The sequence below is a fragment of the Oncorhynchus mykiss genome, chromosome 7, assembly GCF_013265735.2.
Source record: "Oncorhynchus mykiss isolate Arlee chromosome 7, USDA_OmykA_1.1, whole genome shotgun sequence".
In the NCBI taxonomy this organism is placed as follows: domain Eukaryota; kingdom Metazoa; phylum Chordata; class Actinopteri; order Salmoniformes; family Salmonidae; genus Oncorhynchus; species Oncorhynchus mykiss.
Genome location: NC_048571.1, coordinates 13,041,330 through 13,102,277, shown reverse-complemented (window position 1 = coordinate 13,102,277; position 60,948 = coordinate 13,041,330). Strand labels below are relative to the sequence as shown.

The following is a 60,948-nucleotide window of genomic DNA, read 5'->3' as shown; positions in this document are numbered from 1 at the left end:
GAGGAGATTGAGGTGATTTAAAGATCAGAGGTTTGGCAGAGACACAGGTGAACAAGTTGCAGCACAACACAGCAGTCGGGGTTAGGTTAGGAGGACGCCAGAGCAATCAATGTCTTCTTATTCACTGCTGCGACTCACTGGTTCACACACACACACATCCTTGCAGGCACCATGTGAATTGAACATCCTTGCAGGCACCATATGAATTGAACATCCTTGCAGGCACCATGTGAATTGAACATCCTTGCAGGCACCATGTGAATTGAACATCCTTGCAGGCACCATGTGAATTGAACATCCTTGCAGGCACCATGTGAATTGAATGTGTGAGGTGTTGGTTACAAGCAGGGAGGCAACTAACCTTTTCCTAACCGACTGAAAACCAGCAGTCTGACAGGAACAAGGAGTGGTTGGGTGAACTATGAGGAGCCTAACCTGAGATATAAACACTTGTGTTGGCTCCCTGAGCCATTGGCTCAATGGGATGACAGTCTGGGGTTCAAATCCTCTGGGTCCCAGAACACCTACACTGTTCCTTCTCATTTGTAAGAATAGAAGAAGAAGAAGATGAGTGTGTATATTAAGAAGAAGAGTGTGTGGGAGAGACACCTGGTGATAGAGATAAAAGGATCCTCACATTGAGGAGGCTGCTTTTGGCGTTTCCACGGCGATGAGAGAGGAGGGACGACAGATGTTGGGGACGAGTAGAGAGCTCAATCAACTCTCCTCCTCTCTCTTCTCTCCTACTCTCTCTCTCTCACACACTCTTTCTCTCCCTGTCTCCTCTCCTCTCTCATTTCTTTGTACCTCTTCACTTGTCTCCTCTCTTTCTCCATCCCTATCCTCTCTGCCCTCTGTCAGAAGCTTCTGCCTACTTTAACTAACATCGCTAGTTAGCGAGCAGTCTTCTACCTCAGTTAACACCAACCAATGACACATCCATGTCATTATATCACAGCTAATACACTGTGGCGAATGAAAGCTAGCATGTTGTCTCACACAGCTAACAACGATACTAACTACTAAGACAACACACAGCATCAACAGCCTTATCTCTCCCACTGGTACTCATTGAGCTATGAGAGATCTAAGCCAGGCACATTAATAATGGAACACAAACAAGCAAGTGCGAGGCAGTGTGTTTGTGTGTGCATGTGTGTGAGCATGTGTGTGTTTGTGAGTGTGTGTGAGAGCATCTTTCCCGTGAACAGAAATCCAAAAAGGTTATGAACATCAGTGTCAGAAACATCTGGATTACTGTTCACCTGGAGAGGTTGGAGGTTGTTTTTTCACCTTTGACCTGCTCTTTTAATATCAGAGGCTTCGGTGCCTCAGGGATGATTGTAAATAGCCCAGTGTGTGTGTGTGTGTGTGTGTGTGTGTGTGTGTGTGTGTGTGTGTGTGTGTGTGTGTGTGTGTGTGTGTGTGTGTGTGTGTGTGTGTGTGTGTGTGTGTGTGTGTGTGTGTGTGTGTGTGTGTGTGTGTGGTTACTATTGACCCAACCAACATACTTGGCTCAAATCCATCAATATCACTGCTTTAGGAGAAAGAGTAAGATATATACATATGTACATCCACCTACATGCAGCTACCTACACAAATGCACTCAAGTACATATGTTCATATACAAGGATTCAGACCCCTTCACTTTTTCCACATTTTGTTACGTTACAGCCTTATTCTAGAATGGATGAAATCGTCCCCCCCCTTATTAATCTACACACAATACCCCATAATGACAAAGCAAAAACAGTTTTTAGAAATGTTTGCAAACTTTGAAAAATAAATGAAATATGACATTTACATAAGTATTCAGACCCTTTACTCAGTACTTTGTTGAAACACTTTTGGCAGCGATTACAGCCTTGAGTCTTCTTGGGTATGACGCTACAAGCTTGGCACACCTGTATTTGAGGAGTTGCTCCCATTCTCCTATGCAGATCCTCTCAAGCTTTGTCAGGTTGGATGGGGAGCGTCACTGCACAGCTATTATCAGGTCTCTCCAGAGATGTTCGATCGGGTTCAAGTCCGGGCTCTGGCCGGACCACTCAAGGACATTCAGAAACTTGTCCCAAAGCCACTCCTGCGTTGTCTTCGCCCCAGTCTGAGGTCCTGAAAGCTCTGGAGCAGGTTTTCATCAAGGAACTCTATGCACTTTGCTCCTTTTATCTTTCTCTCAATCCTGGCTAGTCTGCCAGTCCCTGCCGCTGAAAAACATCCCCACAGCATTATGCTGCCACCACAATGCTTTACCGTAGGGATGGTGCCAGGTTTCCTCTTCAGGGCAAAGAGTTCAATCTTGGTTTCATCAGACCGGAGAATCTTGTTTCTCATGGTCTGAGAGTCCTGTAGGTTCCTTTTGGCAAACTCCAAGCAGGCTGTCATGTGCTTTTTACTGAGGAGTGGCTTCTGTCTTGCCACTCTACCATAAAGGCCTGATTGGTGGAGTGTTGCAGATGATTGTCCTTCTGGAAAGTTCTCCCATCTCTACAGAGGAACTCTGGAGCTCTGTCAGAGTGGCCATCGGGTTCTTGGTCACCTCCTCGACCAAGGCCATTCTCCCCTGATTGCTCACTTTGGTGGCCAGCTCTAGGAAGAGTCTTGGTGATTCAAAACTTTTTCCATTTAAGAATGATGGAGGCCACTGTTCTTGGGGACCTGCAAAGCTGCAGAAATGTTTTGGTACTCTTCCCCAGATCTGTGACTCGACACATTCCTATCTCGAAGCTCTATGGTCAATTCCTTCGACCTCATGGCTTGGTTTTAGCTCTGACATGCACTGTCAACTGTGGGACCTTATCTAGACTGGTGTGTGCCTTTCCAAATTATGTCCAATCAATTGAATTTACCAGAGGTGGACTCCAAACAAGTTGTAGAAACATCTCGAGGATGATCAATGGAAACAGGATGCACCTGAGCACAATTTTGAGTCTCATAGCAAAGGGTCTGAATACTTATTTAAATAAGGTATTTCTGGTTTTATTTTATTTCAAAAAATCTGTTTTCACATTGTCATTATGGGGTATTATGTGTAGATTGATGAGGAATTATTTTTATTTAATCCATTTTAGAATAAGGCTGTAACTTAACAAAATGTGGAAAAATTGAAGGGGTCTGAATACTTTCTGAATGCACCGTATAAAAAAGACCTCTGAAATGTCTATGGGAAAAGGGCTCCACTGTATCCCCTTGTTCCTGTCCTTCTATGGTAAAATAACCACGTCTCCATGCTTCTTTGTATGAACAACATCCTAACACCCTTAACCAAACACCCCGCAAGAGCGTTACCATGGAAACTAGAGCCTCAGGGTCCGACCGTGGATCACAATGAACGTCTCCCCTGTAATTCTCTCTCACTCTCTCCCACTTTTTCTTTCTTTCTGTCTTTCTTTCTTTTTCTCCCTATTTCTTCTCTCTCTCTCTCTCTCACACTCCCACTCGCTCTCTCTTGCTCTCTCTCTCTCAAATAGAATGATTCTCCAGAGACTGACAAAACTCAAGTTGTCAAAGTACCAATGTCACACATCCATATCCTGCCCTCCTTTTATTCAAGTCTTTATTCACATATTCTCAGATGTAGCTTGCAGCACTGTCTGAGGCAGATACTGTGGTCCATATTCTCAGATGTAGCTTGCAGCACTGTCTGAGGCAGATACTGTGGTCCATATTCTCAGATGTAGCTTGCAGCACTGTCTGAGGCAGATACTGTGGTCCATATTCTCAGATGTAGCTTGCAGCACTGTCTGAGGCAGATACTGTGGTCTATATTCTCAGATGTAGCATGCAGCACTGTCTGAGGCAGATACTGTGGTCCATATTCTCAGATGTAGCTTGCAGCACTGTCTGAGGCAGATACTGTGGTCCATATTCTCAGATGTAGCTTGCAGCACTGTCTGAGGCAGATACTGTGGTCCATATTCTCAGATGTAGCTTGCAGCACTGTCTGAGGCAGATACTGTGGTCCATACAGTATTCTCCTCTGCATATATAGACTCCATCCATACAGATGACAAAAACATTGAAAAGTTTAGATGTCAAAGCTCATGTGAAGGATAGGTCAACTTTACATGAAATCAATGCTCAATCATGCGGTGCAGACATTATCAATGGTTTTTCACCTCTCTCCAAATATGATCACTCACCACCATATGCAACCAATGTAGCATGCAGCGAACATAAGTACAGTGTGTACTTGTTTTACACTTCATTTCCATGTGACTTCAAGCAAGAAATGTAATTATCTCCGGTCCTATGATGCATTGCATTACTGCCTATTGATACACACGCATACTCGCACACACACACACACACACACACCCACGCACGCACCCACGCACGCACGCACGCACGCACGCACACACACACACACACACACACACACACACACACACACACACACACACACACACACACACACACACAGCTGTTAAACAAGGTCAGTTTGTTATTTAGGTGAGTTAAAGTAGTATTAAAGTAGTAAAAAGTATTTGGCCCTGTATTCTGTCATTTTGTAGTAATTTTATTGTAAATAAGAATACAAAATGTTTCTAAAGACCACCATGATTACAGATAATCCTGAATGGATCGTCAATAATGATGAGTGAGAAAGTTACAGACACACAAATATCATACCCCCCCTATAAATGCTAACCTCCCCTGTTATGATTTAATGGTGAGAGGTTAGCACGTCTTGGTTGTATGAAATTTGTGCTTCTGTAACTTTTTCACTCATCATTATTGACGATCCATTCAGGATTATCTGTAATCATGGTGGTCTTTAGACACTCCTGTGGTTTAGCTGAAGGTAGGTCAGAGTAAGTAACACTCCTGTGGTTTAACTGAAAGTAGGTCAGAGTAAATAACACTCCTGTGGTTTAGCTGAAGGTAGGTCAGAGTAAGTAACACTCCTGTGGTTTAACTGAAAGTAGGTCAGAGTAAATAACACTCCTGTGGTTTAACTGAAGATAGGTCAGAGTAAATAACACTCCTGTGGTTTAGCTGAAAGTAGGTCAGAGTAAATAACACTCCTGTGGTTTAGCTGAAGGTAGGTCAGAGTAAGTAACACTCCTGTGGTTTAACTGAAAGTAGGTCAGAGTAAATAACACTCCTGTGGTTTAACTGAAGGTAGGTCAGAGTAACTAAAACTCCTGTGGTTTAACTGAAAGTAGGTCAGAGTAAATAACACTCCTGTGGTTTAACTGAAGGTAGGTCAGAGTAACTAAAACTCCTGTGGTTTAACTGAAAGTAGGTCAGAGTAAATAACACTCCTGTGGTTTAACTGAAGGTAGGTCAGAGTAAATAACACTCCTGTGGTTTAACTGAAAGTAGGTCAGAGTAAATAACACTCCTGTGGTTTAGCTGAAAGTAGGTCAGAGTAAATAACACTCCTGTGGTTTAGCTGAAAGTAGGTCAGAGTAAATAATACTCCTGTGGTTTAGCTGAAGGTAGGTCAGAGTAAATAACACTCCTGTGGTTTAACTAAAAGTAGGTCAGAGTAAATAACACTCCTGTGGTTTAGCTGAAGGTAGGTCAGAGTAAATAACACTCCTGTGGTTTAACTGAAGGTAGGTCAGAGTAAATAACACTCCTGTGGTTTAACTGAAAGTAGGTCAGAGTAAATAACACTCCTGTGGTTTAACTGAAGGTAGGTCAGAGTAAATAACACTCCTGTGGTTTAGCTGAAAGTAGGTCAGAGTAAATAACACTCCTGTGGTTTAGCTGAAGGTAGGTCAGAGTAAGTAACACTCCTGTGGTTTAACTGAAAGTAGGTCAGAGTAAATAACACTCCTGTGGTTTAACTGAAGGTAGGTCAGAGTAACTAAAACTCCTGTGGTTTAACTGAAAGTAGGTCAGAGTAAATAACACTCCTGTGGTTTAACTGAAGGTAGGTCAGAGTAAATAACACTCCTGTGGTTTAACTGAAAGTAGGTCAGAGTAAATAACACTCCTGTGGTTTAGCTGAAAGTAGGTCAGAGTAAATAACACTCCTGTGGTTTAGCTGAAAGTAGGTCAGAGTAAATAACACTCCTGTGGTTTAGCTGAAGGTAGGTCAGAGTAAATAACACTCCTGTGGTTTAACTGAAGGTAGGTCAGAGTAAATAACACTCCTGTGGTTTAACTGAAAGTAGGTCAGAGTAAATAACACTCCTGTGGTTTAACTGAAAGTAGGTCAGAGTAAGTAACTGGCTGCCAAGTGGGCGTCATATCACTGTTCTGTCTCTGGCATATCATGTTGCCAAGTACATTGCTAGTGAATGACCAGTCCTTTAGAGTACTGGTAGGGAGCGGCATGGAATCCTGGGTAGGGAGCCATGTTTGGCTGAATCTCTTTAACATTTACAAGAGCCATGATGATGCTATCTCATGACTGGTGGACCTATTTACCTTTGACCTTACAGCTGAGCACAGGTCATGGGGGATTGCCTGTCAGCATGGAACATACTTGACACCAGGTGTGTGTACACCTGGTTTACTTCTGTGTGTGTGTGTGTGTGTGTGTGTGTGTGTGTGTGTGTGTGTGTGTGTGTGTGTGTGTGTGTGCGTGCGTGCGTGCGTGCGTGCGTGCGTGCGTGCGTGCGTGCGTGCGTGCGTGCGTATATCCATCCTCCCCCATCAGCTGTGTGTCCTCAGCAGGGAAGTGTTTCTCTCCTGCACTCTTCAGACGACTAGAAAGCAAACAAACACTTTCACATCTAACCGCTCAACAAAAAAAACATCTTTAAACAAATAAGGCCTCTTTGATACCCAGATATTCTACTGTATAAAGAGAGACACAGGTGGTGTTTTCATTAAGAAGAAAAGACCTCCCTCTGCTTTTCCCAGAATCCTGTGTTGTTTCTCCCAGCAGGCTCTGCGCCCTGTCAGCCCATTGGGTGGCGTGGCCCGGGGAGAGATGGAAGGAGGTGGAGGAAGGGGTTAGAGGTTACAAGACTATTTCCTTTTCTTTCCACCTGTCTAGTTATTTTCAGATCAGTGCAGATGTGGAAAGGGGGTGATACATTGGCCGTGTTCAAGAGCATCAAAACGACTGCAGGTGACTGCTAATTGACTGATCTACAAATCACCTTACATCAGAAATAACACGTATTATTATTTGTATATCAGTCAGTCACAATTTACGGTTTTGATTCTCTCGAACACAGCCATTACAAATGTACATACACACGTGTGTTTGAGCGTTAAGCCTAACGAAGCCGACTATAGACGAAAGTCGGAGTGTGAAGTTGGGGGTAGGTGCACCTGCGACACCCGAAGGTCATACAGTGTAAGGGTTTTCCAACAGCAAGGCTCATATCAATATGGCAGTGTCAACATAGCTTCTATTGTTTATTGAATTTTTTAAAATAAATATCAAAATAAACTTTTCTAACTCTAACACATATCACACACTCATAAAAGGAAAACATAACATGTTTTCATTGGTTAGAGAGACTTTCATTTGTATCCCCTGTAGCTTTAGAATCCTGGCAATGTTGGTTCCTGTTTCAGTCAGGTCTTTGGCCATGTTCACGTGGGTCAAAAAAACCATTGATTGACAAATAGCGCTTCCCAAAATCCAGGTGATGGCTGCATGGTGCAGTTGGTGAGAAGCAACTGCAGCGACTTGAAGGGCGACTTCATAAAAAACAGATTTTTGTCAAGTTAATTCAGTCGACATGTAGTCAAGTCTTTTTATAACCATAATGTAACACACTTTGAAAGGCCAACTTTGTTGGTCAAACAAGCACTCATTTTCTTTCCATCTAGTTTGCCACAGAATGGCTGATTTACGGCCTCCTGAGTGGCGCAGTGGTTAAGGGCGCTGTACTGCAGCGCCAGCTGTGCCACCAGAGACTCTGGGTTTGCGCCCAGGCTCTGTCGTAACCGGCCACGACCGGGAGGTCCGTGGGGCGACGCACAATTGGCCTAGCGTCGTCCGGGTTAGGGAGGGTTTGGCAGGTAGGGATATCCTTGCCTCATCACGCACCAGCGACTCCTGTGGCGGGCCTGGCGCAGTGCGCGCTAACCAAGGTTGCCAGGTGCACGGTGTTTCCTCTGACACATTGGTGCGGCTGGCTTCTGGGTTGTATGTGCGCTGTGTTAAGAAGCTGTGCGGCTTGGTTGGGTTGTGTATCGGAGGACGCATGGCCTTCAACCTTAGTCTCTCCCGAGCCCGTACGGGAGTTGTACGGGAATTGGATACCATGAAATTGGGGAGAAAAAGAGGTAAAATTAAAAAAATAAATTTTAAATAAAAAAAAAAGAATGGCTGATTTATATTTTATAGATTTGTTCTATAGTGAATGAACCATTACCAACATTCATGAGCCTCTGTAACTTTTTCTTGTAGAACTAAACACACAGCACATAGCCTCATTCTCTCTCTCTCTCATCACCCTGCTCCTTTCTCTCCCTCCCTCCAGGCGTTGGACAATGTCCCTCTGCTCTTCTCCATCCTGGCATGTAGAAGAAGACACGGGCGCCTTGGTGCGGATCACTTTTGTCAGGGTGGTGACCAACAATGATCACTGCCCTGACAAAAGTGATCCGCTCCAGACATTGATCTAAGGTCAGTTTGGTGTTTTGGTCGTAATGGTTAAGGTTTTGATTTTGGATTCATGAGCTGATTTGAGATCTGTGCCTAGGAGTATAAACGCCCTACGCAACAGACTGATAGAGAGGTAATTGATCGCCCTCTAGAGGATACTGAACAATACTGCATTGTCATAGTAGCTTGACCTCAAATAGCCAACATTGTTTTCCATAGAACACAGCATATCTTTAAGCAGTAAGGCCCGAGGGGGTATGGTATTGGCCAATATACCCCCTTAAGCGCTGTTCTTACGCACAACGTGAAGTGGAGATCCTGGACACAGCCTTTAGCAGTGGTAGTATATACTGGCCATAGGCCTAAACCATAAACCCCTGAGGTGCCTTATTCATATTATAAACTGGTTACCAACATAATTAACAAGCATTTTGTGTCATACCCATGGTATATTGTCTGGTATACACACAGCTGAAAGGCTGTTTCTGTCAATCAGCATCCTGGTCCCAAACTACCTGGTTTATAATAGGCTATAAATATAATTTGAACTGTATGGCGGTGTCTATAGCTAGATGTTGGCTAGAAGTACAACAAAGTGTGTGAAACTCGAACGGTTAAATCCATAATTGGTGATGGAGTAGGTCTACATTTAATCTGATTCAGCAATAATAACATGGCTAATCAGATTAGCAAACCCCGTTACAAGGTTGTAACTTTATAGTAAGAAGTAAGAATATATTTGGAGTCACTTCTAGACGGTTCTTTTCCATTCGTCATAACATGTTTCCCGTGAAACTCTCAGCGCCCATTCATTGGCTAACCTACCGGTTTGTTCTACGATTTTTAGATGACGATTGGTCGAAATAATGTACATCAAACAAATTGTGCGTTTTTATTGGTAGAATGTTTTAAGCCCCGCCTCTAAAAGTAACACATTATACTTTCCTTCTTCCCGGAGCAGTGCTACATATATCTGTGCTAGGGGAAACTTCACCCAAAGCCACTTTCTTAACACTGTTCCGTCCAACGTCACATTACAGCAGACATGGACCACATGATCAACTGGAAGGTAAGTCAGATATATTAATAAAAGTCTATTCATTAGTAACAATTAACATATGCTGAGCATCCCATGTTGTATTGTGTTCTATAAATCGTCCCTTATTTCGCTACGAGGTCGTTGATGTCTGGCAAGCTGCCCATCCTCTCCAATGTTGTTGTGACTTGATAGTGACACTTGCTATTTGCATGGACAGTGCAGTGTTACGTTTTAAGATATTTTTTATTCTCTGTTGTTGGTTAGCTACATTGTTATGAGTGCTTTGTACAGTGACGCATATGCAACGTTTTTAGGATAGTCTTGCTATAAATACTGCAGCCTACGCAGCACCGTTTATGTGGTCTAGTTCACGAGGGTCGTCTTGAGCAGGCATTGCGCTGAGAAGCAGATGTAAAATGAGCTGACTTTTAGAAGTAACTGAACTGACAGGTTCTAATTATAGAAAGATCAGCTAATTTGTTTTGAGGTGTGTGTGAGAGACAGACAGACAGAAGACAGGCCTAGTATATGGATGGTTGCAGCTGTCCTGCCAACTATGGTGACTGTTTGGGTGTCAGCTGACTTCTAGTCTTTTGACTTTTTGGTGCGGGGGTACTTGAGAAGGGGTACAGGGAATCCACAGGGGGTACTTGAGAAGGCTCATGAGACCATAGGTTTACTGGTAAAATGCACGAGGGGGTACTTTAGGGGTACTCCGAGGAGAGCAAAATTCAGATGGTGGTACAGTAACCGAAAAAGGTTGACAACCGTTGTTCTAGAGTGTTCCTTCCTTGAGGGATGGTAAGAGGGGCTGGTGGAGAGTGACTTGGTCCTCTACTTGGTCCACTGTGCAATTGGGCATGACAGAGGATTATATTAAGTCGGACAACTTTGTTGGTCAAACAAGCACTCATTTTCTTTCCCTCTAGTTTGCCAAAGAATGGCTGATTTTATATTTTATAGATTTGTTCTATAGTGAATTAACCTGTACATTACCAACATTCATGAGCTTTCATGACCTAAACACACAGCACACAGCCTCATTCTCTCTCTCATCGCCCTGCTCCTTTCTCTCCCTCCAGGCGTTGGACAATGTCCCTCTGCTCTTCTACATCCTGGCATTGAAGACCCTGGTCTTGTGCCTGGGCTTCGCTGGAGTGAAGATATATCAGGCTAAGAAGGAAGAGGCCAAGCTGAAGATACAGAGGGCAGAGCAGAGGAGGATAGCGGAGCAGGTGCAGGAGCTCCTGGATAACGAGCTCCTGGACAACAAGAAGGATGACTGACCCGGAGGAACAAGGGAGAGTGTGAGGAGATGAAAGGTGAAAGTGAATACAATACAAAATGAGTCCATTTGGAAATCAGTCAGCAATATAGACTGGGAGATAACAATGGGTGTTTCAAAGGGTATGATGCCTTAAAGTACAGTAGTTATTGGTCAGTTTGAGCTAAACATTTCCCCTCTTTCTTCCCAGGAACTACAGTATGTCATCTGACCAGACTGGTGACCTACATGCTCCAAGGATGGGGCGGAACTCTGATTGGCTGATCTGGGGAGGAAGTGTTGAGAATGTCTAGTTCCTGTTGGACAGTACTCACCCAGAACAGGCCTGGGGTCCTGGACATTGCTGCGGGTGTCATTCTTTTTTTTTACACAAACTTTTAACTTCAGAGCCACCAGATGTTTCTGTTGGAGTGGCCTTTCTTTGTCACATTTGATGTATAGAGCTGAATGTTGGAGACAGTGGTGTGATGGAGAGGTGGTCAGTCTATTGACTACACATTAGGGGGCATTTCATTCGTCCTGATAAAGGAGATGAGGAAGACACTATAGCACTAAAGTCATGTCGACTTTTTCCCCCTGGTTCGTCTGTATGATTAGTGTACTTTTGGTACTTATTTGAATGATTTTATAGCTTTTTTTTTTTACTTGCTGATTATCTCCATTAAGTGAAAAGCACTTAATCAAATGTATTATTAGACTGAGAAGTCTTAGTGGCTGTACATGGCTCAACTCCTTGCACATTGTAAATTTGGTATTGGCACTGACCCTGTTTATATAGCTTCCTCTTATTTCTGATGTTTTTCTTAATTATTAGTTATGATATTGAGCACTGCACTGTTGGGTAGAGCTTACAAGTTAAGCATTTCACTGTACTTTTGTGCCTGTGACAACTAACTCGTAAAGGTGATAGTTTGAAAGGGTGCACATCCAACTGTCACCATAGGGAGGCAGCAAAGTGCCACCAAAGTGCCACCAATTGGCCAGAATGTGAAGTGGCTTCAGACAGATCTTGCCTATGTTGAACATTTGAAAATAAACCAACACATAATTAAAACAAACCACACATTCACATGACTTTAGTGGTGAAGTCTTTATTACATGATAACTCACTAGATTATTATTCAAAGTATAATAATGAATGTCAATAGTTCAGAGTACAAAAGTAGCTAAATGACTAATGCAACTAAACTGCTGGGGTGGATAACTTCATTCCAGATGTGCTGTGATGGCGCATGCATTAAACATTTCACAGTGCATCTACACAAGCCTCCCACTACAACCTATGAACCCCCCCCCTCTCTCTCTCTGATAGCAGCGCACACAACCAACCCTCCTACAGTAACTGCAGTTCAGAGCCCTAATGGCCCCCAGTCAGCCCCAAAATAGCAGTGTAAGTCAAGTGAGACCAGCCATACTGGCCAGGAAGATGTGCAGCAAAAATGTACAGTAAGCTATGAAGACCCATGCAGGAGGCCATCCCTGACCCATGTGATCAGCGTGATATGGCAGCCATTTCTGTCAAAGGAGGATGAACTAGGAGGGGAGTTTGTAGTAACATATCTCAATGCTATGGAAGCAGATGAGTCATTATTGGAGACATATTGAACAATAAGTCCATTTCATAGCAAATTAACCTGTCAAGGAGTGAATTCCAAGAAAGTTACTCTGAAGTGTTCTGTTTACAAATGTTAGGCCTGGAGTAAAGACCATTAGGAATTAGAATATTCATGAATAATAATTAGGTTTGTGATGTCATCACATAGAATGTAATTTGTACTCCTGATGAGTCAAACATTGTAAATCGCTGAGCTAGTGATGGCAGCATTCCACAGGAGGTTGGTGGCACCTTAATTGGGGAGGACGGGCTCGTGGTAATGACTGGAGCGCAATAGGTGGAATGGTATCAAACATAGTTTGACGCCATTCCATTCGCGCCCTTTCAGCCATTATTACGAGCCGGCCTCCACTGCAGCATGCGCACACATCTTATAGACAAGAAAAGGATGGATCCAGTACACAGTAGGAAATGAGTCTATAGACAGGGTTTGTTACGGGGTCCTGAATTACAAATCACAATGAATCCAAAGAAAGTTGATCCCCCGGTGTCTCTCTAGAGAGGACTACAACATCTCTCTCTCACTACCATGCCTGACCATATACAACGGTTACAAAGCAAATTAAGTAAAACGTTTTTTTTTACAGCAAAAATATTCAAAACATCCCTTGCTCTTTATTCTCTGTCTACTTCTCTTTCTCTCAAGTGTCTAATATTGTTCCAAATGGAGGACGAAAGAGATATTAAATGTGAAATGATAAGAGATGAATGTCTCTCGCTCTCTTTTCCTTTCTCTCTCTCTCTCTCCATGAAAAGGCAGGGCTTTGAGAGGCGACTCCCCCTAGTGTTAGAGAGGATGTTTTACTTGTCCCAACAGCATCCTCCCAGGGCCAGGTTGTCATTGACTTCTGAGAGGCAGATGTGGGAGACATGCTTTGTGGATGTTAGAGCGCCCCCTCTCTCTGCCGCTCACTGCATGACGCCGGGGGTGATGTCCGGACGCCGTGTCTGGATGATTTTGGGGCGAGGGGGGCGGTTGCTGCTGCTGGTGCTTCCTTCTGTGTCGTCTTCGCCCCCCGAGCTGTCCTGCTCGTTCTCACACACGTGGACCACTACGCTGGGGGTGGTGGGGGTGCCGGTGTGCAGCTCGTACTTCTCACCTAATTTAGAGTTGGAGAGAGGACCGTTAACACTGTAGGACTGGCCACAATCAAACTGATGGCAATACAAAGGACAGCTACTGTAATTCCATCACATTGAATTAAAATCAATTCTAATTTTAGGTTCCCATCCTCATTGTAGCAAGTGTGTGTGTGTGTTGTACCTGGCCCTAGTTTGGAGATGGCACAGAGAAGGTCATAGTTGATGACGGGCACGGCGTCCGGGGCCTGCTGCCACCCCACCGGTGGCGAGGCTGGGGGGGAGATCAGGAACTGTTTGTCTGGTTTAGGGGGCTCCAGGCGGGGACTGCCTATGAGGACGGACTGCAGGGCAGACGGGGAGGGGAGGGGAAAGTGAGACAAGAGGCTCAATGTAGATCAATAAAATCAATCAGTGCCAACACTGCTGCTAGCTAAATAGTGATGAACATGTTTTTTAAATCATTTGTTTACCTTTATTTAACTAGGTAAGTCAGTTAAGAACAAAATCTTATTTACAAAGCCCCCCCGGCCAAACCCTCCTCTAACCCGGACGAAGCTGGGCCAATTGTGCGCCGCCCTATGAGACTCCCGATCACGGCGATACAGCCTGGGATCGAACATGGGTCTGTAGTGACGCCTCCAGCGCTGTGATGCAGTGCCTTAGACCGCTGCGCCACTTGGGAGCTATTATTTGTAATGCATAGCATATTTCCACTACCAAAAGATCCAAGTAACTGAAAGTATGGGGGCATTGGGTGATGTACAGAAGTCGTGTTTTTACCTGTGCGAAGTAGAGGCGCATCTCTTTGCCGTTGAAGTCGCTCTTGTGCAGTCGGAGCCGCGCCTCAGCGGCAGCCAGTGCATCGCTGAAGTTGATTCTCACACGCCGGAAACTCTTAAAGAACTGGAAGTTCACGTCCGGGTCGAAGGAGCGGAACAGAGACTCAAAACTGGCCTATAGGAGGAGAGAGAAAAAAAAGAGAGGGTGAGAGAGAGAAGAGAGAGAGAGGGGGGTGTGAGAGAGGGGGGTGTGAGAGAAATAGAGGGGGTGAGAGCGCGAGAGAGAGGGTGAGAGGGCGAGACAGAAAGAGAGAGGGTGAGAGAGAGAGGGTGAGAGAGAGGGGGGTGAGAGAGAGGGGGTGAGAGAGAAATAGAGAGGGTGAGAGGGCGAGAGAGAGTGAGAGGGCGAGACAGAAAGAGAGAGGGTGAGAGAGAGAGGGGGGTGAGAGAGAGGGGGGGTGAGAGAAATAGAGAGGGTGAGAGGGCGAGAGAAAGAGAGGGTGAGAGAGAGAGGGTGAGAGAAATAGAGAGGGTGAGAGGGCGAGACAGAAAGAGAGAGGGTGAGAGAGAGGGGGGTGAGAGAGGGTGAGAGAGAGGGGGTGAGAGAGGGGGGTGAGAGAGAAATAGAGAGGGTGAGAGGGCGAGAGAGAGGGTGAGAGGGCGAGACAGAAAGAGAGAGGGCGAGACAGAAAGAGAGAGGGCGAGACAGAAAGAGAGAGGGTGAGAGAGAAAGAGGGTGAGAGAGAAGGTACAGGGTGAGTTAGATAGTGATGTTGCCACACAGCATTAGTAATGGGATGACGTAATACATTAAATACATAATGGTCTGTTTACCCAGAAATAGGCTATGCTTCTCAAAACTGCTCAGTCACCATGATCCCACAGATAATAATAGTCTAACAAACATTAACTACAGTTATGGGACTGTGGCCTGGGAGAGAACCAGCAGTGGGAGAGAAGCCCAACAAAAAGCCTAAAACCAAGGGGCTCCCGAGTGGCTCAGCAGTCTAGGGCACTGCATCGCAATGCTAGAGGCGTCACAACAGACCCGGGTTTGATCCCAGGCTGTGCCGCAGCCGGCCGCGACTGGGAGACCCATGAGGCGGCGCACAATTGGCCCAGCGTCGTCCGGGTTACGGGAGGGCTTGGCCGGCCGAGATGTTCTTGTCCCATAGCGTTTTAGTGACTCCTGTGGCGGGCCGGGTGCATGCACACTGACACGGTCGCCAGGTGTACGGTGTTTCCTCCGACACATCGGTGCGACTGGCTTCCGGGTTAACCGGGCATTGTGTCAAGAAGCAGTATAGCTTGGTTGGGTCGTGTTTTGGTGGACGCACGGCTCTCAACCTTCGCCTCTCCTGAGTCCATACAGGAGTTGCAGCGATGGGACAATTGGATACCACAAAATTGGGGAGAAAAAGGGGTAAAACATTGAAATAAAACCCAAGACCAGTCCAGGCACAATGACAATAAAACCAAACCGCATAAAGGCTAAATGCATTGTGATTTGAAAGGCACATTTCTCAAGTGTATGAAGACTTGTACTGTAAGTACCTTTCCCAAAAACACTGTCACCAACCTCGTTTCATATCTTCAGTCTTTCAGGCCTAACGTTACCCACCCCCGCCCTTCTAAAAATAGCTGCTGCAAAATGCTTGACTAAACTGTCCCCTTAAAATGAGGAACACTGCCCGGTTGTCATGGCAACCACGTTCAACTTGTGTGCGTGCCTGGACTTGGTGAGCGTCGGGGTCCGTCGCTAAAGAAAGACCCAGTGTGACAGGGGTCTGATAGGAGCTCAGCTCAGACCATGACGATCGCTGCATCTCATTGGTCTAAAGCAGTTTGGAACGATTAGTTCAGAGAGAATGGATCACAAGCTGCAGCCAAGCACAGATCTAGGAACAGATTACCTAACCATTACAATCGACCTCAAAGGCTACAGAATCTGACCCTAGATCAGTTTTAGGAGACAGATCAGAGGCGACATATAAAGCCTTCTTACCCGGGACTCAGGCCTGTCAAACACTTCCTGGTTGGTCACCGAGGCAACCAGGCAGAAGGCGTTACACTTGGTGGTCTTGAGGTGCATGATGGGAAGGGCAGGGAGGCAGAGGCCTTTCCACCTGATAATGCGGGAGGTCAGAGTTTGTGAGGAGGGGCCGGGATGAAGATGACAGGTGTGGGGGGGTTGCGCCGCCTTCCCCAGCGTGAGGGTTGAGGGAGATCTCTTTCCAACAAAAAATATATATATATATATTTTCCTGTTTCCCTTACTTCCTCCTCTTCTCTCTCTCTCTCTCTGTTTGTACAGTCCACACCCCTCTAAGAGAGCTGTAAAAGCCTGCAGTCCTGGACAAACGAAGAGCCAAAATGTCCAGTGACGTTCAAGCCGGAACCAGTTAGCTACTGAGCAGCTAGCCCAGATCCAGAGTTAGCTCTCAGGTTCCACCCTTGGCAGTGAGGTCTGTAGGACAGAGACAGGCAGCTACACGACAGCTGAAAACAGTCCTCCGTCTAGGCTGTAGAACATTCCAACGAGACTATGGGCTGCATTTGTAAAAGTCTCATATAATACAGCCTTCTGTCTGGTCTCCAGCTCTCTCTGCAGCCACTTATATGAGAGTCACAACTACTGACGTACACCACAGCCCCTCCCTCTCTCTCTTTTCTTCCTTCGTTCCATGGTTCATTCACTCCCGGCCAACCCGCTGACACAGGGGGTGTGTCCTTCCTTTCTTCCCTCCCTCTCTCCTTTGCTGACAAATTAGAGAGGCAGTGAGACACACAGAGAGAGCGAGACAGAGGACTGGAAAATAACGAAATCAATCTTTAGCAGACTGAAGTGTTAATCTCTTCACTCTTCTCTTGTTCTCTCTCTCTCACTCACACACACACAAAACATATGACAAATCTGTTGCTTAGTTGTGAATGGAAAATATGTGCAAATCAGAAACTGGGTCCATGACTCTGACACAATAAAACCAAACACACACACTGAATCAGCTTATCGGGGCACTTGACTCTGGCCTGCTGAGCGTCAGTCGTGGGTATAAATACGCCCAAGAGCTTCACTACAGAGAGACACAGACGAGAGAGAGAGAGAGAGACTAAAAGAGAGAGGTGGCAGAAGCACAGAGTACATGGGGAAAAGGGAGAGAGACAGCCTGAAAAACCGAGGTCTGTGTGGAGAGTAAGGGAAGAAGAGAGAGAGATGAAGGACAACTGGTTCTTATGGAAAGTATGCAGCTGGAGGCTTGATAACACAGAAGCTTTTATGGGAGTGGTATTAATAGCACTGAGGTGCTGTGAGAGGAAAAATGTATGAGAGAGAGAGAGAGACTAAAGTAAAGGCTAAGCAAGTGTGTCTATAATGTATGTGCTAAATGTAGTATACACTTGTTTGTGTGTTAGTAGTGAAGTGACAATCTCTGTGTGTGTGAGTTTGTGTGTGTGTGTGAGAAAGCAAATGTTCCAGTGAGGGAATGGAAAATAGGAATATGAAACCAAAACAGAGAGGACGGAAAGAATGGCTGAGAGCCGCCGCCCCCCCCCCCCCCCCCCCCCCCACACACACACAATGAGTGTTATGCAAAGTGGCTCTGAAAGAGATAGTGTGGGTGTGTATGAGACTAACTAACAGGGTAGGACAACGGTCTGGAGATGGTTAACACACATACACCCTCACACACACACACACACACACACACGGTGGGATAGAGGTCTGGAGATGGTTAACAACAACAAACACTCACATTGAACCTCAGCTGCTCTGCAGGGAGGAAGAGGGAGGCAGGCACATGTTTCCATACAACACCCACAAACTTTAAAACTAGCCTACACATCCATTTTCTTAAGACTACACCCACAGGCCTACATGCAAGTTAACAGTATAGAGGTATTGTGTCTGGACCCTCAACTGACACTTATTAACAACACTACTTGAATTCTGCATGCAGAGATCATCAACTCTTGTCTGAGATGTTGTCTCCAGCTGCTGCTACATGAAAGGTAGTGAGTAACAAATCATACTAGCCGTTTGCTGTGATTGACAAGCCAGTCGGCTAGAAGACAGAACCTAGAACAGCAGAGTGTGACCTCAGACAGTGACAGGTGGAACCTCAGAACTGGTTGTATATTCTAGAACACTCCACCATTGTCTGATCTGAGTGGCAGAAACAGCAGGAAAGACCAAAGTGTCACTGATAGCTATAATGAGCACCAGAAACCAGACAGCACAGACGCATGCACACCTTTACATCAAAGACTAGACAACAAAGAGATTCTGTCCCCCCAGCACAGCGTAGAGGGAGACAAGTGCACAGAGGTTGTACTCAGGCAGAGTATTTAAAGGTGCAATATGCAGAAATCGCTCCAACATTTCCTGGTTGCTAAAATTCTAAATTGTTTGCCTAATTTCAGTTTGTGACAAAACAAGTGTAGAGAATCATTGTACCATCTAAACTGCTGAGAAATATATTTTCTATAACCAAAACTATTGTATTTTCAGCTGTTTGAAGCTGGTGTGCAAAACTGAAAGTAAAAGACGCAAAAACAAAACTTAAGAACGGGAAGAATAGAAATAGCACACATAGAACAGATATACCGCTTCTTAGACTTGCATTCAATGTGAATGGCAGATCTATAACTCACATTTATATGTGAATTTGGTTGATTTGCCCAAAAAAGTTACATCATGTAGCTTTAAGTCTACCAGCTGCAGTCTGGCACTAGCGTGCAAGAACACACACACACACTACTTGCTCTGCTCTCTCTCCAGGCCTGAGGCTTTGTGAATCAAATATCTCTACCACACAAATCCCTCAGTGAGTACAGTAAGACAGTACAGGTCACAGTTTCCATGAGGTAACCTCTGGGGTGTCACGTGTGTGGCCAGTCCCTGGTGGTGACCTGTATTAAAATGACCTGTTGTAATAATGTGTGGCCCTTACTGCAGGAGGGAAGCCATTCTGATTTGGACAGGACAGTTTACGTGATTAAGGGCAGGGATAGGTCTTAAAACTAGATGAATATCTGAATAGGATGGAAACGGTGTGTGTCTTTGTCAAACATTCCTAAAGGAGAACACAGTGTTGATGCACACAGTGGAATATTCCATCACATGATCTCTCAGCTGACTCAAAGCTCCTTAAAGGACGTGACCCTCTGAAAAGAAAAACACTTTTATTCCAAACAGTCAAGTTTTTATGACCTTTACCCTGTTTCACTTCCTTCTAAGCCCAATTGATTATTCAATCATTGATCTGTGTGTGTGTGTGGCTTGACCAGCTGTTCTGGTTTGAGCACCTGTCTCACTGTTTCTGCCCCCTCCCTTCCATGGAAGAGGCCATCAGTAGGAAAATACATTTCAGCTGAATCTGACACTATTCACCAATGTCACCACACCAGCTAGGCCTCTATGTTAAACATACAATGTGTAAATTCCATACAGCATTGACTTCTGTTTGCCATTTCTCACAATAGTACTGTTTGTATGGCCCATAGTAGTGTGTAGTAGACCCATGGTGAGTTGACACTTGGTTCTCATGAACAAAAGCAACAGTGTGTGGTAGGGCTGACCCCAATTAGTTGACTGGTTGATGGTCGCCCGCGGCCAAGTTGTTATTTTCTCCTTTGTTTGGAGAGCTCCTGTCAACGTTGAGTAAGGACGCGCACCTGATTATGCACTGAAGTAGGCCTATATGCTACCTGGCCTATGTGCAAATGTAGGCATATAAATGTGCCCATTTGGCGATCTGATTGTATTTCTGATTGTCTTAACGCACCACCACTAATGAGAAGTGGAGCTTCTCAGAGTAATGTTTACGTCACCTAAAACAGTAAGCAAACGAAGTCTGTTTTTACATTAATTGAGAATGACAATAGTTCCTCAATGTACACAACCGGTCAAAAGTTTTAGAACACCTACTCATTCAAAGGGTTTTTCTTTATTTTCACTATTTTCTACATTGTAGAATAAGAGTGAAGACATCAACACTATAAAATAACACATATAGAATCATGTAGTAACCAAAAAAGTGTTAAACAAATCTATTTTATATTTTTCAAATAGCCACCCTTTGCCTTGATGACAGCTTTGCACACTCTTGGCATTCTCTCAACCAGCTTCATGAGGTAGTCACTTGGAATGCATTTCAATTAACATGTGTGTCTTGTTAAAAATTATTTGTGGAATTTCTTTCTTAATGCATTTGAGCCAATCAGTTGTGACAAGGTAGGGTGGGTATTAGAGGCTGACCGATTAATCGGAATGGCCAATTAAATTAGGGCCTATGTCAAGTTTTCATAACAATCAGTAATCTGCATTTTTGGACACCGATTGTGGATGATTTTTTTTGTTTGTTTTTTGTTGTTGTTTTTTTTAAACCTTTATTTAACTAGGCAAGTCAGTTAAGAACACATTCTTATTTTCAAAGACGGCCTAGACGGTGAGTTAACTGCCTTGTTCAGGGGCAGAACGACTGATTTTTACCTTGTCAGCTTGGGTTTTGATCTCGCAACCTTCCGGTTGGTAGGCTGACTACCTGTTATGTGAGTGCAGCAAGAAGCCAAGGTAAGTTGCTAGCTAGCATTAAACTTATCTTATAAAAAAAAAATCAACCTTAACATAATCACTAGTTAACTACACATGGTTGACGATTTTACTAGTTTATCTAGTGTGTCCTGCGTTGCATATAATCGATGCGGTGCCTGTTAATTTATCATCGAATCACAGCCTACTTCAAACGGGTGATGATTTAACAAGCGCATTCGCAAAAAAAAGCACTGTCGTTGCACCAATGTACCTAACCATAAACATCAATGCCTTTCTTTAAAATCAATACACAAGTATATATTTAAACCTGCATATTTAGTTAATATTTCCTGCTAACATGACTTTCTTTTAACTAGGGAAATTGTGTCACTGTGCAAGCAGTCAGGGTATATGCAGCAGTTTGGGGCGCCTGGCTCGTTGTGAACTGTGTGAACCATTTATTCCTAACAAAGACTAATATATTTGCCAGAATTGTACATAATTATGACATAACATTGAAGGTTGTACAATGTAACAGCAATATTTAGACTTATGGATGCCACCCATTAGATAAAATACGGAACGGTTCCGTATTTCACTGAAAGAATAAACATTTTGTTTTCGAAATTATAGTTTCCGGATTTGACCATATTAATGACCTAAGGTTCATATGTGTGTGTGTGTTATTATGTTATAATTAAGTCTATGATTTGATAGAGCAGTCTAACTGAGGGGTGGTAGGCAACAGCAGGCTCGTAGGCATTCAATCGAACAGCGTTTGACAGCAGCTCTTCGTTGTGCTTCAAGCATTGAGCTGTTTATGACTTCAAGCCTATCAACTCCCGAGATTAGACTGGTGTAACCGATGTGAAATGGCTAGCTAGTTAGTGGTGGTGCGCGCTAATAGCGTTTCAATCAGTGACGGCACTCGCGCTGAGACCTTGAAGCAGTTGTTCCCCTTGCTCTGCAAGGGCCGCGGCATTTGTGGAGCAATGGATAACGATGCTTCGAGGGTGGCTGTTTTCGATGTGTTCCTGGTTCGAGCCCAGGTAGGGGCGAGGAGGGGCCGGAAACTATACTGTTACACTGGCAATACTAAAATGCCTATAAGAACATCCAATAGTCAAAGGTATATGAAATGCAAATGGTGTAGAGGGAAATAGTCCTATAATTCCTATAATAACTACAACCTAAAACTTCTTTCCTGGGAATATTGAAGACTCATGTTAAAAGAAACCACCAGCTTTCATATGTTCTCATGTTTTGAGCAAGGAACTTAAACGTTAGCTTTTTTACATGGCACATATTGCACTTTTACATTCTTCTACAACACTTTGTTTTTATATTACTTAAACTAAATTGAACACGTTTCATTATTTATTTGAGGCAAAATTGATTTTATTGATGTATTATATTGAGTTCAAATAATTGTTCATTCAGTATTGTTGTAATTGTCATTATATATATATATATATTAAAAAAATATTCGGCTGATTCATCGGTATAGGCTTTTTTTGGTTCTCCAATAATCGGTATCGGAAACGGCTTTGAAAAATCATAATCGGTCGACCTCTAGTGGGTATACAGCAGATAGCCCTATTTGGTAAAAGACCAAGTCCATATGGCAAAAACAGCTCAAATAAGCTAAGAGAAACGACAGTCCATCATTACATTAAGACGTAAAGTTCAGTCAATACGGAACATTTCAAGAACTTTTAAAGTTTCTTCAAGTGCAGTCGCAAAAACCATCAAGCGCTATGATGAAACAGGCTCTCATGAGGACCGCCACAGGAAAGGAAGACCCAGAGTTACCTCTGCTGCAGAGGATAAGTTCATTAGTTACCAGCCTCAGAAATTACAGCCCAAATAAATCCTTCATTTTTATTTTACCTTTATTTAACTAGGCAAGTCAGTTAAGAACAAATTCTTATTTTCAATGACGGCTTACGAACAATGCCTTATTCAGGGTAGGAACGACAGATTCTTACCTTGTCAGCTCAGGGATTAGATCTTGCTAACTTTCGGTTACTAGTGCAATGCTGGTCAACTAACAGACACATCTCAACATCAACTGTTCAGAGGAGACCTGTGTGAATCAGGCCTTCATGGTCGAATTGCAGCAAAGAAACCCCTACTAAAGGACACCAATAAGAAGATGAGCCTTGTTTGGGCCAAGAAACACAAGCAATGGACATTAGACCAGTGGAAATTTGTCCTTTGGTCTGGAGTCCAATTTGGAGATTTTGGGTTCCAACCACCGTGTTTTTGTGAGACGCGTGTGGAGGTGCTTTGCTGGTGACACTGTCTGTGATTTATTTAGGAATTCAAGGCATACTTAACCAGCATGGCTACCACAGCATTCTACAGCGATATGCCATCTCACCTGGTTTGGGCTTAGTGGGACTATCATTTGTTTTTGAACAGGACAATGACTCAACACACCTCCAGGCTGTGTAAGGGCCATTTGACCAAGAAGGAGAGTGATGGAGTGCTGCATCAGATGACCTGGTCTTCACAATCACCCAACCTCAACCCAATTGAGATGGTTTGAGATGAGTCAGACCGCAGAGTGAAGGAAAAGCAGCCAACAAGTGCTCAGCGTATGTGAGAACTTCAAGACTGTTGGAAAAGCATTCCAGCTGTAACAGGTTGAGAGAATGCCAAAAGTGTGCAAAGCTGTCATCAAGGCAATGGGTGGCTATTTTGATTTGGTTACTACATGATTCCATATGTGTTATTTCATAGTTTTGATGTCTTCACTATTATTCTACAATGTAGAAAATAGTAAAAATAAAGAAAAACCCTTGAATGAGTAGGTGTTCTAAAACTTTTGACCGGTAGTGTATTTGAAAAATCTTTACAGCTCTCTCCCTTTCGATAACAACTCAGCGTGAAAGGGAAAAATGTCATGCTCTTATCCAGTGGAAACGTCATAAAATAGACCTACCTGATTACTTCTTATCCATTGTGCAAATAGCCTACAGCTGTGTATGTCCTGAGCTCACTGGCACAGGAAACTGAGGGCCCAGAATATGTTATACAATGTCGCAAGTTTGCTAGTGTGAGCTGGGCCAGACCCAAGTTAATAGTTGATACAATGTTTCAAGTTCATTGCAGACAGGCCATGCGTAGCCAATGTGATTTATAAGATATTTATTTTATCATTATATTTTCTACCTGCAGGCTGCAATGTTTTTATTTGTTGGCTTAATGTAGGCTGTTTTTACATAGTTACAATGGCAATAGAATTTGCATTTTAAGTTTGTATAATTTTTATTTTTGATTTGGATAGAATTTTGATTAACCACATGACAATGATTTTGAGATACAAAGATGTTGTTCTAAATTAAATGAAACTGTTCCATGAAAAAGTGCATTTGAAAACCATAACTAGCACGCAAATCGGTAGAAATTGTAAGATAAATTGACATTGCTCATGAGAAAGGTTGTGGACTCCTTGTGTAGCCTATTACCAGCAACTACAGGAGTATGGTTGGGTCAGGTTAAGGTTTTTTCTTCTGGTTATGTTGATCTCTGGCTTCCTCTTGAGTCATCTGTGTCTTATTTCATCAAACAATGAGCTTAAAGCATCAGACAAGCTCAGCGCATATAATTGATTTTATTCAAACAAATAGAGTGCGTCTATATGGAAAAATAAGTTTAAAAAATTCCAATCACTCGAAAAAAAATATATATACACCCAATTTGTTTTAATAAAATCAACTATATGCAGAACGGACGACTTTCGGTCAACCAATATAAATGTTTTTATCGGGACAGCCCTAGTGTATGGATTTATTCTATTTGCTTTAAACAAATTGCAAGGCATAAGGCCTAGTCTGTGGATGTGGGAATACTACGTAGAACAAAGTCTCTAGTTTCTCCCCTTTTCAACTTCATCTCTTCCTGCGTATAACTGCTGTCCTTCCTGTTCCTTCCTTCCTGCCAGCTCCAATGGAAACTCTCTCTGAATCAAAGACTAGCCTACACAGAGCGGAAGAATGTTGTGTACACTGAAAAATACATTAGTCAGATTTCCAACGCAAAAACTCAGCCCCTGTGACACATTCACCTGACCTCAGGAAGGCTAGATGTTATCAGAGACTGAGATAATGGGAGTGTGTACCAGATATGCATTTTACTAAAGATACCAATCTTTGTTTATGATTTAGGCTATATCCTCAAAGTCCAGAAACGGTTTTGACTGAATAGGGCCCCTGCTTGCCAATTCTCTCCCTGCTGTTGTTCAGGAGGATCTCCTGAATGACATCTGGCCTAGTTAGAGCACACACACTTTTTCATTGTTCCGATTACAGTGTGTTATCACAGTCTACTTCCAGTGGCCTTCATTTGACTGACAAAGAGGTCACAGCCACCTCAGCCAAAACCCCTGACAAGAGATCGGTGAGAGGAGCAGCGATAACTAGACATGTTTGTGCCATATCACTTTCACTTATTGGCTAGCTAAGTGGTCATGAAGGAAAGAAGACAAGGAAAGGAAGCAGTAAAATAAACACTCTTAGGACCTTTGCCTGTGTGCATCTGTCCTTGGCTAAGCTCTCCCAGTTAGGACAGAATCTCAGTATTTCCAAGCTTCCTGTATTCTGGTCTGGTTATGGGGGGAAATCTAGTAATGTTCTTGCTGATGGAACTGTTCCAACCCCTATGGAATCAGGCAGGGGATGGAAGGGAACCATTTCCATGTGTGTGATGAGGGTGTGAGTGGTGGATTGGAACTACACAACTAGGAGCCTAAGACTCATCTTTAGAAAGATGCCAATTCTTTGGAGGAGTGGAATGTAATACTATCTTTGGATTGAACATGAGCCTGAGAGCGCACGCACACGCACCCGCACGCACGCACGCACGCGCACACACATACATAAATAGGTTTAAGTTGTTTAGTAGGGAACCATTGTAATGTAATGCAAGCTTGCTTTGGTTGATTGCTTTGATCCACCATAACACACATCCTTACCTTCAGAGTTTGGTCATTGAAAACATCTTCAGTTACTTTGCATGCGATAAGGGCGTTGGGAAGGTCGGTAAACTGCACACCGACCGTTGCCTCAGCACCATCGCTCTTCTCTGATTTCTGCATCTTACTTGTTCTAGTCGCGCCAGGTTAGTTGTTTCAACTTGCAGTTCGGACCTAGCAGTCACTGTAGCTAAATATACTATGGTCCTCCGTTAGCTTTCAGCTAGCTAGCCAGCAGAAGCGCTTAGCTACTATCTCATCGCAAGCTCCTTAGATTCGTCATTAATTAATGAGCAAAAGTTAAATAACTAATGTAGCTATGTTGTTTTATGACCAAATATTTCTCAGTAAATTACATTCAAAATGCATATTTCACTAAAAACTGAAAGTACTGTTATAGAGCTGGTGGCACATCAAATAAAGGAGATGACGTCAAGGGGACGAAAAACAGCTGATGCGATTTTCCGGTTTAGAACTGTCGCAACGCAGCTTCACTGATCACTGCAATTCGGGATTGTCCAAGAGATTACATGATAACGAGTTTGACTCATACAGTCTGTTTTAGATCAGTGATGTCTACGCAGCGCTTTACCCCATTGCAAATTACTGGAACGCTCCGAAGGTGATGGCACATTAGCTGTCACTGTCAGTGTTGAGTTTTAGTACACTGTCATTTTGCCCTGAACTGTTCGTTGCAAATGCCGTACTTATGTCTACTGAAGTGAAGTCTATTTACTTATACTGCCCTCTACAGTCAGTAGTAGATTATCTTTTTTATTTGAAGAGTATGATGGAAGCATCATCAATATGTTTAGATCGAAGAATGGAATTATAAAGAAAAATAATTACTAAGGTTATTCATCCTTTTGTACCAAAATTCTCTTGTGTGAATAATTACATTTGGTCAACAATGCAATCCTTTACATTCTGATGCCTCTACCTGTAGGTCTACCTCTGACTGTCAGACAGTGGTTTTATAGGTTTACTCTGCCTAAAGCCTGAAAGAGGATAAGGGATTGTACTAGGACAACTGTGGTTTACTGAAAAGCTAACTCAGGGCATCCTCACTGACCTCAGCAGAGGCTCAGCCTATGAGTTATGTTAAAGGAGAACTGAAAACTGCAAAGGGGTCAGGGGGGGTTAAAGATGGTTTGGGGTTGGGGGAAGTGTGGCAGGTTGGAAGTGTTTTAGGATTGGTGGGGGGGGGGGCGGGTCCAGCCATGTATGGAGGCAGCCATTGGGAGGAGGAGATTGTTAGGGAAGTGGTTGAATGGATGGGGGTTGGAGTGGAGTAGAGGGGCCTGGGGTATGGGGAGGGATATGGGCTCTGGAGCTGGGCTGGGCTGGGCTGGGCTGGGCTGGGGGGGGGGGGTATAGGCTCTGGGCGGATTTTAATTAGGCAGGCTGGTCATGTGGGGATCAACTTCTGAAACTCAGCCTAATCCTTGAGAGAGAGAGAGAGAGAGAGAGAGAGAGAGAGAGAGAGAGAGAGATTGTACTTTGACCAACTGGACACAGGCACTAATTACAGATTGGAGCCCCAGGCAGCGACAACTAGAAGCTGTGTGTGCGTCTGTGGAACCTACAAACACACACTTATCTAACTTTCTCAAACTTGGCTTGAACTCCTGGACACATACTCGTTGGAACCTTGAACACACTCCTTCCCAGTGTTGGTCTTCCAGTAACCATGGAACAGTCTGAAGCTAATGGCCTCAGCCCGGACCTCTCCAATGGAGCCATCATCCACAGCCCTATAGGAACCTGTACCAACCCGGACAGACAGAGACAACGAGATGAAGAGGAGGAGGAGGAGGATGTAGAACTAGCAGAGGAGGTGTTAGAACTGGGGGAGGAGGTGGGTGAGGACATGGAGGACATTGGGATGGCAGGTGAGGGGGAAGGTGCACCTGATCATTTCGAAGTGACGATGCAAGCTAGCGGGAGCGGAGGAAAGGAGGGAGAGGAGGGGGAGAGGGGGATTGAAGAAGAGATTGGTTTACAGGAAAAGAGAGAGGGAGATAAAGGGGAGGGGGAGCTGACAGTGACAGTTGTTGTAATTGAAGAGGAGCAGGAGAAATCTGTAGAGGCTGTTGAAGAAGAGAAGTTCACTGAGAGAGAGGAGTCAGCAGGGGCGGACAAAAAGAGAGAAATAGTGGAGAGAGAACCTCCTCACCCCCCACCATCCCCTAGTTTACCTGAAACTGAGTCCATTAATGATGAGGTAGAGACAAAAGACGAGGACACATATCCAGAGGCAGAAAAGGCACAAATCGTTTTGCCTATTGATGAGACAGAGAAGACAGAGGACAATGTTGGTTTGACGACAACAGAACCGCCAGCCCCGTCAACTAATGATGAGGTGGAGAGTAAAGAAGAGCTATGTAATGAGAGTCGAAAGCCAGAAACCACATCCACTACAGATGAGTTAGCGAAGGGAGAGCATAGTGGCGGTCAGGATGCAGAGATGTCCATCAGCCAGGTGACTAATGATGATGGCATAGTAAGAGTGAGTGATGAAAGTGGGAGTCAAGTGACTGAGGACTGTCAAACTGTGTCCACTAGTGATGAGGTCAGAGGGACACGGCAGGAGGAAGGACAGGAAGAGGAGCCTAAACATCAGCCAGCCAATGACAATGAAGGAGAGAGTGAGGAAAGTAACAATAAATTGGCACAAAATCTACAGGTTTCACAAGAAGAAAGGGATGAGAACCAGCAGGGAAGTGAGAAGAGTACAGAGAAAAAAGAGGAGGAGGTTAAAAGCCCTGTTACAGAAGAACAGGGAGAGACAACTAAAGCAGTTTTAGAGAAAAAAGAGGAGGGGCATCAAGCGACAGAGCACCAGCCCCCGTTGTTCGTTACCAAGGAGTTCATAGAGCTTGGAGTCGTCAAGAGTCAGGCAACCACAGCTCAACAGCCACAGGATGTTGTCACTCCACCTGTTGAGGGAGGGAGCAAGAGCAAGCCACAGCTACTGATACAGCCCAATGAGAGTCAGGAGGGTGAGAACGGCTCTAAAGAGGAGGGAGGTTTACAACAGACAAAACAACAGCTACAGGTGGAAGAGGGTGACAGTGATAGGGCAGTGGAGAGAGGTGGTGGGGAGAGGGAAGAACCGCGACAGGTTGGGGATAATGCGGTGTTGGGGATGGACACAGGAGGCAGCAAAATAGATGAGGAGCAAAAGAAGAAGGATAATGTAGACATAGCAGAGGAAGTGAGAAGAGGTGGCAGTATGGAGGAACAGACGGAAAAGGCTTTAGAGCCTGATAATGCTAACAGAGAAGAGGGGGAAGAGAAAGAAGACAAAGTTGTAGCTCAGCCACAGGTACAGATACTCAAGGGTTCAGCAGGAGCTACACAGGAGGACGATGACAAGGATTTAGAGCATGTTGAGGAGGCTTTCGAGCTTGAGGAGGAAGGAGACATGGAGAAAGAACAGCCAGGAGAGGTCATTCTGGATGAGCCCGGAGCTGCAGAGGTGGGAGGGGCTGAAGAGATGGATAATCTGGTCCCAGTCTCAGAGATAGGGACGGGAGGAGCAGAGGGAGGGGGTGAGTTGGAGGAACAGCCAGTGACAAACATTGACGATAATCTAGACTCACAGTCAGAGGGAGCGATTGAGATGGCGGAAGAGCCAGAAGATCTCATTGAGGATGAGTCTAAATCTGCATTAGAGGGATGCAGCAAGAGAGTAGAACAGCCAGGGCCTGCCACTAAGGATGAGCCAGTAAAGTTTGGGAAGGAATACACAGCGAAGGAAAGAAGGAAAGAGAAGAAAGAAGAGGTGGAGCTAGGGGTCAAAGGTCACAAAGCCTGGATAGAGAATGGGTTCCCTGGAACAGAGGAGGTGAAACGACAACTGCTGAATGAGATGCTGCTATCTCCCACAAGGCTGAAACAAGGAGAAATGAAAGAGGAGGTGACAGTAAAAAGAGTTAGGGTGACACCCCGCAGAGGGAGCAACGACTGGAACAAGAAGGCGGCCCCAGAGGAGGTACAGACCCGCAGAGGGAGCAACGACTGGAACAAGAAGGGGGCCCCAGAGGAGGCGCAGACCCGCAGAGGGAGCAACGACTGGAACAAGAAGGAGGCCCCAGAGGAGGCGCAGACCCGCAGAGGGAGCAACGACTGGAACAAAAAGGCGGCCCCAGAGGAGGCGCAGACCCCCTGGAGGAGGGAGGACTGGGCCAAAAAGGAGGCCCCAGAGGAGGTGCAGACCCGCAGAAGGAGCGATGACTGGATCAAAAAGGCCCCAGAGGAGGCGCAGACCCCCGGGAGGAGGGAGGATTGGATTAAGAAGTTGTCTCCAGAGGAGGCGCAGACCCGCAGAAGAAGCGACGACTGGATCAAGAAGGAGGCCTCAGAGGAGGCGCAGACCCCTGGGTGGAGGGAGGACTGGATTAAGAAGTTGTCCCCAGAGGAGGTGCAGACCCCTGGGCGGAAGGAGGACGGGATTAAGAAGTTGTCCCCAGAGGAAGCGCAGACCCCCGGGAGGAGGGAGGACTGGATAAAGGAGCTGAAGTCTGTGCTCAAAGAGGAGGTACTTTCCCCGAAGAGGAGAGAGGAGCAGGTGAAGAAAAAGAAGAAGAAGGTGGTGGTCATGGACGAGGTGCCCACGTTCATGCACCAGAGGACAGAGGTGAAGATAGAGGTGAAGAAAGAGAAGGAGGCGCAGGGGGAGGAGAAGACGCCAAAGAAGTCTGTGAGGCTGCAGAGCCCAACTCCTCATGGGGAAGACAGCGACAGTTCGGACCCCCAGGAGTACGAGATCTCCCTCTATGTCAAGGTACAGTAGCACCAAGGGTTAACTATGGGTTAGCTATGACGTTAAGAACGTTGCAGATAGACCTGTGATGAATAAAGCTGACACAATTGCATCTTATGTTGCATCTTCCTGAACAGACCCCAGTGCTCCCTGGTCCTGTAGAGCTGTATCGATCAGCTGATTACCTGAATCAGGTGTGTTACCTTGCACATCCTGTGGGTGCTCTGGACCAGGACTGAAGAACACTGAGGGGTGTGGTCTAAGATGTACAGATCTCTCCGCCATTGTCTCCGTGTATTGGCATCTCCACTTGTGGCAGGATATAGTTTAGCATGTATTTAAAGTCAAGTGTAGCTTCTATTCAGGTAACGGCTACAAGATGTATCTGTCCACATGTCACAACAATACAAACCCACCCCTTCTCTTAGAAGAGGCTTTAATAAGGGACAATCTCTCTTCCTTCGCTCTCTATCTGTCTCCCTCTCTCATCTGGTAATCAAATCAGTGTTTCGGAATCCTCGAGAATTATCTACTTAGCTCGTAATGGAACTTTCCTGTCATCCTGTTCTATAGATTACAAATGGGGCTACGTGTACCGTGCTAGCTAGCATCATAGGAAAACCCATGCCAGCCACTAGCCCTAGCCCACATTTTAGCTTATCTTAGCTACTTAGTGGCTAATCATATTAGTGTCTGGTCTATGGTCATGTTCAGTTGGTCATAAAGGCTAGCTCAGACACTGTTCGCTCAAAGCTCCAAACATTGTTCTGTTGTTGTGGTTGATTCTCCTCTGGCTGGTTTAAAGTAATGCGATTTGACAACTTGAAATGGCCACCTGTCGGGAGTCGTTGAGAGAGAGAGGACGTTGTTGTTATCATTAGCCTACATTCTGTGGCCTGTTCTTCTTTACCAACTAGTGTAGCGACATGGCAACATACAATGATGTTGGCCCGGAAAATATACTGTAAGGGAGTAGTTAGCAGGTAACTTAATTTACGTCGTAATAAAGACACTGTTTGGCCCTGCAGGTCAGAGGTGGTGTAGTAAGGAAAGAAGAGGGTCTGTGTGTCTGGCCAGTAAAGTATTAGCCTGCTGGACTTTATTCAAAAACACACCGCCATTTTGAAAATTGGTTGCTAAGGAAACATCAAGCATACTTACGGTTTGGGTGTGAGGCATGTTGTGTAATATTCCCTGTGTTATGATTGCATGTGAGGTGTTTTGTTGGGGTTGTGTGTGATTGTGTGTGGGAGTCATGTGGGAGTCATGTCGCTGGGTTGCCTGTGATCCCACTGTGATCTCCTTATCTCATCCCATTAAGAGAGTGATATCCTACTGTAATTTTACCCCTCTTTAGCTGATTGCACACACACACACGCACAGATTCACAGACACACATACGCACACACACGCACACACATAGTTACACGGAGGCACACACACACACACACAGTCTTGCCGGCCCCATTGTCCCATGCGTGCGTGTGTGTTAGGGCATTCTAGTAGTGTTGTTGGTGAGTGTTCTGGTGCAAAATGGCTGCCGTAGCATCACCTGTGGCCCACTATCAATGTAAAGTGCTTTGAGGACTAGGTGGAGAGCACTACATTGAGCCACTACATCATTACGCTCCATTCTAGCCGTGACTGTATTGCTTTGAGCCATGCATTTCTGGTCAGTTGTCTATAAAAAGCCTGTATTAAAAAGTTACCTGACATGGTACCTACTTTGGCTCAATTGGTTGGAGTGTGGCTCTCTATAGCAACCCCAGGGTTGTGGATTTGACTCCCACATGTGCTACATAATATGTGTGCCAACCATCAGATCTCCTAGATAAAACCCCGCTAAAAATGGGCATGTTGTTATGGCGTTGTAGGTCTGGAGGGCTGCATGCCATGGACCCAGGACGTGACCAACACAACAAAGGCACATTCCAGTGTTTGATGAAGGTGCCCTGGCGCCCAGCTGAAGGATTAAGCCTTGGGGAAAATGTCCTAATATCCTGGCCTGTTCTCCTGGGGCGCCTGCTCACATAATACAATAGACGCCTTTGTCTTGCTCTTGGTGTGAGAGCAATTGTAGGTATGCTCCATGGCCAAGGTCAGGGGAGGCAGGAGGCAGGAGCAAGCTCCAACTGTGGCTTTCACCAGAGTTAGAGAGTCAAGGAAAACATGGAGGAAATTATTTTTTACATTCTCTCTCTTTCTCCCTCCCCTCTCTCTCTCTCTCTCTCTCTCTCTTTCTCTCTCTCCCCTCCACTCTCTCTCTTTCTCTCTCCCCCCTTCTCGCCCCTCTCTCTCTTTCTCTCTCTTTCTCTTTCTCTCCCCCTCTCTCTCTCTCCCCTTCTCCCCCCACCTCTCTCTTTCTCTCTGACAATAAGCTGATTATCAGGCCTGCTGGTAATGGAGCTGACTGGGGTGTCTGGGGACAATCTGGAGACAAGAGGGGGTGACAGGGCCCACTCCGCCAACACACATGCAGATATTTGACTTATTGGTCCGCTGTTGTTGTCACTATGGTAACAAAGTCACACAGCACACCTGAATGGTCACCTATTGCCATGAGTTTTGGGGTCGGAGTTGAAGTGTGATGAGTCGGACTTGGTTGTGTTTGTAATGATCTCAGTAGAAATATACATGATCAAACGATCCTCTTTATGTTGTTGACAACTTTCTACCCAATGAGGTACTTCTATGATATGCATGCACAGTATGGTTGGTTGCCTACGAGGAGTACGTTTTCAGTGTGTGTGTGTATGTGTGTATGTGTGTGTGTGTGTGTGTGTGTGTGTGTGTGTGTGTGTGTGTGTGTGTGTGTGTGTGTGTGTGTGTGTGTGTGTGTGTGAGTGCGTGCGTGCGGGCGTGTGTGTGTGAGCGTGTGTGTGTGTGAGAAACACATTGCCCTTTTCCAACAGGGTCAGAACAGGCCTGAGGATTCCATCAACTCCCACACACTGACCCCAGAACAGACCTCACACTGTTCCGCCAGCCTACACTGACACCATACCCACAGACTCTGGGTCAGTCAGTTGGGGCCTATTGTTGCTGTTGTTTGAGGATTGATAAAAACGTATCCTGGTGTACCAAAAGAAGTTGAGTTTCTGCATTGTAGGTTATTAGGGCAGTGAATGAGATAATTTTACTGGAATCATAAACTGAAACTTTTGCATCAGGAAGAAATTATTGTAGAGGGGCACATGGACCTGATTACGTATCTAAACAAGTTTACACGCTGTTCTCTGTTTGGCATGGGCTATTATTAATTCATTATGTCAGTACCTGTAGCTGAAATCAACACATCAGAACTACAATCTATCAAAGTAAACGAAAGACACCCACCAGACAGGGAAAACACCCAAACAGTGTGTCTATTATGCTAGCCGTGTGTGGCTAACAAAGAGGGATTGTGCTGTGCAAAACGTCTCACTGTCCTGCTCTTCATATCTAAACCCACCTCCCATCGATCTTACCACCCCAATCATGGACACCCACAGCTACAGAACCCTCAGACCCGGTCTGGTCTCAGTCAGCCCAGACAGAGACAGTAACTTTCACGAGTTTCGCTGACAGAACCTGACTGATTGGAGGCAGATTGATTTATGGATCGGGCTGTGTCTTTGGACCTCTAGGTTATGAGTCCATAAACTGATACCTTGACTTGTGTTGTCACCATGGCCTGGTTTGACATAGCAGCCAAAAAGCTGGGGTTCCCAACTATCGAGCTGTTTGTCAAGGTAAGAGTTGAGCTTGAAGTATGAAGGAATTTGATGCTGCTGGTGCTGTTGTTGTTGCTGGTGGTGGTGCTGTTGTTGTTGTTGCTGGTGTTGGTGCTGTAGTTGTTGCTGGTGGTGGTGGTGCTGTTGCTGGTGCTGCTGGTGGTGGTACTGTTGTTGCTGGTGGTGATACTGTTGTTGTTGCTGCTGCTGGTGGTGGTACTGTTGCTGCTGCTGGTGGTGGTACTGTTGTTGTTGCTGCTGGTGGTACTGTTGTTGCTGCTGCTGGTGGTGGTACTGTTGTTTCTGGTGCTGGTGCTGTTGTTGTTGCTGCTGGTGGTGCTGTTGTTGTTGCTGCTGGTGGTGCTGTTGTTGCTTCTGCTGGTAGTGTTACTGTTGTTGTTGCTGGTGGTGGTGCTGTTGTTGTTGTTGCTGGTGGTGATACTGTTGCTGCTGCTGGTGGTGCTGCTGTTGTTGTTGCTGCTGGTGGTGCTTTTGTTGCTGCTGCTGGTGGTCGTGCTGTTGTTGTTGTTGCTGCTGCTGGTGGTGCTGATGGTGGTGGTTCTGTTGTTGTTGCTGCTGCTGATGGTGCTGCTGGTGGTCCTGTTGTTGCTGCTGCTGCTGGTGGTGCTGATGGTGGTGGTGGTGCTGATGGTGGTGGTGCTATTGTTGTTACTGGTGCTGCTGGTGGTGCTGATGGGTGTGGTGCTGTTGTTGCTGGTGCTGGTGCTGCTGGTGGTGCTAGTGTTGTTGATGATCTCTCAGGTTTGTTGAGGACCTTTAGTGGCAAGAGATCGTCAGGGCCGATTCAACGTGTTGTGGTAGTGTGTTTTACCAGACAGGGAATAATGACCAGGGCATTTGTGATTGGGGCCTGTTGTATGTACTGTATGTATTTGAACTGTGTGTGTATGAGTTGGACTGAACCTTTTGTGTGTCTCCTACTTAGGCTGGCAGTGATGGTGAGAGCATCGGGAACTGTCCGTTCTCCCAGCGCCTCTTCATGATCCTGTGGCTGAAGGGAGTTATCTTCAACGTCACCACAGTCGACCTCAAAAGGTATGGATAATCCCATCGGCCAATACATCTATCAATCAATCAGTTGTGTTCTATATCAAGATCAACAGGGTTTGAAATACTTTCTAAAGACATTCAGCCATCAATGCTGGATGATGTTTATGTGGGTTCCCTGACACAGGAGCCCTGTAAGAACCTTGTAATAATGTGTTACCCAGGAAACCGGCGGACCTGCAGGACCTGGCCCCGGGGACCAACCCTCCATTCGTCACATTTAATGGGGAGGTGAAGGTCGACGTCAACAAGATAGAAGAGTTCATTGAGGAAAAACTCACGCCACCACGGTACTCACTCACCACTTCCTGTCTATTGCCTGTCAATCAAACAACCACTTCCTGGATTCAACTGACCAATCCTGATGTCTGATATATCTTTCTCAGGTACCCCAAGTTGGCGACTAAACACCCAGAGTCAAACACCGCAGGTATAGATGTGTTCTCCAAGTTCTCTGCCTACATCAAGAACCCCCGCAAAGATACCAACGACGGTAAGGCTTGTGTTTGTGTGTGTGTTTGTGTGTGCGTGCGTGCAAGTTTGTTTGTACTGCATGTGTGTACTGTGTGCTTGCGTGTTTACACTGTAGCCTGTGTGTCTCTGACTGTGATTACAATGTCTGTGTGTTTGCATCTCTGTCTGTCTGTGTTCACTCACTGTATACCCTGTGTGTGTGTGTGCGTGTGTGTGTGTGTGTGGGGGGGGGGGGGGGGGTGAAGGCCTGGAGAAGGCCCTGTTGAAGTCTCTCAGGCGACTGGATGAATTCCTGAGGACCCCCCTGCCGGAGGAGATCGATGCCAACAGCACAGAAGACCCTCAGGAGTCCACACGCTGCTTCCTGGATGGACCTGACCTCACGCTGGCAGACTGCAACCTGCTGCCCAAACTACACATTATAAAGGTACTGCTTCCCAGACTACACATTATAAAGGTACTGCTGCCCAGACTACACATTATAAAGGTACTGCTGCCTAGACTACATATTATAAAGGTACTGCTGCCCAGACTACACATTATAAAGGTACTGCTTCCCAGACTACACATTGTAAAGGTACTGCTGCCCAGGCTACACATTATAAAGGTACTGCTGCCCAGACTACACATTATAAAGGTACTACTGCCCAGACTACACATTATAAAGGTACTGCTGCCCAGACTACACATTATAAAGGTACTAGGTACCAATACTACCAGCCTGCTGCTCAGACTACACATTATAAAGGTACTGCTGCCCAGACTACACATTATAAAGGTACTGCTGCCCAGACTACACATTATAAAGGTACTGCTGCCCAGACTACACATTATAAAGGTACTGCTTCCCAGACTACACATTATAAAGGTACTGCTGTCTAGACTACACATTATACTGTTACTGCTGCCTAGACTACACATTATAAAGGTACTGCTGCCCAGACTACACATTGTAAAGGTACTGCTGCCTAGACTACACATTATAAAGGTACTGCTGCCCAGACTACACATTATAAAGGTACTGCTGCCCAGACTACACATTATAAAGGTACTGCTACCCAGACTACACATTATAAAGGTACTGCTGCCCAGACTACACATTATAAAGTTACTGCTGCCTTAACTACACATTATAAAGGTACTGCTGCCCAGACTACACATTATAAAGGTACTGCTTCCCAGACTACACATTATAAAGGTACTGCTTCCCAGACTACACATTAGAAAGGTACTGCTGCCCAGACTAAACATTATAAAGGTACTGCTGTCTAGACTACACATTATAAAGGTACTGCTGTCTAGACTACACATTATAAAAGTACTGCTTCCCAGACTACACATTATAAAGGTACTGCTGCCTAGACTACACATTATAAAGGTACTGCTGCCCAGACTACACATTATAAAGGTACTGCTGCCCAGACTACACATTATAAAGGTACTGCTGCCCAGACTACACATTATAAAGGTACTGCTCCCCAGACTACACATTATAAAGGTACTGCTGCCCAGACTACACATTATACAGGTACTGCTGCCTAGACTACACATTATAAAGGTACTACTGCCCAGACTACAAATTATAAAGGTACTGCTGCCAATAATACCCACCTTAATGCCCAGACTACACATTATAAAGGTACTAGTACCAATACAACCAGCCTGCTGCCCAGACTACACATTATAAAGGTACTGCTGCCCAGACTACACATTATAAAGGTACTGCTGCCCAGACTACACATTATAAAGGTACTACTGCCCAGACTACACATTATAAAGGTACTGCTGCCCAGACTACACATTATAAAGGTACTAGGTACCAATACTACCAGCCTGCTGCTCAGACTACACATTATAAAGGTACTGCTGCCCAGACTACACATTATAAAGGTACTGCTGCCCAGACTACACATTATAAAGGTACTGCTTCCCAGACTACACATTATAAAGGTACTGCTGTCTAGACTACACATTATACTGTTACTGCTGCCTAGACTACACATTATAAAGGTACTGCTGCCCAGACTACACATTGTAAAGGTACTGCTGCCTAGACTACACATTATAAAGGTACTGCTGCCCAGACTACACATTATAAAGGTACTGCTGCCCAGACTACACATTATAAAGGTACTGCTACCCAGACTACACATTATAAAGGTACTGCTGCCCAGACTACACATTATAAAGTTACTGCTGCCTTAACTACACATTATAAAGGTACTGCTGCCCAGACTACACATTATAAAGGTACTGCTTCCCAGACTACACATTATAAAGGTACTGCTTCCCAGACTACACATTAGAAAGGTACTGCTGCCCAGACTAAACATTATAAAGGTACTGCTGTCTAGACTACACATTATAAAGGTACTGCTGTCTAGACTACACATTATAAAAGTACTGCTTCCCAGACTACACATTATAAAGGTACTGCTGCCTAGACTACACATTATAAAGGTACTGCTGCCCAGACTACACATTATAAAGGTACTGCTGCCCAGACTACACATTATAAAGGTACTGCTGCCCAGACTACACATTATAAAGGTACTGCTCCCCAGACTACACATTATAAAGGTACTGCTGCCCAGACTACACATTATACAGGTACTGCTGCCTAGACTACACATTATAAAGGTACTACTGCCCAGACTACAAATTATAAAGGTACTGCTGCCAATAATACCCACCTTAATGCCCAGACTACACATTATAAAGGTACTAGTACCAATACAACCAGCCTGCTGCCCAGACTACACATTATAAAGGTACTGCTGCCCAGACTACACATTATAAAGGTACTGCTGCCCAGACTACACATTATAAAGGTACTACTGCCCAGACTACACATTATAAAGGTACTGCTGCCCAGACTACACATTATAAAGGTACTAGGTACCAATACTACCAGCCTGCTGCTCAGACTACACATTATAAAGGTACTGCTGCCCAGACTACACATTATAAAGGTACTGCTGCCCAGACTACACATTATAAAGGTACTGCTGCCCAGACTACACATTATAAAGGTACTGCTTCCCAGACTACACATTATAAAGGTACTGCTGTCTAGACTACACATTATACTGTTACTGCTGCCTAGACTACACATTATAAAGGTACTGCTGCCCAGACTACACATTGTAAAGGTACTGCTGCCTAGACTACACATTATAAAGGTACTGCTGCCCAGACTACACATTATAAAGGTACTGCTGCCCAGACTACACATTATAAAGGTACTGCTACCCAGACTACACATTATAAAGGTACTGCTAACCAGACTACACATTATAAAGGTACTGCTGCCTTAACTACACATTATAAAGGTACTGCTGCCTTAACTACACATTATAAAGGTACTGCTGCCCAGACTACACATTATAAAGGTACTGCTGCCTTAACTACACATTATAAAGGTACTGCTGCCCAGACTACACATTATAAAGGTACTGCTTCCCAGACTACACATTATAAAGGTACTGCTTCCCAGACTACACATTAGAAAGGTACTGCTGCCCAGACTAAACATTATAAAGGTACTGCTGTCTAGACTACACATTATAAAGGTACTGCTGTCTAGACTACACATTATAAAAGTACTGCTTCCCAGACTACACATTATAAAGGTACTGCTGCCTAGACTACACATTATAAAGGTACTGCTGCCCAGACTACACATTATAAAGGTACTGCTGCCCAGACTACACATTATAAAGGTACTACTGCCCAGACTACACATTATAAAGGTACTGCTGCCCAGACTACACATTATAAAGGTACTACTGCCCAGACTACACATTATAAAGGTACTGCTGCCAATAATACCCACCTTGCTGCCCAGACTACACATTATAAAGGTACTAGTACCAATACAACCAGCCTGCTGCCCAGACTACACATTATAAAGGTACTGCTGCCCAGACTACACATTATAAAGGTACTGCTGCCCAGACTACACATTATAAAGGTACTGCTGCCCAGACTACACATTATAAAGGTACTGCTGCCTAGACTACACATTATAAAGGTACTGCTTCCTTAACTACACATTATAAAGGTACTGCTCCCCAGACTACACATTATAAAGGTTCTGCTGCCCAGACTACACATTATAAAGGTTCTGCTGCCCAGACTACACATTATAAAGGTACTGCTCCCCAGACTACACATTATAAAGGTTCTGCTGCCCAGACTACACATTATAAAGGTATTGCTGCCCAGACTACACATTATAAAGGTACTGCTGCCCAGACAACACGTTATAAAGGTACTGCTGCCCAGACTACACATTATAAAGGTACTGCTACCCAGACTACACATTATAAAGGTACTGCTGCCTTAACTACACATTATAAAGGTACTACTGCCCAGACTACACATTATAAAGGTACTGCTGCCCAGACTACACATTATAAAGGTTCCTCTGCCCAGACTACACATTATAAAGGTACTGCTGCCCAGACTACACATTATAAAGGTACTGCTGCCTTAACTACACATTATAAAGGTACTGCTGCCCAGACTACACATTATAAAGGTACTGCTGCCCAGACTACACATTATAAAGGTACCTCTGCCCAGACTACACATTATAAAGGTACTACTGCCTAGACTACACATTATAAAGGTACTGCTGCCCAGACTATACATTATAAAGGTACTACTGCCCAGACTACACATTATAAAGGTACTGCTGCCCAGACTACACAGTATAAAGGTACTGCTGCCCAGACTACACATTATAAAGGTACTGCTGCCTAGACTACACATTATAAAGGTACTGCTTCCCAGACTACACATTATAAAGGTACTGCTGCCCAGACTACACATTATAAAGGTACTGCAACCCAGACTACACATTATAAAGGTACTGCTGCCCAGACTACACATTATAAAGGTACTGCTGCCCAGACTACACATTATAAAGGTACTGCTGCCCAGACTACACATTATAAAGGTACTGCTGCCCAGACTACACATTATAAAGGTACTGCTGCCCAGACTACACATTATAAAGGTACTGCTGCCCAGACTACACATTATAAAGGTACTGCTGCCCAGACTACACATTATAAAGGTACTGCTGCCCAGACTACTCATTATAAAGGTACTGCTGCCCAGACTACACATTATAAAGGTACTGCTGCCCAGACTACACATTATAAAGATACTGCTGCCCAGACTACACATTATAAAGGTACTGCTGCCCAGACTACACATTATAAAGGTACTACTGCCTTAACTACACATTATAAAGGTACTGCTGCCCAGACTACACATTATAAAGGTACTGCTACCCAGACTACACATTATAAAGGTACTGCTGCCCAGACTACACATTATAAAGGTACTGCTGCCCAGACTACACATTATAAAGGTACTGCTACCCAGACTACACATTATAAAGGTACTGCTGCCTTAAATACACATTATAAAGGTACTGCTGCCCAGACTACACATTATAAAGGTACTGCTGCCTTAACTACACATTATAAAGGTACTGCTACCCAGACTACACATTATAAAGGTACTGCTACCCAGACTACACATTATAAAGGTACTGCTGCCTTAACTACACATTATAAAGGTACTGCTGCCCAGACTACACATTATAAAGGTACTGCTGCCCAGACTACACATTATAAAGGTACTGCTGCCCAGACTACACATTATAAAGGGACTGCTACCCAGACTACACATTATAAAGGTACTGCTGCCCAGACTACACATTATAAAGGTACTGTTGCCTTAACTACACATTATAAAGGTACTGCATCCCAGACTACACATTATAAAGGTACTGCTGCCCAGACTACACATTATAAAGGTACTGCATCCCAGACTACACATTGTAAAGGTACTGCATCCCAGACTACACATTATAAAGGTACTGCTGCCCAGACTACACATTATAAAGGTACTGCTTCCCAGACTACACATTATAAAGGTACTGCTTCCCAGACTACACATTATTAAGGTACTGCTGCCCAGACTACACATTATACAGGTACTACTCCCCAGACTACACATTATAAAGGTACTGCTGCCCAGACTACACATTATAAAGGTACTGCTGCCTAGACTACACAGTATAAAGGTACTACTGCCCAGACTACACATTACAAAGGTACTGCTGCCTATACTACACGTTATACTGTTACTACTGCCTAGACTACACATTATAAAGGTACTGCTGCCCAGACTACACATTATAAAGGTACTGCTGCCCAGACTACACATTATAAAGGTACTGCTCCCCAGACTACACATTATAAAGGTACTGCTGCCCAGACTACACATTATAAAGGTACTGCTTCCCAGACTACACATTATAAAGGTACTGCTGCCCAGACTACACATTATAAAGATACTGCTGCCCAGACTACACATTATAAAGATCCTGCTGCCCAGACTACACATTTTAAAGGAACTACTTGAATGACTTATATCCTCTAAATTCTCACATCAACACTGACCTCTATCACTGATTCATATGAGTTGTGATTTGTTTCTCTCAAAGTGATTCCCATGTTTAGGCTTCTTCCTGGTCTCTTTCATGACATCACCTGTGTCTCGGTCCTGTCCCAGGTGGTGGCCAGGAAGTACCGTGGCTTTGAGATCCCGGTGGAGATGGAGGGGGTGTGGCGCTATCTGAACCACGCCTACAAGAGGGAAGAGTTTACTAACACCTGTCCTGTTGAGCGCGAAATCGAATTTGCCTACATAGATGTGGCCAAACGAATCAAATAGCGAGAGGGGGAGGAGAGAGAGACTGAGAAGGCCCAATTCCAAATTGTGTGTGTGTGTGTGTCTTTGTACACTCACCAGTTGGGTTGGACGGCACTCATATGTAGTGCCATGGCTGCTGTGAATGTAAGACCACTAGACAGAGGTCTGCACCCATTTCACATCCATTCCTTTTGGCGAAAGCCCTCTGTGGTGCACTATAATACAGCTGTATGGTGTCATTGAAGACACAGACACTGTTAGAAACCTAGAGTACGAACTCTAACAGCGTATAGTACTATCTACTATCTGCAACATTGTAAAACTGTCCTAAAGCAGCCATAAGCATTCATTAGAGTGTTATAACCTCTGTGTCTTAGAGGTATAGCAGAGCACAGGTAGACACGCCATACTTATATGAATATGCAACACTTTGGCCTTGATCACAGTATTAACCTATGTCTAAAAATTAACATACATATCCTTTATAAATTCACTTTTCATTAGTTTCTCCCCCGTCTTATTTTGGCCATCTATGGGTGAATAATAATCAATAGTAAAAAGCTTTTTGATGTCAAGGTCTGACTTATCTATTTGTGCGTTTTGTAAAAGCAAATCTGCTTTAATACCATTTATATCGATTTCTATTGACCATAACAGGATTGTGGGTGGGGCTTCCTGTTGAGAAGCTCACCTGTTTGGGCCTTCCTGAACATGCAGGTTGAATCGGAAGCCATTTTGATTGTGGCGGAAGTGTGTACTGTATCTCTCTATGCACCAAACAAATACTGACACAACCCTGTGTACTCGCCTTATAATCCTCACCAGAGGAGACTTTATTAAACTGATTTCAGAACAGTGATTTGTCTTTGATATTTTTGTTACCTTGCTTTGTGTATCTTTTGATGTATGACAACTGACAGACTTTTGAATATGGGGTGAACTTTCCCTTTAAACCTCAACCCAGTCACCCACAGTCACCAAGGCAACGGTACAACTGACTCTTCTGTGGAACCAAAGCGTAAAAGCCCTAATATCAACAAACGTAGTTTACAGTGCCACCATGGGTTACCATGGGGACATCCTCTCCAGGAATTCTAGAGTTTTGCAAGAAGTGTGTAAATCTCTTATGTAAATCTCTACCACCAATGTAAGCAGTCCAGTAACATTACATTATACAACCAATGTGTACATAACCTTTAAGACAATAGTCTCTCAGCTTTGCGATGATGCCTCGAACCCTTTCAAATGATCTTGTGAGCCCCTCAAAAAACAGCAATACATCTGCCCTCAACATCATCTTTAGCAGCCAGCTGCACACAGTTTCAGTCATTTTGGTTATTTTGGACATATTGGTCATTCCATAATGAACAACTGAGAGAGCGAGAGAGAGAGAGAGGGATCTGTAGAAAAATAAACGTGTCTTTATTGTCCTATAGTTTTATCATGCTCGGGTCATCTTTATTAGAGATCACACACAGCATTTTCTCTTCTATAAACGGTTAACAGACTTTCGTGCACATAGGCACAAGTACACACGTCGATGATGGGGCAACCTGATTGGTCAGTACTGTTATTCATGAGCCAATGAAAAGGTCAGTGGTGGCGCCAGGCATCCGATGCCTCGCCGCATTGGTTGCCTAGTGCCCGGGTGCAGGGTGGGGGGAATGTTGGTTTGGAGGGTACCATGGATGTTTATAGGGGTGTTTGTCAGGGTCGTGTGGAGGATCAGTTTTGGGAGCAGTACTTCCAGAAACACACTGTTGGAGAGAAAGAGAAGGAGATTAGGAAGTTGAGCAGTATCTTCAGATATTAGTAAACATGACAAAACATGAAACCAGTGACAAGGACTTCCTGATTGACTTTTGACCCCTTGCTATCACCTCTCTTGTTGTTGGGCTTCTTGGGTTGCTGTGGGAGGGACTTCTTGAAGTTTCGGCCACTCAGGCTGTCTATGCCGTCAGTGCTGGGCCGGGATGCAGTGACGCTACCTCCAACATCCACAGGAAGCACTGTGGTGGTTTTCACTCTATCCACCTCAGCTACCTTCAGTACAGGAATAGAAGAAGTCACACTTTAGTTCCAAGCAGACAGGAGGATCCTTTCAAATGATGTATCACAGGTACAGTATTTAACATTTTATAAAGGAGAAGATTAGGTTCACAACTTAATGTAAGATGGTTCCACACCCTGAAAGTAGTCTACGGGCAAAGACAAACTGTATTCCATGGTTACTTTATCTTTAAACAGCCACTACAAACATCAGGTAGCTTTATCCAATCACTAGCTAGCAATCAATGGAGGTGACAGGGGCAAAAGTGCAATGTAAAAAAAAAAAAATGGCCAAATCACATTTAAAGTAACATTAAACAAAATATTGAGTTGATTTGGCCGTAGAATTGAGAAAAGTTGCACTATTGCCCCTATCACTCCATTAGATGTATTACTTTCTAAAACACATCCTGGTGTGAAAGTAACTATTCTATCCCAAGGCAGGTAGGAATATCACAAACACAAACAGCATTGATTTACCGCTTTCTTCTTCTTTCCTGAATTTCTGCCGTTTGCTGACCCTCTGGGCATCATGGTCATCCGTGTGCTCAGAGTGCTGTTGATCGCCCTGCTGAGTTCCTCCAGCGCTGACAGCATCTTCAGGATCTGGGCTCGTCTATCTGGACTGCTCGTCACCGGATCCATCTTCAATCGTCTATCCAGACTGCTGGTGGGTGTGGATGTCTTTTCTCGACCAACAGGGATGGTGGTCATCAGTGTTTTAGAAGCGTTGACCGTTGACGGTTCCGTTCTCTCTTGCACATTTGAGTCGACTCTAGCTGGACCTGTTAGCTTTATGTCTCCTGAAAGACAACATTACAGACACACATGAACATTCTGTGGTCTCAGAGTCATATTCAACGCCTGGCAGAATGCCATCCTCATTCTATAATGCCTCCCATAATGATTCTGGATGATGACACATTGACCTTTCTCCTCTGTGTGCTCCATGGTGGGTCAGGCCAGGGTTGCTATTCGTAGAAAGTGTCCTACAAATAAAATGTGATTGATTGATTCCACCAAACCCCAACAGCTCAGAGACAGACCAAGTCTCAGCTCTAGACAGTCTGTTGTGTAATGTAGACAAAATTCCCAGCCTTTCTCAGCTTTCTGTCTGTCCACGGTCTTCAGAGGGTCACTGTGTCAACTGAGCCGTATTGTTGTGTGGCCACCTTAAAGACCCTCTGAACGTCACAGCGGTCCCATAGCAACGCCATGGAATCACCCAGTACCAATGTCAGCTAGTGTCGAAGTGGAGAGTGGACACGAGCGGCTTTGAGTGTGTGTGTGTGTGTGTATGCTTGCTTGCATTTGTTTGTGTGTGTGTGTACATAGGACAAACTCAAAGGATAATTCGTCATTGTGTGGGCGAGGAAAGTATTATAGGAAGAGAGGAGTGTGAGCCACAAATTCTTAATCTATGCTCCCTGAATACTTTAATTCAGCCATCTTCATCCTTAACCGTGATCTCTCCATCCTTCTCTTCCTTCACCTTCTCCATCCCATCCCTTCACTCTCCCTTCAGCCACTCATTCTCTCCATTCCCTTCCATTCTTTCTGTCCATCATAATTTCCCTCCATGTTCTCTTTATACCTCGACTCTCACCCATCTTCTATCCTCCCTCAATCCCTTAAGTCTCCATCCCATCCCTCCATCCCTCTTTCCTTACCTCTGTCAGTCAGCAGGGTGGGGGCTGTGTCCACTCCAGCCCACAGAGTCACCAGCACCGTCAGGACTCCCACCAACAGGACCACAGATACTTTCTGCATGACTGCACCTTCTTACTGGAACTTCTGACCGTTTCTGAACCAATTCTGACCACAGCTTCTGGGCTTCAACCACAAGTACTGGTCTGGTTCTAAAGCTCAGGTCTTCGGGTACCAACAAGGTCTCGTTTTAGTCTCAAAGAACTGAGTTAGCTCTGTCGTCTTCTTTAGCTGCACGTTGAGAGAACATGTATGTCTCCTGGGGGTCAGTGTTCAGCCAATCATTTGGGTGTCTGTTAGTCTTCTTGTCCAAAGTCTGTTTCTTAATTTCTGTCTCTGAAGTCACTAACTTGTTTGTCGTACACACACTTGTCGTTCAGCAGCGATGCGCCTCTGTGAAGAAGGCTTGTCGAGAGTGTGTGTGTGCAGAGGTGCGTGTGCAAATTTAGCTCTTGTCGCTTCTAACGTAGACCTGTCCCATCCTCTCTTTATAAACCCAACGGTTCCTTCAAGACGGGCCAAACCAACACCTCGCCGTTGCCCAATTAGGGGGCTGCTAATTTCTTGTAATCCCGCCCGCACCTTCTTAGCGGAGTGATGACATTTGGCGTGTTTGGCGTCAGGCTCGCCATTGTGTGTGTTTGTGAGTGTGTGTCAGCTCGTCGCTGTATAAGCAGTGATAAGATTCTTCTTAATGTGTTTGCTCAGGGGCCCACAGAGAAAGACTCTCTGACGCAGGAGGGCCAAAAGCCTGTCTCCAACACAAAGTTGGCCCAGACCACGCACACACACACACACACACACACAATGAAAACGTTGCAGACACAAAAACACACACACTCTGATAATAATAGACATGAATTGATAACGGCACACACACACTACTTCTTTGCAAAAGCAGAGGTTAGCTTGAATCCGGCCAACAGACTGACCCCCACGCACAAATAAATACATATAGCAACAGTCACTCACACACAGCATCACCAAACACACCCACACACAATCATCAGATGCAGACAGACAGTGTTGTGTGACACACGTCAAAGGGAGATGCAGTCAAAGAGAGTCATGTTCAGTCTATAAAAGAGGGGTTTTTCTGCCTGTCACTAAGCTTAATCACACGGGAAGATGACGGTCACACTGATTGACCTTCGCTGTGATGTCAGAAAGACGTTTTGAAATGACGGGTGAGGAGAGGAGAGGAGGAGTTGAAAGAGGAGAGGAGGAGGGAGAGGAGGAGTTGAGAGAAGAGAGGAGGAGGGAGAGAGGAGAGGAGAAAGGGAGAGAGGAGAGGAGAAAGGGAGAGAGGAGAGGAGAAAGGGAGAGAGGAGAGGAGAAAGGGAGAGAGGAGAGGAGAAAGGGAGAGAGGAGAGGAGAAAGGGAGAGAGGAGAGGAGAAAGGGAGAGAGGAGAGGAGAAAGGGAGAGAGGAGAGGAGAAAGGGAGAGAGGAGAGGAGCAGTCGAAAGACATGGGCAATTTTTTTTATTTTTTTTTTATTTATTTTTTTTAACCAGGAAGGGCTCATTGAGATTTAAAATCTCTTTTTCAAGAGCGTCCTGGCCAAGATAGGCAGCACCAAGTCATTACAAAAATGACAGACAAACAACATGAAAAACTACAAGTAATCTAGTAAAAACCATAGAATTCGAGAAAAAAACATAAATACTGAATGTTGTCGAGATGATACTGGTGAGTGTGCTGAGGAGTTTACAGCGCATCCAGAAAGTATTCAGACCCCTTGACCTTTTCCACGTTTTGTTATGTTACAGCCTTCTTCTAAAATTGATTCAATTGTTTTATTTCCCTCAATCGACACCCCATAATGAGAAAGTAAAACCAGTTGTTTATTTACATTTTAGCAGTATTCAGACCCTTTACTCACCTTTGGCAGTGATTACAGCCTCCAGTCTTCTTGGGTATGACGCTACAAGCTTGACACACCTGTATTTGGGGAGTTTATCCCCTTCTTCTCTGTTGATCCTCTCAAGCTCTGTCAGGTTGGATGGGGAGCGTCGCTGCACAGCTATTTTCAGGTCTCTCCAGAGATGTTAGATCAGGTTCAAGTCCGGGCTCTGACTGCCACTCCTGCGTTGTCTTGGCTATGTGCTTAGGGTCGTTGTCCTGTTGGAATGTGAACCTTTGCCCGAGTCTGAGGTCCTGAGCACTTTGGAGCAGGTTTTCACCAAGGATCTACTCTGTATTTGCTCCATTCAACTCTCCCTCGATCCTGACTAGTCTCCCAGTCCCTGCCTCTGAAACACATCCCCACAGCATGATGCTGCCGCCACCATGCTTCACTGTAGGGATGGTGCCAGGTTTCCTCCAGAAGTGACACTTGGCATTCAGGCCAAACAGTTCAATCCTTGTTTTATCAGACCAGAGAATCTTGTTTCTCATGGTCTGAGAGTCTTAGGTGCCTTTTGGTAAACTCGAAGCGGGCAGTCATGTGCCTTTTACTGAGGAGTGGCTTCAGTCTGGCCACTACCATAAAGACCTGATTTGTGGAGTATTGCAGAGACGATTTTTCTTCTGGAAGGTTCTCACATCTCCACAGAGGAACTCTGGAGCCTTTTAAGAGTGACCATCGTGTTCTTGGTTGCTCTTCTCCCCCTATTGCTCAGTTTGGCCGGGCGGCCAGCTCTAGGAAGAGTCTCGGTGGTTCCAAACTTCTTCCATGTAAGAATGATGGAGGCCACTGTGTCCTTGGGAACCTTCAATGCCGCAGACATTTTTTTGTACCCTTCCCCAGATCTGTGCTCCGACCTCATGGCTTGGTTTTTTCTCTGACATGCACTGTCAACTGTGGGACCTTATATAGACAGGTGTGTGCCTTTCCAAATCATGTCCAATCAATTGAATTTATCACAGGTGGACTCCAATCAAGTTGTAGAAACATCTCAAGGATGATCAATGGAAACAGGATCCACCGGAGCTTTTATCTAAAATTTAAAAAAAACAGTTTTTGCCATTTTGTCATTATGGGGCATTGACAGTCGTGAAGAGGGCACAACAAAACCTATTCCCCCTCAGGAGACTGAAAATATTTGGCATGGGGCCTCAGATCCTCAAAAGGTTTTACAGCTGCACCATCGAGAGCATCCTGACGGGTTGCATCACAGGCTGGTATGGCAACTGCTCAGCCTCCGACCACAAGGCAAAATCAAATCAAATCAAATTTTATTTGTCACATACACATGGTTAGCAGATGTTAATGCGAGTGTAGCGAAATGCTTGTGCTTCTAGTTCCGACAATGCAGTAATGACAAGTAATGACAAGTAACTAACAATTCCAAAACTACTGTCTTGTACACAGTGTAAGGGGATAAAGAATATGTACATAAGGATATATGAATGAGTGATGGTACAGAGCAGCATAGGCAAGATACAGTAGATGGTATCGAGTACAGTATGTACAAATGAGATGAGTATGTAAACAAAGTGGCATAGTTTAAAGTGGCTAGTGATACATGTATTACATAAGGATACAGTCGATGATATAGAGTACAGTATATACGTATGCATATGAGATGAATAATGTAGGGTAAGTAACATTATATAAGGTAGCATTGTTTAAAGTGGCTAGTGATATATTTACATCATTTCCCATCAATTCCCATTATTAAAGTGGCTGGAGTTGAGTCAGTGTCAGTGTGTTGGCAGCAGCCACTCAGTGTTAGTGGTGGCTGTTTAACAGTCTGATGGCCTTGAGATAGAAGCTGTTTTTCAGTCTCTCGGTCCCAGCTTTGATGCACCTGTACTGACCTCGCCTTCTGGATGATAGCGGGGTGAACAGGCAGTGGCTCGGGTGGTTGATGTCCTTGATGATCTTTATGGCCTTCCTGTGACATCGGGTGGTGTAGGTGTCCTGGAGGGCAGGTAGTTTGCCCCCGGTGATGCGTTGTGCAGACCTCACTACCCTCTGGAGAGCCTTACGGTTGAGGGCGGTGCAGTTGCCATACCAGGCGGTGATACAGCCCGCCAGGATGCTCTCGATTGTGCATCTGTAGAAGTTTGTGAGTGCTTTTGGTGACAAGCCGAATTTCTTCAGCCTCCTGAGGTTGAAGAGGCACTGCTGCGCCTTCTTCACGATGCTGTCTGTGTGAGTGGACCAATTCAGTTTGTCTGTGATGTGTATGCCGAGGAACTTAAAACTTGCTACCCTCTCCACTACTGTTCCATCGATGTGGATAGGGGGGTGTTCCCTCTGCTGTTTCCTGAAGTCCACAATCATCTCCTTAGTTTTGTTGACGTTGAGTGTGAGGTTATTTTCCTGACACCACACTCCGAGGGCCCTCACCTCCTCCCTGTAGGCCGTCTCGTCGTTGTTGGTAATCAAGCCTACCACTGTTGTGTCGTCCGCAAACTTGATGATTGAGTTGGAGGCGTGCGTGGCCACGCAGTCGTGGGTGAACAGCGAGTACAGGAGAGGGCTCAGAACGCACCCTTGTGGGGCCTCAGTGTTGAGGATCAGCGGGGAGGAGATGTTGTTGCCTACCCTCACCACCTGGGGGCGGCCCGTCAGGAAGTCCAGTACCCAGTTGCACAGGGCGGGGTCGAGACCCAGGGTCTCGAGCTTGATGACGAGCTTGGAGGGTACTATGGTGTTGAATGCCGAGGGTAGTGCGAACAGCCCAGTACATCACCGGGGCCAAGTTTCCTGCCAACCAGGACCTCTATACCAGGTGTCAGAGGAAGGCCCTAAAAATTGTCAAAGACTCCAGCCACCCAAGTCATAGACTGTTCTCTCTGCTACTCCATGGCAAGCGGTACCGGAGTGCCAAGTCTAGGTCCAAGAGGCTTCTAAACAGCTTCTACCCCCAAGCCATAAGACTCCTGAACAGCTAATCAAATGGCTACCTAGACTATTTGCATTGCCCTCTACCTACATGTGTACATATTACCTCAATTACCTTGACACGTTGACTCTGTACCGGTACCCCCTGTATAGAGCCCCTCTATTGTTATTTACTACTGCTCTTTAATCATTTGTTATTCTTATGTCTTACTTTTTTTTAAGGTATGTTCTTAAAACTGCATTGTTGGTTAAAAGGGCTTGTAAGTAAGCATTTCACTGTAAGTTCTACACCTGTTGTATTCAGCGACAAATATGATTTGATTTGATTTTGATATTGTATGTCGATTGATGAAGAAGATTTATTGAATCCATTTTAGAATAAGACTGTAACGTAACAAAATGTGGAAAAAGTAAATGGGTCTGAATACTTTCCGAATGCACTGTGTGTGTGTGTGTGTGTGTGTGTGTGTGTGTGTGTGTGTGTGATTTGTGGTTTAGACTTGTTGCTGGGAGGAGAACATTCAAACTTAGAGCATCAAGCTATTCACTACTCTCTTTCTCTGTCTGAACGGAGTCTCTCGACCGAGACTCTGTGTGTGTGTGTGCGTGCGTGCGTGCGTGCGTGTGTGCGTGTGTGTGTGTGTGTGTGTGTGTGTGTGTGTGTGTATGTATGTGTGTGTGTGTGTGTGTGTGGTGAGTGAGGGACAGTGTGTTCCTTTCCTATCCATTCATCATTCCTGATGGTCCTAAAAATCCAGACTGTCTGTCTCTCTTTGTCTGTGTGTCTCTCTTTCTATCTCTGTCCGTCTCTACGTCCGTCTGTGTGTCTTTCTTTCTCTCTCTTTCTCCCTATGTCTGTCTGTCTTCGTCGCTTTCTGTCCCTTTCTGGCTCAGCCTCTGTGTTTGTCAGTCTGGGTCAGAGCCTCTGCTAAAGGAATCAAATGTCAAATCTAATCAGTCTCTGTTTGGTCGTCAGAGGCAGTTCTAATTACTAATGACTAATCTACCATGAATAATGCGTAAGCTCAACATTTCCCCACCTCTCTCTCTCTCTGACGCCTATTTCGCCAGAAGACCAATGATTATTTAAATGCTGATGATATTCAATGGCAAATTGTTCTGTAACCATTATGCAGTGACCGTTTAATTATATTTCAATGACCATATGAATCAGAGGCGCAACTTTCACTGGGGATGGGGTGACATGTCCCCCCTACATTCAGAAGTTTCATTTTTGTCCCCCACAGTTTTTAATTTGGAATGAGATACAAACGAGGCAACAGTGTGCTTGAGGAGTCCGCTTCCGAGCGGTCGGGTAGGCTGTTTGGAGTGTTTATCCTACTTATTCTACTGGATTAAATATATATGAAGTGAATATATATATATATATATATATATATATATATATGTGTCAGTATATATATATATATATATATATATATATATATATATATATATATGTGTCAGTATATATATATATATTTATGCCCCCACCCCCACTTCTAAAACTAAAGCTGCGCCCCTGATATGAATATCGTGCTGTAAGGTAAAGCATAACAAGGGACTTTTATAGTGGGATCTCTCTCTCTGCTGTTACACCCTGTGGCCACTGGGAGGCAGTGTTGCTCCTCCATAGGACAACAGCAGGTGCTTCCACTGTAGGGGGCTCCATCTCCAGCCCTGGGGAGCAACTGGGTGTAGGGCTGTGTTAGCTTCTGAAGATAATGCCTAGGGCTTTAGCTCAGCAGGCCTATAAAAAAGAAAGATACAGATTCATACTCTGTTTTAAGCCCCCAAATAGGGACATTTGGTTTCAAGGTGAGCATAGCTGACAACATTTCTGCCATTGTTTTTGCTCACATTCTTTGTCAAGCTTCCCTTTAAGGTGGTACAGAGATCTGTGTACAGCCTCTCTTTCTGCATTAGTGGTGAATCTAACACGTTCTAAAGTGATATGAGAGGAATGATTCCAACAGGAAAATAGAGAAATAGTGAAACTAAGGGAAAACGAGGGGATGAAGTGAATGACTGAGAGGAAGAAGAGAGGACCCGAGGGAACGAGGTGAGAGGGGAACTAGGGGGTTATAAAGGTGTGTAAGGGAAGAGACAGGATGGACAGATGAGGAGGGGGAGGTAGGGAAGGTCAGGGCTGAGAAGGAGAGGAGAGAAAAAGAAAAGAGCGATTTGTTTTCAGTGAAACTTGAGCGTTCTCCCCCACTTAGCAGCGCCGCAGCCCTACAGCGGAATCTATTACCATGTGTCAGGATGAAACCAGAGACTGAGAAACACAATAAGGGCAAGGCCTGAATGTTTGTGTGTGTGTGTGTGTGTGTGTACACATGTGTGCTGTGTGTGTGTTGGCTATGCGCTGTGATTGAATGGAAATGACTCTATGATCATGTGTGTGTGACTGCTTGTGTGTGTGTGTGTGTGTGTGTGTGTGTGTGTGTGTGTGTGTGTGTGTGTGTGTGTGTGCTGTATGTTAATAGCGTGTGTGATAGAATCAGCTGTTCATACTGCAGGGATAAAAGCTTTTAGACTGATGGAAAGTGATGGAATGGAAAGCAAAGCAGTTTGGGACGATTTAGTCTGAGAGTGATGTGTGTATCATTATCTGAGCTTGTGTGTGTGTGTGTGTGTGTGTGTGTGTGTGTGTGTGTGTGTGTGTGTGTTCTGAGGGCAGTTCAGTTGTCACTCTACACCCCGCGGACGCTGTGGCTCACCAGAGGCCAGTGTGGTTCAGAGGGGTTTGGAAACCTCTAACCACAGCGTGTGTGTGTGTCTGTGTGCGTGTGTCTGTGCCTGTGTGTCCAGTGTGGTTTGAATCACAGCCGCAGGCCACCGGCCTTCTCTGTCACGGTGTAGGATGGAGCCAACCGACCAGGAACACCGGCCTGCCTGCCTGCTCCCCTTGCCTTCAGACAGCCACTGATATAGCTACACGATTTGGGAAACTAGCTTCTAGATACCAGACTCCATGATAATGGAGGAAACGACAGAAGGAAAATGAGAGCATGTGAAAAGAGGTAGGACAGAGAAAATGTAAAAGATTGGAAGATAGGAGAAGAGATAGAGATGAGTGGAGAGAGAAAAGTTGAGAAGCGGAGAAGAGAGGAGAGATAAGAGGACAGATCGAGACGAGAAGAGAGGAGATATAGAGAGAGGAGCGAGAGAGAGGAAAGATAGAGAGGAGAGATGAAGATAGGAGAGATGAGGAGAAGAGAGGAGAGATAGAGAGGAGAGATGAAGATAGGAGAGATGAGGAGAAGAGAGGAGAGATAGAAAGAGGAGAAGAGAGGTGGAGAAGAGATGAGAGGATGTATGATAGATAGATAGATAGATAGATAGATAGATAGATAGATAGATAGATAGATAGATAGATAGATAGATAGATAGATAGATAGATAGATAGATAGATGATAGATAGATAGATAGATAGATAGATAGATAGATAGATAGATAGATAGATAGATAGATAGATAGATAGATGATAGATAGATAGATAGATAGATAGATAGATAGATAGATAGATAGATAGATAGATAGATAGATAGATAGATAGGGCAAGAGAGAGCAGAGGTCACGATCAGATGAGCTCCTGCATTTTTCAGCATTTTCTTTAAAAAACATAGATTAGATAAACTTAGATTTTTTTTGTCAGGAACATGTACAGGATGCTACCCTCTACAACATAACCCTCACTTCAAATCAAAACTCAAAACCGACAACCTGATTTTGGACGGAATTACGGAATCACCTGGAAGATTCACAACTACCAAGGATTATTATTCTATACAGCTGTCGTGTCTTTGGCTATGCCGGATTAAGTGATATGACATGCTATTCCATAAAATAATTTCTCTGTAATTAATATTACCTGATTGAGCAAATCATGTAAATGTAATTAACTAGAGAGTCGGGGCATCACAAAATAATATTTATAGAGCTGTTATCTTCCCGAATAAACTCTTAAAGACCTAGTAATATTTTACATCAATAGCAGTCAATATTAATCGTCACCTTAATTCAGTCTCATCTGAAAGTTGTAAATTCTTGGTTATCTTCACGAACCCTGGCTAACAAGTTGAATCAGCAATACAAAATTGGGTTTAATTATTTATTTACTAAATACCTAACTAATCACACAGAATTACACATACACATAATTAATCATAACTTGATTACAAATTACGTTATAAAGGAAAACGTCCCTAGCGGGCAGAACAGATATGACAGCTTGTTACACAAAAGAAAAGGGGCTGGGTTTGAGTGAAAGAGCGGGAAGACTGAGGAACAAAGGAAGAAGCTGTGCTATCGTAAATACAGTATCTTATGCGTTCTAAATTACCGCCCATTTGGAAAAGGAAAATGCAATAAATATTTACTCTGAGCTGTGCTTCAGTAGGTTGGTGGTAGATGGAAGACCGTGTTGCCAAACCGAGTCCTTTGTCATTTGAAGAATGTCTCTGGTGGTCAATTGGATACGTTGTAGTAACGTTGTAGTGTGATAGATGGGATACTCTGTCTGTTCCTTCCTAACCCTCGTTTGCAGCTGCTGCTGTAACTCAACGGCTAGGAGGTATCACTTCTGTAGTGAATAAGAGTTCAAAGTTCATACCATTCGCAACCAAAGCTCACGCTGATGTTGGCTTCGTTCTGTAGTTATTATCTGAACCATTCTGACATCAGACCGTCGTCCTCACATCCTCGGAACAGGAGGTTATATTGTCGTCAAGGCTTTATATGGGAATGGAGAGGAGGGCGTGTTTGAAAATTTTATAACCCATGACTCTTCACAGGGGCGGGCCACTGATTGAGCAGAGCCCTAACCTTAAGAAAACCCAATTCTCACATGTTAGAAGCTAAAATCACATTTCATCCCATCACGAATAATTTCATATTCAAACATTTGAATTGAACAACAATTCCATGTGAATCCGATAACTCTGATGTGTAGACTTTCCACTGTAGAGTTTATGTCATCTGATCATTGATGAGAATATCTCAGATGACAACCGAACTGACATCATATTCATTAAGTACCACCGCATATGTTCAATTGTTTGGATTACCAGAATATAGTTCATTTCCCCCCACCTTCTGATGTTCCCAGAATCTCTATGTTAACCAAGGGGTTTGCAAATGTAACATCAGTAGGGTAGAGAGAGGAAAAAGGGGTGAAGAGGTACAGTGGGGCAAAAAAGTATTTAGTCAGCCACCAATTGTGCAAGTTCTCCCATTTAAAAAGATGAGAGAGGCCTGTAATTTTCATCATATGTACACTTCAACTATGACAGACAAAATTACAAAAATAATCCAGAAAATCACATTGTAGGATTTTTAATGAATTTATTTTCAAATTATGGTGGAAAATAAGCATTTGGTCACTTACAAACAAGCAAGATTTCTGGCTCTCACAGACCTTTAACTTCTTCTTTAAGAGGCTCCTCTGTCCTCCACTCGTTACCTGTATTAATGGCACCTGTTTGAACTCGTTATCAGTATAAAAGACACCTGTCCACAACCTCAAACAGTCACACTCCAAACTCCACTATGGCCAAGACCAAAGAGCTGTCAAAGGACACCAGAAACAAAATTGTAGAACCGGCACCAGGCTGGGAAGACTTATCTGCAATAGGTAAGCAGCTTGGTTTGAAGAAATCAACTGTGGGAGCAAATATTAGGAAATGGAAGACATACAAGACCACTGATAATCTCCCTTGATCTGGGGCTCCATGCAAGATCTCACCCAGTGGGGTCAAAATGATCCCAAGAACTGTGAGCTAAAATCCCAGAACCACACAGGGGGACCTAGTGAATGCAGAGAGCTGGGACCAAAGTAACAAAGCCTACCATCAGTAACACACTACGCCGCCAGGGACTCAAATCCTGCAGTGCCAGACGTGTCCCCCTGCTTAAGCCAGTACATGTCCAGGCCCGTCTGAAGTTTGCTAGAGAGCATTTGGATGATCCAGAAGAAGATTGGGAGAATGTCATGTGGTCAAATGAAACCAAAATATAACGTTTTGGTAAAAACTCAACTCGTCGTGTTTGGAGGACAAAGAATGCTGAGTTGCATCCAAAGAACACCATACCTACTGTGAAGCATTGGGGTGAAAACATCATGCTTTGGGGCTGTTTTTCTGCAAAGGGACCAGGACGACTGATCCGTGTAAAGGAAAGAATGAATGGGGCCATTTATCGTGAGATTTTGAGTGAAAACCTCCTTCCATCAGCAAGGGCATTGAAGATGAAACGTGGCTGGGTCTTTCAGCATGACGATGATCCCAAACACACCGCCCGGGCAACGAAGGAGTGGCTTCGTAAGAAGCATTTCAAGGTCCTGGAGTGGCCTAGCCAGTCTCCAGATCTCAACCCCATAGAAAATCTTTGGAGGGAGTTGAAAGTCCGTGTTGCCCAGCAACAGCCCCAAAACATCACTGCTCTAGAGGAGATCTGTAAGGAGGAATGGGCCAAAATACCAGCAACAGTGTGTGAAATCCTTGTGAAGACTTACAGAAAACGTTTGACCTCTGTCATTGCCAACAAAGGGTATATAACAAAGTATTGAGATAAACTTTTGTTATTGACCAAATACTTATTTTCCACCATAATTTGCAAATAAATTCATAAAAAATCCTACAATGTGATTTTCTGGATTTTTTTCTTCTAATTTTGTCTGTCATAGTTGAAGTGTACCTATGATGAAAATTACAGGCCTCTCTCATCTTTTTAAGTGGGAGAACTTGCACAATTGGTGACTGACTAAATACTTTTTTGAACCACTGTACATATTTATGTATATATATCTAATATGACATTTGTAATGTCTTTATTGTTTTGAAACTTCTGTATGTGTAATGTTTACTGTTAATTTTTATTGTTTATTTCACTTTTGTATATTATCAGATAGATAGATAGATATATAGGTAGGTAGGTGAGGGGAGGGCTCCCCTGACATGTAGTTAGCTTGGAGATGTGTCGTGTCCTGAAGGATATGGAAAGGGACAATCCTGTGATCACTGTCTATTAGCAGACACTAATGGTGGGTCCATCGATGGGTTGGGTAACACAGTCGCCTGCTTTTTAGTGCTAACTGCTGCATTCCCGCTAGCACATCAATCATTCTCGCACTCTCCCCATCGCCCCCCGACGCACAACTCTAAATATTTAATCACCCACCCCCGAAAAAAAGAGAAAAGAAAGGAAAAAGGAGATGGAGAGAGAGAAAAGAGATTGCCTCAGTTCATCCTCTCACACTGAACCACTTCTCTCTCTCTCTCTGTATCTCTAGTTGTCTGTTCCTATTCTCTCACCATCTCATCGATACTGAAAGGAGGAAAACTGTATGACCTTAAATTGGGGAAAGCAAACATTAATTTATTTGTATGTGTTCCGCTGAAAGTTAGACTGCACAGCAAAATGTTTCACTATATCTGGTTCCATTATGAAACATGAAAGGAAATCACACACAGGCTTCAAATCTCCTCAAAAACAGTTGACTTTGACAAGCTCCCACCTACACCCCTCCTCCTCTTCCCCTCTCCCCTCCTCCCTTCTTCTCCCATCCCCTCCTCTCCCCTCCTCCTCTCCTCTCGAGGTCAGTGGCTACCTGAGCTCTGGGCTCCAGTTGCAGCTGTAATTAAAGGGTATGTAACATCACATGGAGGGGTGTCAAATGTAAGGAAGGTGAAACACAACTCCCCTCCTCCCTCCCTCCTGCTCCCCAGCAGAACCCTGCTCCCCATTAACGCGGATAAATTATACATACACACCCTCACTGGAAGGAGGGAGGGACAGGTGGGTGGGAAAAAGAAGGAAGGAAAGGGTGAGAACACTCTAGGACCTAAAAGGGTTCTTCCGCTGTCCCCATAGGAGAAGCCGTTGAAGAACTCTTTTGGTTCCAAGTAAAACGCTTTGAGTTCCATGTAGGACCCCTTTTTTATAGAGGGTTCTACATGGAACCCAAAAGAGTTCCATGTGGAACCAAAAAGGGTTCTTCTATGGGGACCCTTTTGAAACCCTTTTATCTAAGATTGTAGAGGGAGAAAATAAAAGTTGTGTGAGTGAAACAGTCTATGGTGATGTGTAATGTACTCAAGCAGGGTGACAGGAGGTAGGGAAAGAGAGATTGAGGGAGACAGAGGGGGGAAGAGAACCCCTCTTTTCCTTTGCTCCTTCCCATAATTATCTGGCTAAATTCCCAATCTGACCCTCAAACCATCACGGTCACCTAATAATCCCCAGTTTACAATTGGCTCATTCATCCCCCTCCTCTCCCCTGTAACTATTCCCTAGGTCGTTGCTGCAAATGAGAACGTGTTCTCAGTCAATTTCCCTGGTAAAATAACGGATAAATAAAAATAAAAAATAAATAAAAATCTACAGGGTCAGAGGTCTCAGCAAGATGGGTTACTATGACAATGACAGGCGATGTCTCGGGTGATGATGTCACAGTGGGACAGATCTGGTGTATTGATCGCCTCAGAGTCCTACTGCAAAAATGACAGTACTCTATTTCTCAATTTCTCTCACTCTGTCTCTCTCTCTCATTTTCTCTATCTCTCTGTCCCACACACTTTACCTCTCTCTCCATTCTCTTTACCATTCTCTAAATAACTCTCCCCTTCTCTCCATCTTTTCCCCTCTAGCAGAACTCTTTCTCTCCCTCCTCTCTCTCTCTCTCTCTCTCTCTCTCTCTCTCTCTCTCTCTCTCTCTCTCTCTTTCTCCATCTATTCTCCTCTTTCCTTCTTTCCTTCTCCCCACAGTATGAGTGATGCTGTGGGTGGGACAGTAATACCACTGATTGGCTCTATGGTTGATTGATGGGTGCTTTAGTGGACTGAGGTCTGGCTCATACAGAGCAATAGAGGACAACAGTCACAGGGAAGAGACAAAGGCACAACGGCCTTCTACAGTCTCTGTAAATGCTATCGGTTATGCTTCAATTTACAGACCGCTATACCTGGTATTTTCCTAAAGACATATTAAAATGACAATTCATTGATGAACATGTACAATCTGGCAACAGATACATTAGTTACCAATTGATATGAATAACCCAGGAATTTACAATAAATGCCTAATGTTTTTTAATAACTGCACTCACTATCATAAATATCTGCTATGTCGAACTTAAATGACCTTAGTGGATCAGGTCTTAGACTTGCTTCCTCCCAGCTATCTATTAATAGTGTATCTCCATGGCGATATGAGAGGAGCAGTAATACCCAGGAAGTATGAGGTTACCTCCAGGCTCAGAACAGAGATGACCCACCTGACAATACCTGTAGACATCACACTGGCCAATGATATATTCCCCTACAATACCTGTAGACATCATACTGGCCAATGATATATTCCCCTACAATACCTGTAGACATCCCACTGGCCAATTATATATTCCCCTACAATACCTGTAGACATCACACTGGCCAATGATATATTCCCCTACAATACAGAGCCCTGCTCGGCACTAGACGGCCATGCTAGAGGACAATGGTGGTGATTGTTGACAAGGTAAAGGTGTGTTCTGATTAGGGTTAAGGGTCATATGTAAGGTTAGGGTTGGTGATTGAAATAGGATTAGTGGTTAGACAGCGCTATACTTCTGTCCTTGACGACCATAAAGTCACAGTGAACTTCATCCCTCTCTCTATCTCTCCATCCCATCCCTCTCTTTCTGTCTCTCTCCGTCCCCTGTCTCTCTGATTGGATATCAGGAAGAAATCTGTTTAGGGATGTCCATGTTTCCATGGTGATGGATGGCTGTATAGGACGGTGTGTGTGTTGTGTGT

At 44.5% G+C, this 60,948-nt stretch overlaps 4 protein-coding genes across 8 annotated transcripts; 2 read left to right on the top strand and 2 right to left on the bottom strand.

Annotated features, from left to right (window-relative positions):
• The first annotated feature begins 9,443 nt into the window (after positions 1–9,443).
• cu051 (CU051 protein) lies at positions 9,444–11,925 on the top strand. Of its 2 annotated transcripts, none has more exons than XM_021608242.2 (3): positions 9,444–9,596; positions 10,649–10,888; positions 11,042–11,925. In XM_021608242.2, exons 1-2 carry the CDS (start codon positions 9,573–9,575, stop codon positions 10,850–10,852), a joined length of 228 nt encoding a protein of 75 aa, XP_021463917.1. In that variant the 5' UTR covers positions 9,444–9,572; the 3' UTR covers positions 10,853–10,888; positions 11,042–11,925.
• Position 11,926: 1 nt separating this feature from the next.
• Positions 11,927–26,298, bottom strand: LOC110527329 (calcipressin-1). Of its 2 annotated transcripts, none has more exons than XM_021608527.2 (4): positions 25,842–26,298; positions 14,330–14,503; positions 13,731–13,890; positions 11,927–13,566 (listed from the first exon to the last, which is right to left on the bottom strand). In XM_021608527.2, the coding sequence occupies exons 1-4, from the start codon at positions 25,962–25,964 to the stop codon at positions 13,376–13,378; spliced, it is 648 nt and encodes a 215-aa protein (XP_021464202.2). In that variant the 5' UTR covers positions 25,965–26,298; the 3' UTR covers positions 11,927–13,375. The 2 variants fall into 2 exon arrangements, with proteins under 2 accessions (XP_021464202.2, XP_021464203.2); XM_021608528.2 differs by lacking the exon at positions 25,842–26,298 and adding an exon at positions 16,334–17,032.
• Positions 26,299–27,328: 1,030 nt separating this feature from the next.
• Positions 27,329–43,458, top strand: LOC110497060 (chloride intracellular channel protein 4). 3 transcript variants are annotated; one of them, XM_036982623.1, is made up of 7 exons: positions 27,329–30,630; positions 30,747–30,803; positions 35,269–35,378; positions 35,555–35,680; positions 35,777–35,883; positions 36,110–36,291; positions 42,459–43,458. In XM_036982623.1, exons 1-7 carry the CDS (start codon positions 27,532–27,534, stop codon positions 42,618–42,620), a joined length of 3,843 nt encoding a protein of 1,280 aa, XP_036838518.1. In that variant the 5' UTR covers positions 27,329–27,531; the 3' UTR covers positions 42,621–43,458. The 3 variants fall into 3 exon arrangements, with proteins under 3 accessions (XP_036838518.1, XP_036838519.1, XP_036838520.1); XM_036982624.1 differs by lacking the exon at positions 30,747–30,803 and having other exon boundaries at positions 27,330–30,630; XM_036982625.1 differs by lacking the exons at positions 27,329–30,630; positions 30,747–30,803 and adding an exon at positions 33,519–34,340.
• Positions 43,452–46,821, bottom strand: LOC110527327. The gene is made up of 4 exons (XM_021608525.2): positions 46,319–46,821; positions 45,129–45,451; positions 44,480–44,642; positions 43,452–44,356 (listed from the first exon to the last, which is right to left on the bottom strand). Exons 1-4 carry the CDS (start codon positions 46,416–46,418, stop codon positions 44,325–44,327), a joined length of 618 nt encoding a protein of 205 aa, XP_021464200.2. The 5' UTR covers positions 46,419–46,821; the 3' UTR covers positions 43,452–44,324.
• Between the last annotated feature and the right edge of the window lie 14,127 nt (positions 46,822–60,948).

Excerpts from the sequence above, each read along its gene's own strand:
- cu051 (XM_021608242.2), top strand. The coding sequence starts at position 9,573 with ATGGACCACATGATCAACTGGAAG. Across the intron at positions 9,597-10,648 it reads ACCACATGATCAACTGGAAG|GCGTTGGACAATGTCCCTCT; the intron begins GTAAGTCAGATA and ends CTCTCCCTCCAG.
- LOC110527329 (XM_021608527.2), bottom strand. The coding sequence starts at position 25,964 with ATGCAGAAATCAGAGAAGAGCGATGGTGCTGAGGCAACGGTCGGTGTG. Across the intron at positions 14,504-25,841 it reads TCAATGACCAAACTCTGAAG|GCCAGTTTTGAGTCTCTGTT; the intron begins GTAAGGATGTGT and ends CTCCTCCTATAG. Across the intron at positions 13,567-13,730 it reads CATCTCCAAACTAGGGCCAG|GTGAGAAGTACGAGCTGCAC; the intron begins GTACAACACACA and ends ACTCTAAATTAG.
- LOC110497060 (XM_036982623.1), top strand. The coding sequence starts at position 27,532 with ATGGAACAGTCTGAAGCTAATGGCCTCAGCCCGGACCTCTCCAATGGA. Across the intron at positions 30,804-35,268 it reads CAGCTGATTACCTGAATCAG|GCTGGCAGTGATGGTGAGAG; the intron begins GTGTGTTACCTT and ends TCTCCTACTTAG. Across the intron at positions 35,379-35,554 it reads ACCACAGTCGACCTCAAAAG|GAAACCGGCGGACCTGCAGG; the intron begins GTATGGATAATC and ends TGTGTTACCCAG.
- LOC110527327 (XM_021608525.2), bottom strand. The coding sequence starts at position 46,418 with ATGCAGAAAGTATCTGTGGTCCTGTTGGTGGGAGTCCTGACGGTGCTG. Across the intron at positions 45,452-46,318 it reads CACCCTGCTGACTGACAGAG|GAGACATAAAGCTAACAGGT; the intron begins GTAAGGAAAGAG and ends GTTGTCTTTCAG. Across the intron at positions 44,357-44,479 it reads GAAGCCCAACAACAAGAGAG|TGTGTTTCTGGAAGTACTGC; the intron begins GTGATAGCAAGG and ends TCTCTCCAACAG.